This window comes from Anastrepha ludens, chromosome 2 (genome assembly GCF_028408465.1).
Source record: "Anastrepha ludens isolate Willacy chromosome 2, idAnaLude1.1, whole genome shotgun sequence".
NCBI classification, from domain to species: Eukaryota; Metazoa; Arthropoda; class Insecta; order Diptera; family Tephritidae; genus Anastrepha; species Anastrepha ludens.
Genome location: NC_071498.1, coordinates 108,521,750 through 108,593,838, shown reverse-complemented (window position 1 = coordinate 108,593,838; position 72,089 = coordinate 108,521,750).

Here is a 72,089-nt window from a genome sequence, read left to right as displayed (position 1 = left end):
CCACTTATTCGAGGCGTCTCTGAAGATTTACTGCGACAGGCTAAATTTTCTATATTTTGCAATGAAAATGTGGGCAAATATTGCTCGAATGTTGCAATATTATACAGTGTAAGATCCAAAAAACTAACACTACCTGTATCGCCAAAAATATCTCAGAGCTTTTTTCGTTTCAGCGAATTCCCTCAAACGTTAATGGAATTACAACTCGTCTCCACTTAAATATGGCTCTACCTTCGAGCTTTAGACTTGGAGTTTAAGTCTTTCTCTCTGTCATACCAGCTTGCATTTCTTTATTCCAAATAGCCATAATTTGGGACTACATATAAAAAATAAAGGGAAAAGGGAATCCATTAAGGGGGGAAGCTGGTCTAGAATTTTGAAAAAATCGAAAAATTTTTTTTTGTCTTAAAAGGTGCTTTAGGGTCTTAGAAATAATATACCAAATGAGGGATGCCAGCAAAAATGTCTAAATGCCCAAATTTTTCATTCGACGGCAGTGCCTCGCAGGTATGCCCCGAACGCTACTTACAACTTTAAACGCGTTTTTCTCGAAATCACTTTTTTTAAACTGGCCGAAGACATAACTCGAACAAATCTTTACCGATTCTTACGAAATTTTGACAATACATTCGAAATACCTTTCTCCGGAGACGTACGTAGGATTTTTTATTTATATTACATAGTTTTTTTTTTTTATCAACAATTTTATGTCGTTCTTTATAGTGAAAATTGTAACTTTTTGTTCAAACGTGCACCATTTCGCGAAAAAACAAAATATCGAAAAAATCCTACGTACGTCTCTTTCTGTTGTTATATAGAAACTAAAAAAATTTTGTTTTTTGATCCAGGACAAAAATTAAGGAGTTTACGTCTTCGGCAATGGACCCACTAGAAAAAAAGGCGCCTTAGGAGAACTGCTGGACAGCGGCCATTTTGAAATTAATTCAGACGAAAAATTTTGTATTTGTACCATGAAAGCTATATTATTAAACCTATTTCACAGATTTTCGATTGATTCCTTTGTTGAGTCAAAATAAATTCATAAAATATGCCCATTTTTTTGCGCTCTAGACCAGCCTCCCCCCTTAATTCCTCGATAAATGGCTCTAGTGATCGATATCTCGTAAAGCATCGATCAAACAATTTAAAGGTTATGCTCGTTGCGAAGGTGACATTTCACACAAAAAAAAAAATTATTTTGCTGTTTTTTGTTTATCCATTCAGTTGCGGGTTGCAGGGTGTTAACAATGGAAGGCAACAAAGAGAAAATTCGGTAAATCTTACAGTTTATTCTTTGATAAAGGCGAAAATGCAAGTCAGATCGCTGAAATTGTGTTTATGGATCCCATACAGCAACAGCGAGTAACAAAAAAATCTCATTTCGCAAACCCAAGAAAAAACGTATTCTTTCCATCCTTACTCAAGCACAATAGTCAGCGCATTATTTGCATTTTGGCTGCTAAAACAAGCAAAACCAAAGAAAAACACACAGTTACACATTGCATCAGTGGCGCCAGCAAGAGGAAGCGGGCAATCGCGGTAATAGCGCAGACGCACGAAATTTAGCCAAGTCATCAAACATATGTGCGGTGATCCTTTTGCCAGAAAAATGTGAAGCACAGATAGCGCGCTAAATAGTTAGAAGATGTTGTTCCTAAGCAATGACAGGTGGGCATTCCCACTATTTAGGACTGGTAGTGGTAGGCTAATCACCTACCTCGGGGCCCTATGCTCCCGAGTGGAGTGAGCAAGGAAAAGAAAAATCAATGCAAATAGTTCTTGAAAGCTTTCCCGAAAGTTCTTTGTGATTCTAGAGGCCGTAAGTTTTTCAATTTGCTGCACTTATTTAACAAGTGACATTTTTCTCTTTGATAAACATCCTGAACGCCGCTATGAAGCAGTGAAGCCAGTCTAATTATAACACTGCACAACAAAACAAACATTTTCCAAAATAACAAGGTTCTGGCAATGGAGTTTGGTATATATGTACGTGTATCGGCGATTTGAAAATTTACGTTTGGAATATTTCTAAAGGCGTCCAAATTCCTATTTTTGGCACGTTCTTATGCAAATTGGCATTGAATACTCTGTGATCCTTACATTGTCGATGTGTGACGTGCTCAACATTTATCTGTAGCAAACAACGGTGAACATTTTTGTTTCGACATTTTAACCCTCGAACTCCTCCTTTTTGTCGCTTTGGCTGAGGCCAAAAAATACACGTAACAGAGAGCTATTTATCATGAAATTCTTGTATGTATCTTAATACACAAAAGCTCAAAATTCAACTTGAACGCCAGAAATAAGTCAAAACGCAAAATATGCGTGTGTCTACCAGAATGCGCTGTCCGATCACGTGGTTTCCTGCGGATATACCATGAGAGTACAAGAAGTGCGAGCTTTGAGCTTCACCTTCTAAAAAATCAGACGTAAGCTTTCAAATCGCTGATACACTCATATTGTTTTGTCCACCATCCATTGCCATTTGTTTGTACTGTTCAGTATAATTCTTAATAACTTTCTGGATTGCATTGGCATTTTTTTCATTCCATAGGTTTTCCCTGATATCCCTTTCTCAGGAGCTTATTGCTTTTCTTGTTCGAACTATACTATGTACCAAACTTTCAAATATGAGCCGCCCCTGTTTTTCGCAAAATTTTGTTCAAGACGTTGTAAGGAAGAACCGATATGATGGACATTAGATTAATTTTTTCTGCAGTGGCTATCGCAAATCTTTTAAATATTTATCGTTGAATCAAGTGCTGCCGCATTAACTCTATAATTGTGCATTTTGAGAATTAAATTACAAAAACAAAAAAAATTATGCTTCCTACCATTTACCAATTACCAGGCAAAAAAAAACCTGCAATTTGCCCTGTACGTTAACTTTTTCTGTGTAGTGTACGTGTATGTAGAAACATTTGATATGACTTTATTTGATTTGGTGCTTTCGCCTTTGATTACTTAATATTCTAGGCTAGTCGACTATAGAAGTTCAGTCGCTTTCACCTGACCTTACATTCGTTCACGCACAATTCATGTTTATTTCTCACAATAAAAGCAAAAACAAGAACAAACAATTTTTAAGCTCTACCTAATAGTAAAGCAGGTGCGGAAAATCCAATGAAAATTAAAAGCGAATGTTGCCTCTTAGCATTATTAAATTTTCCTTTGCCGCCGACTTTTAAGTTAAAATTAATGATATGACGCAACCTAAGAAGCCAATCCTATTCAGCAAATACAGAGTATACGCAGCAGGACTGTAAAAAAGCAGACACACTTACGTTCGTACAAACAGAATTTCGGTTTCAAAACGCGTTCGTACTTTTTCACTTTTGGATTCATAACATCAACTAAGCAACAATATGCGCCAGAGAGAAAAGGGATGGGTTTCTAAGAATTTGCGATGTGATTCCTTACACAGAAATTTAAGTTTTGTACTCTGTGTGGTGGTAGCAGTACAGGGTGAAGTAAAAAGTCCTCGCCTCTGTCGTAAAACAACTTTTTTCAGCGATTCCGTGTCAAGGGATATAGAATTTTGGACATTGTCATGCATTTTTCTAAAGATTGGTTTATTTTGAATTTTGGTTTTTTTTAATTTTATAATTATGATATTTATTTTTTGTTGACATTATATTATATCCAGATTTATGAATTCTTCACTTGAAGAATTTCAAATTTAAAGTCACTATATGTGAGACTTTTATAAAGTGAATACCCTTGGTACCTTTTTAAAGTTTTGTTTTTTATTTTTTAAGATAAAACATATACAGTGAAATTCCTTATAACCGGACACTCACCGTCGCAGTGTTTTTGTCCGGCTATAGGAGATGTCCGCTTATAAGGGATGAAGTCACAAAATATATACCACACATATAAATTGTATTGTACATAGTTTATTTAAGAAATTTTTGGAAGTAAAGAATATTTGCATACTTTAGTATGATGGAAAAAATTCGGTAATGCTTGATTGCTTAAACATTGATTGCTTTAATTTAAAATGTTCATTTCCAAAGTGACTCTCGATATTTTTAATGTGCTGAAAAGCTACATAGTCATTTTTTGCGAATTGTTTCAAGGCCGCAACAAGTCTTAAAGCCTCATTATATGATGTTATAGGCTCACTTATTTCTTCTGAAAATTCATCTTCTGAATCACTTATGTCCATAGTATCATCTTGTTGGTCAAATTGAACTTCTATATTGTTGTCCTCAGTGAAAACATTTTGATCCATTTGGAAAAAACCTTCCAAATCATTTGCCAAGTCTAGTCCTTCCTGAAGCCTATATAGATTGCCAGTGGAATATCATCTTCAGAATCAAAATCTGGAAGATCCTCATAAGTTTCCAAAAATCCTGCTTTACGGAAGCAATTTCGGACGGTTGTGGCTTCCACTTTATCCCAAGATGCTTTGATGAAATACACAGCTTCTAGTACATTAATCGATTTTGAAAGCTCTGAGGCTGAACTTGTATTGTCAATTTTAGATAGCAAGTGTTTTAAAACTAAGCTTCTATACAAAGTTTTAAAATTTTGGATTATACCTTGATCAAGGGGGTGGCTAACTGCCGTTGTATTTGGCAGCAAGAAAATAATTTGTATGTTGGTTAAGTTTAATTCCTTTGGGTGAGAAGCCGCGTTATCTAAAAACATGATAATTTTTCGATTCTGGGCTTTCATTCTTCGATTGAACTGCTGCAGCCATTCACTCATTACTTCTCGAGTCATCCCTGCTAGACTTCCAATCTACTGGCAGTTTTGCGATTGGAACATGTAAAGCAGAACGAGGACGGGCTGCTTTACCTATAACCAAAAGCAGCTCCTTATCTCCAGCCATGTTAGCACAGAACAAAATTGTGAGTTTTTCCTTTGATAGTGTACCGTCCACGCATTTTTCGGATTTAAGAGCGAGGGTTTTGTCAGGTAAGGCACGAAAAAAAAGCCCACTTTCGTTTGCGTTGTAAATGTCTTGAGGCTTGTAACCGGTCAACGGAGATGGCAGTTTTGTCCTAAACTGTTCGACACCATCCTGGTTTACATCTGCAACTTCACCAGATACGCATTTGAAAGCAACATTATTCCTTATTCGCCATTTGTTTAACCATCCATCTGAAGCATTTAAATTAGGTACACCCAGTTTGCCTGCAATTTCCATTGCCTTTGCTTTCAAAATGGGACCAGAAATAGGAATGTTTTGACTTCTAGCCTTAGCGAACCAATTAAAACACATCTTGTCTATTTCAGAGCCGCCTTCTTTAAGAAAGCTTCGCTTTTGATGAACATTAACTCCAGACTCCCATTTAAAACGAATATTTTCTTTATTTTCATTGATTTCAGCAGCTTGTGTTTTGCCAATATTGAACCTTTCAAAGCAAAAGAAACGTGTACCTACCATTAAATTTTTGGGCCCACTATACTTTATCTTTTTGCAGTTCCACGTACTGATAATTTATCTTTTTCGAAAACATTAATAATTTCCATTTTTTCTTTAATAGAAAGTACCTTCTTTTTCGGCGCCATATTATTACGAACTTTGAACGCACATGCAACAGACTTAACGAACTGAATGGAAAACTACTCTTAATATAAAACACAGGGCTTGAATGTGTGCATACATGTTAAAAGGGGAATCGCCTATTTCATTTTTACAATGAACAACAAAGCTTGCTTGTGATATTTTTGAATTTTGTCCGTTTATGAGAAATTTTTTTATGAAAATGATTTGAAATACTTTGTCCGCGTCCGGTTATTAGAGTGTCCGTTTATTAGGATGATATTTGTATGAAAAAATGAATGAAAAACCTGTGTGCCCAAAATTTGTCCGGTTATTGGAGCTGTCCAGTTATAAGGACTGACCGTAATGGGGAATTTCACTGTATTTTAGAATAATTTTTTTCAAAATTTTTCGAATAAAATGTATTCAAAAACAAATTTTTCTAATTGTTTAGGAAACTATTTATTTAAGAATTTAAATTTTGTTTTCTATTGTTTTATTATGATATACATTAAAATAATGTTAAACAAAAAATTTTTTGTGCAAAATTATTAAGAAAATTTGTATTTTAGTCATGTTTTGAAAACCCATCTTCTGATATTTTGCTTATTTTTTCTCATTAATAGCTGAGACTATGCTCAGTAATCCCCGAGAGTTTCATAGTGGGATTGCATTCACTTTTCGAGTTATATTCAAATAGAATGAATCAGTGACAACTTTTATGGAAATGCACACCACGTCTCCATGGTGAAAAAGTTTTAAAGGTAAGCTTTTTAACAGACCGTTTTTCGGCTCTGAGAGAATTTGACAGAATCAGCTGGTAAGCTGACGTCACTTGCGATGTGTTTACAAAAAATCAAAGATTGTTTTGGTAATATACGAAAAAAAATCAACCAATGACACTCCGTTGCTAACTGAACAACGACTGATTGGACGAGTGGGTAAATACATGTGAATGTGCGAATTCCCAAGTCACGTGACAGCCAAATTTCGCCTCACAATTTAATTTTTTATCATAGTTAAATAGCAAGCCTGGTAAATCTCTGATATTTGCCACGTCTCTTGAATAATTTCGAATTTAGAGTCACTCTATATGCGAACATTTTGCTTTATTGTATTGCCGTTACGAGCGAAAAGGGATATAAAGTTGGAGGAGACCTTGGTTTCTACTGCTTCCATCACTCGCAACATTCTCCGACGGCTTTGTAGAAATTTGAGTTTTACGGGAAAACAATTCATTGTACAGAATTGTTTGCAGTGATTTTTTGCTGACACCCATTTGAGCCGATAAAATTTCTAAGCGAAACGTCTGAAGTAAGCTGCTCTTGCTTTCTGTGTCGAAACTGTCGGACTTTCAAGGTAAAGCTTTCAAGCAACATGGGCGGTGGATGGCAAAAGAGTGAGCTTACAGCTCACCTGCACCAAAACTTCCATTGAATGGCAACTACCGACTTTGGTAAGTAATCCCAAATCATTACCAACTGACCACTTCCCTTATACATAAATATCTAAATAGCTTACCTACTAAAATAGAAAATAAAATTGGCATTTTTTGTGGTAAGACGCTGCATAAGCCACCCTGTATATAAAATATAAGCAACAATTCGGCATTAGATGTAAAGATTCTTCCAAACATATGTACGAAATGAAGCCGTTATTCATTCAACACCTGCCCACTTTTCGCTGCCTCCCCTTGCCTTCTGTTCGATTGCTATCTTTTGTTGCTTACTATGGATTAGTGATGTTGCTTGCGGAAATCAGTCAGCTGCCAAACCGATCCACACGTTCAACCACCCTCCTCTTTTCGTGCTTCATTCAGCTTAAGAAATCCGCTGCTTGGCGCTTGTCAATTTGCCTGAATGCAAGCCAATTTACGTCTGATGCTAGTGAAGGCCGGAAGCTGGCATTCTTCGTTATCTAATCGCGAAATCGGTTATTTTAGTTGTTGCTTCTCTTTGATTCATACATCCTTTTCTTTGTTTCATTGCTTTTGTTGTGCAGTTTTAAAATCCTTAGAATTCGTACATGTTCGCGGTGATTTATTACGCCTCATTGACGGGCATTTACGAAATGCTTCAATTTAAATGGCACTAAGAAAGGTGTGTTGATTCAGGCGCATCTCTGGCATATCAGGGTTTGAAAATGTTGCAATTGATTTATACAGGAGTTTAAAGTAGTCACTTAAGCATCGTCGGGAAAAGAGCGAAACACAGCCAAACTGTGCATAGTATTTTTGAAGTATTTTCTATATCTCTAACTAAGGAGATCTTATTGCGCCATATAAGCTATACGAGTATATGAAAGGACATATTTATTAGGTGTTTGGTCCAGCTCCACCACCAACTTGTGGGGTGCGTGTTGATGTAGTTATACAAATGGAGCGATCAAGGAGCGTGCCTACAATAGCAACAATACGAGCCCAGATCGTATCGAATGGTAGTTACGCATAAAGTCATTTGAGTATAGCGGCCGGCGTATTACTAACTATGTTGTAGACTAGTTACCGGATACCTCCAAATACTTCAATAAAATTCGGCATAAAGGATTTATTTATAAGTTCACCATTCAACTAATAAATTTGGTGAATTTGGGGTGTTGTTCAAAATTGGCAAACAATTTAATTTTATCCTACGAATTTTTAACAAAAAAAAAACATTTTTTCCCCAAAAACATAAATAATAATAAAAAAATTTAATAATTTTTTTTTATTTCTTTGTCGAAAAAATAGTTTGTTATAGGTATATTTTATTTTAAACAAATTTGTTTAAAATTTTTTTTCAGTTGTGTGTTCACTTGTATCTCTTGACATGGAATCGCTCTGCTAGATTTAAGATTCACACTTTTCTATAAATATGGTGCCCAAATAAGTAAGGCCCAAAATTTGAAACCTGAGACATGAAATTTCGCAAAATTGCTTTTAAACATATTGGTCTTGATAAAAGGCTTTCGCATCGAATTTATTAAAGGGAGAAATGCTATTGCTCGCGAGTTTATTCATTCAGAAGTACAATTTGATTGAAAAGTTAGAAGGCAAAAATAGAAGAACGTGAATTTTATAATGAAAAAAGCTTTTATTTTATTCAATATTCTGCCTGAATTTCAATATATGATACTTATTTCATACTTAACGTACTATGGATTTCTGAAAGCTATGCAAAACACTATTTTTGTTAAAATGTTAACGAAATTGGCACTCAATTTCCAAATATTCTTTTCATATGTAGTTTTTTCGAGGTTGATGAGGCCCATTTAATAACAGACAAGGAAATTCACGACTAAATACAATATATAGAAACAATGAAACCAAGACCACCAGAATTCGATGTAATCAATGCAGAAATTTTAAAACAGCTTCCTTTAAAAACTACCTCCGTACTAACAACTACAATGAATTCCATCCTAAATTAAAACAGTGCTCAGTGCTATCCACCTCTTCCAAGCATGACAGGCACATTGGGTCCTCAATGATTCCAATGGTGGTCATATGCTGACCCCATGGGTTGTGTCTTGTAATAATACCGACCATCAACCTAACGTCTTTCCTTCTAAGTTTTAGTAGAAAGTTTTACAGTTTTCTGTTCGGACTTGTCACAAAACACTTTGCAGTTCTGCAGCGTTCCAGACCGGACCATCGCTCTTTATGTAGATTGCCTACATAATCGCTGGTCCAATTCATGATTCCTGCGGAACTAATTCCGATTATTGGCTCTGGCCCTTGTGGGGGAACCGCTGATCCACGGTTGGCCAATTCATTGGCAATTTCCTTTCCTTGAACGCCGGAGTGTCCTGGAGCCCATATAAGTCAAAGCCTGATTTGTCTTGTGACAGAATTAAGCCTCTTCTAGCATTCTTGAACAGTCTCTGAGGTTTGCTTCGCGTTCTCCAGGGCCTTCAGTGCAGCCTGACTGTCACTGAAAACTCCAATCTTTTTCCCGCTCCATCTCCTCTCGATTATTCATTCAACTACTTTCAGGATGGCAAAAACTTCCGTTTGGAAAACATTTGCCAATTCCCCCATAGCATAGTGATACTTATTACTATCGTTTAAGTACCATCCGGCTCCAGAACCTATTCCATTCTTGGATCCATCAGTAAAGAAAATATCCATCAATCCTCCCTGCATGCATTCTGGATTGCTCCATTGCGTGAGCATCAAATTTCGTTCGAAATGAAACTGTGGGTATCAGGCCGGCTTTAGGTGCCAAATACAGTGGATACTGCTCAGATAGCAACTTAAAGATTTCTCTGTGTCCCGAAGTTCCGTCTTCGTGCCAGAAACCATATTTATGGAGTCTATACATTGCTTTTATTGCTTCCTGTTGTATCTTAAGATCCAGTGGGAGCAAATCAAGCATAGCATTTACGGCATAACCAGAGGATGTACTCATGGCATCCGTGATGCATAAACATACACTTCTTTGCAGCCTGTATAGTTCCCGGATTGCGGACTTAACCATGCTCCGTCACCACCAGACCACAGAAGCGTAAGTGATGATTGGTCTGATAAGTGCTGTGTATATCCATAGGACCACAGCAGGTTTCAGACCCCTGGTTTTACCAAAGTCTCTGCGGGATTGCTGAAAAATATTCAATGCGCGATTCACCTTCAGTGAAACGTGTGTCTCCCAAGTCAGCTTCTTATCCAAGATTACTCTTAGATATTTAACTTCGTAGGAAAGACCAAGTGTCACACCTTTCAGTGTTGGAAGACTGAGTCCATCCAATTTCCGTTTTCTCGTAAACAAGACTACGGTTGTTTTGTTCGGATTAACGGTAAGACCTTGTGCAAAGCCTCCTTAGGGATTTATCCGATGTTAGCCAATAGACATCGTCCGCATATGCTTGGACATGAAAACCGAGTTCCTGCATCTCCGCTAGTAGAGAGTCTACGACCAAGCACCACAGCAGCGGAGAAAGAACACCCCCTTGGAGACATCCTTGCTTGCCCTGAAGATGATTAGTTCGTCACTGTTCTCACCAGCGGTTAACAGCCTCTCAGAGAGCATGGAATACATCCATTTTACAATGGTTTGATTAACTCCGTGTCGTTCGGCAGAAGAACATATTGAGCCGAAAGTGGCATTATAGTAGCAGTTACTGCAGTTAAACTTGCGAAGCCCTACATATAGCATAGAACATATAATATTATATAATTAAGGAAGCAGTCATCTTCACTGATCAAACCCAATTGAAAACAAGACAGGAATGTAAAAAAACCACTTGATCTAATACAGTTAGAAACATTTTACAATTGTTGATTTAAACATCTGTAAAACTTTTTTTTGGACTTGAATTTTTCTAAATAATATATTGTGTGTAAGAATAAGTTTCCGTCCTTTCCTAGTCAAAGTTACGAATTATGTAAACAATTAAATACTACCCGTACATGACTTATGTGAAGTAAATGCCATTGGAAGCCACGACTTTACTCAATCTTTCAGGTATCATACGGATTGCTCTGATGAAAAATTCGAGTTCTTTTGACTTGATCCATCAATGGATGTCAGTTTGCTCTCGTAAGGAATGAGCCGCTCTCCCATAAGGGCTGACTGCATTGATGGGAACAGATGGTAGTCCGAAGGTGCAATATCTGGGGAGTACGGCGGGTGGGGCAAGATTTCCCAAATCAGTCCCTCTAAATATTTCTGGACTGATTTAGCAACGTGTGGGGTGGCGTTGCCATGCAGTAAAATCAGTTTGTCATGTCTACCGTCCCATTCCGGCCGCTCGATTCAAACGAATTAGGTGCAGTCGGTAAGTATCACCAGTGATGAATGCTTTCAGATGGTTTAAGGATTTCATAATACATAACACGCTTTTGATCCCACCAGCTGCATAACGTAACCTTTGAAGCAAGAATATTTCTTTTCGTTGTCGATGGAACTGGTTCACCTGGCAGACTCCAACATTATCTACGCTTAGGGTATCAAAATAGATCCATTTCTCATCGCCAGTGACGACGCGATCAAGAAGCATCTCACACATCATCAAACTCTCGATATCCCTCTCCTTTAATTGATGTGACACACAGTTACCTGCTTTCTGGACCATTCCCTTCGCGTGCAAACGTTTACCGGCGGTTCATCTGTCAACATCCAACGCTTTAGGCATGTCATCAAGAGTTCAACATGCGGCTCCATCTCATCTAATAATTGTTGTAGTTGAGTATCTTCAAAACTTTTCGGTGCCCCTTTATCACTCACGTTGAAATTGAAACTTTGGAAGCGTCGAAACCACACTTTACAAGTTGTATTTGATGGAGCGTGATTACCGTAAATATTGATCAATAAACGACACGTTTCAGCTGCACTTTTCTTTAAAAGGTCATAATGAAGCATGTCTTCCCGCAAATGCTGTTTTTTCGGGACGAACGTAGGCATTTTTGACGTAAGATAAAAAAGGATTCTTACGCTTCAAACGAATGTCAACTACTGCGATCAAGACGTCATATATACACCTTCAGAGCGAAAAAAATAGCATCAGCAACGACACCTCTTTTACGAGGGCGGAAACTTATTCCCATACCCAATACTTGAAGAACAGTGCTCGGTTAGTTTGAATTGAATATTCTAACCAGTTGCAATAAACAAAAACAAACAAAAAAAATATGTAGTTCTTTCAACTTAACTTTAACTATGTTAAATAAAGCCTTCAATGTCATGGAAAAAATAATGGACTTACTTTTATCACAGCTAATAAATTTTTCGGATAGCCTAAATTAGTAAAAACACACAAATCTTAAGGGCATCAGAATTTGTTCAAACAGTAAATAGTTTTGAAAATTATTTGTGCCCTATAATCACCGTGGCAACATCTAATCTTTTAGTTACATTAGGTGCTCGTTGTCGATTTACAAGGAGGCAAAAGTTGTTTGCTAATTTTCAGCATTTTATAAAATAAGGTCTTTCCACATCACAAAATCAAGCAGCAGCAGAACCTAAACTCACATTTTCCCGCAAATAATGTCACACCTTTATGCAGTGCAATAAAAGACCAAAAACTATTGCAAAAACAAATATAACGGTAGTTTCATTATACAGGTATGTAGGTATTTTTGAGTGTGGGTTAATTAGAAATCTTAAATACATACACGTACGTCTATTTCAAGTCCATTAAAATATGTAAATAATACATACGCCTATGAACATAAGTCGACCGACAGACAGGACAAACAACTAACCAGCATAAATGGTTTTTAATCACACCACCGATCATTACCGTTAGTGGGTAAAATGAAATCAAAAAGTGTACTATAAAAACTCCAAATGCAAGACTTGTGTACACAACACCCCGACACAAAACCACGCAAATACACCTAGACCCACACCTACAACTTTCTGGTCTTGCAGTTTGTGTAATTGTTTGTAAAATGCCAAAACTACATAAAAACTAGTGTGCGCATCTATTCTTGTGTAAATACCCACATACATACATCCATAGTAGGTTAGTGGTGTATAAATGGGAGTGCTCATAAATCGAGTTGCTAAGTAAACTCATTACTTATGTAAACAGGGAATAGTTGGCAATGATAAAACTTTTTGAAACTATTTGAAAAGTAACGAAATAATTGAAAATTCGCTTAAGCATACAATTGTCTCCCTCTCTGCTTCACTCCCTCTCTCCAACAGTTTCTCTCTATATTGGCTTACTAGGTATGCCCCTTCACCCACTCAAACAAGTGTATGTAAACAATTACTATGTCTGCTCATTTCATGCAATTTTCTTCGCATATGGTGCATTCCGCCTTTATGCGCAGCCCATCACTTTCGCTTTCATAGTAACTTTGCGATAGTGAAGGGAGTCGAGGAAGTGAGTTTGAGCATTTGTGAAAGAGTTCTAATGTGAACGTGGGTATGTACTTATCTGTGTTTGGGTTTGTTTGAAGAGGCGGAGTGAAATGATGGTAGTCTGTTTACAATACTAATACATGCAAACAAGCAAGTTACAAGCTCGGCAAAGCAAATAGAGAAGTGATTAGTGGGTATTAGTGACGAATTACATCCACATATCCCAGTCAGAAAAAGGCATCAAAAGTTATGTACCCAGAAGTGTATTAGCCTCAGAAACTACTTCAGGAGGCATTCGCTTTTTCATTGCGGTATGCTGAGGCAGTCAAGATTACGCATAGACAAATATGAGAACTGAAGCGTTATAACTTAGCTTTCTATGGAATGCATGTTTGCCTTCTTTCCTCTTCATTATTAATTACCAGTTTCGAAACAGAATGTTTTACTCATGCGAACCGAGGCAGGAACTGCCGGGTATATGTAACAGGTGGCGCTAAAGTAATCCTCCTATCAGAAAATGCTATAAATTTTGTGATTGGCCCCTAATGTCAGTTCTGTTTTGACATTTGTGTAGTAAACACATGCGAAATACACGTTAATAAACAATGTCGGTGACTTTGGCGCCACGTGAATTTCGTCGTAGATTTCCTCGCCAACGCCTACTGGTGAAACCCTGCGACGTTTAGCCGCTCGCCTTGAAGAGACTGGCACAACACGAGATGCTGCCAGGCGTGGCGGATCCCGGAGTAGCCGTTCTGCAGAGAATATTGCTGCTGTAGCCGAGGATGTCATGGAAGCGCCGTCCACATCGACCAGACGACGTGCCACGCAAATGAGTATCAGTCGACGGTCTTTACAGCGAATTTTGGTACAAGATTTGAAGATGTTTCCGTACAAAATCCAGACGGTGCATCAGCTGTTAGCTGCTGACCGCCAATCGCGTCTAACATACGCTCAAGCCATCCTTAATCACCACCAAGACGAAGATGATTTTTCATCAAACACAGAGCAATGATCAACGAGTTCTTTTTGCCGCAACTTTATGAATTGGGATTGGAAAACATGTGGTTCCAACAGGACGGTGCAACGGCACGCACTGCACGTACCACAACCGATATGCTGAAGGATGCATTTCCCGGGCGCCTAATCTCCCGTTTTGGCGATTTGCACTGGCCAGCAAGATCTCCTGAATTCACCGCACCAGACTTCTTTTTGTGGGGCTTTTTAAAGTCGCGGGCTTATGTCAACAAGCCTCAGACTTTTGCAGCTCTTAAAGACAATATCAGTCAAGAAAGTGAGGACCTATCGCCGGAAGTTTTGGCCAAAGTGATGGAAAATGCCATAAAAAGGGCTCAAATGGCAATCAACTGTGGCGGCGGCCATTTACATGACATCATATTCTCGACTTGATGTAAAAAAAATTAAAAGGTCAAATAAAAATAATCCCCAAGAAGAATCAAAGTTTTTAATTTTTTTTTAAATTACAGCCAAAAAACATCTCAAGGTTACTTTTGCGCCACCTTGTATACTGTACTATATTATTAGCTCTAAGTGAACCATGGACCGCTGAGGGCTCAGTTAGAAACAAACTTATAACTAAAAGGCACATTGTGATACCTGGATTTGATTCTCTACCCCTAAGTAAGTTGCTTTAACCACTTAGATCATTTTATGAAAGTAACTAGTCCTTCCTATGAGACATTTTCCAAATGCCCTAGGCCTTCAAATAAATAATTGCCAAGATATTTGGCACGGCTTCTTTGTAGTGCAGGACATTCACAGAGGAGGTGTTGTACCGACTCAATTTCTTCATCATCTCGAGAACTCCTGCAGAAGTCATTGTGAGCTACACCCATTCTACTGGCTAGGGTGCCTATTAGGACGCTGGTAGTTGATGCAACCCAAGCCCACATTTTCTGATTTTAAGATTCAGTTTTAGCCAGAGAGTTTTGAAGACCCTGGAGTTAGTAGTCAGAGACCACCTTCTATTGGCTTCTGCGATTAAACTCAAGTCAATCGCAGTGTATAGTTCGTTTGAGGAATGCTTATGTCCTTTACTACACGCTGAAGATCGAGCTCAGAGCCCTTCCTTGCACACTCCTCCGCTTTTTCCAAACAAAGAGTGGCGACCTCCTACATTCTTTGCCACATCTTGGTTTGATGTGCGTTGAGGCCAGCGCGTTGATCGCTGCTTGACTATCAACAAAAATGGTAAGGTTTGCTGATGATAAGTCCATCAGTCTTATCGTTTTTGCTGCTTTGTCCATAGCGTAGACCGCAGCTTGGAAGACGCTATACCAGTTTGTGACTCTGGTATTCAGTGCACTCTCGATTCAGTGCCATTATCTAAAGAGTTTTTCAATTGGCGCGGGAGGATTTTGGCGCTGTGGCAGCCATTTTGTTTTGGTAACATCTGTCAAATCTTTTGTTTATTATTCAGTTGTTTATGCCAAATCATCATGGCAAGTTACACGATTGAACAGCACGTTCAAATGATAAAACTTTATTATCAAAATGAGTGTTCATTAACGCAAGCGTTGCGCGCATTGCGCCCATTTTTCGGTAGACGTGGTGGCCGTTCCAATTTCTTATGGCCCATATTGAACCATATGGATATAGACGACATGTGGTTCCAGCAGGACGGCGCTACGTGCCACACAGCAAACGCCATTTTATTCCATTTCAACATCTACTCGCCCTTATTGAAAAACCCTTTATCTTTGAGCAGTTAGAAAAAAGTTAATATGTCACAACATTTTTTAACACATTACATCTAAAAGTTATATAAAAAACATTTTAAAATGCATTGAAAACTTTTTTTGCATTGTTACATGTATACCTATACAGCGACAGTTATCTCGGGCGGTTAGTCACCGTCAGTCAGCTTTTGTGCGTCCAAGAGAGGTGCCCGCTCAAACGAGTGTTACTTCATGCGATACATAAGAGTTAGTATAGAAAAAATGTCCGCTGAAGGGAGAGCTATGGCTAATATACTCTCTATAACCCCAAGGAAATTTTTCAAATTACGTCATTTCGGAAACTGCAGCCAATCTAACAAAATTGGGGATACCATTGAATTTAGAAGGCCATATATATGAAAGCTCACCTGTCAAAACCATCGCCCAAATTTTGAACTTGCATAGAGTAATTACATATTCTGCTTCTTCTTGGTTGGCGCGATACCGTTAAAGTGATTTTGGCCGAGCTTAACAAAGCCAGGCGTTTCGTGCTAACCGCCGACAGTTGGACACCAGCTAATCTTTCCAACCTTTTTCTTCCTTTGCTACTACCAGCTGGTATCACATCGAATACTTTCGGAGTCGGTGTGTTCGCGTCCATACGGACGACATGACCTAGCCAGCAGAACCGCTGGATCTTTATTCGCTGTGCTGTGTCTATGTCATCGTAAAGCGCATGCTGCTCATTCTTCCATTGCTTGCGATACTCGCCATCACCAACGTGCAAAGGTCCGAAAATCTTTCTCAGAACTTTTGTACCATACACTCCAAAGGGCGCCTCATCAGATGTTGCCATCGTCCAAGCTTTTGCGTCATACGTTAGGACGGGCATGATGAAATCTTTATAGAGTGTTGGTTTTGTTCGTCGAGAGATTACTTTAATACTCAGTTTCCTACTTAGTCCACAATAGCTTTTTTCAGAAAGAGAGATTCTCCGTTGGGTTTCAATGCTGACATTATTATCGGTGCTGGTTCCTAAATAAAGGGAGTGCCTTACTATTTCAAAACCTTTCAACTGTTACATGGATGCTGATACGAAAGACCCAATCGCTTCACCACCAAACCCAATCGCTTTATATCTTTATCCAACATAGAAAAGGCAAAACTAACAGCGCGGTTGTTAAGGCGGTTGACAGTGATTCACGCTGGACATGTGTACAGTGTGAAGCGATACGGGGAATGACTCCCAAAATTTCTACAAAAGCTCGGGCAAAGTTGATATAAAACCTGGAATAATCTATTGTAAAAAAAGTTTCAAGTTAAAATGTGGAAAAGATTCTTATTGGAAAATATTTGTTATCACTAAAAGTTGCAGAACTTCCCTTCCTTCACTCGCAAACTGGGCGTGTCTGGGCGTGCGGTATTATGAATTGGAGAAGAAATACATATTTGCAGCAAAGCAGTGTTATTTCTTGGCAATAAGTTTCGATATGCAATAAGTTTGGATTATAGTTAGAAAATTTAGCTTTAAATAATTTGCAGTTTTTTGCAGACACATTTCAAATATATCAGCTGAGGACTTTTAGCCGTTAGTGCTAGAAATTAATACTTGTAATTAATTTACTCTTTTTTAATAAAATTATTATTTTAAAGGTTAGTTATATTTTACATACAAGGTGACGCAAAATTAAGCATACAATTTTTTTTAGCACAAAGAAAAATTTTAAGAAATAAGAAAAATATGTTAATTTCATATATGGTTCTTATATTTTTTTTAATATTTCAATCTATTGAGCCACTTTCTTTAAGTTATTAACCAGATACATAAATTACCTGCATATTCAAAACTTGTCTTTATTTAAAAACAAATATTTGTTTTATTGTCATAATTTTGCAAGTTAATTTGTTACAGATTTGTACTAAAAATAAGGGACGCAGTGAACACCGAAACCCCGAAATTATACTAAAAATATATAGTAATCCCGATATGAACAAACACCGCTAACATAGGCGTCTTTTACATATACATCATCATCATCATCATTTGGCGCTACAGATTTGTGTGAGCTGTGGCTTGCTGCACAAAATGTCTCCATTTGATCCGATTCGTGGCTAATTCCTTCAAGTTGTTGACCTTGAGTTTCCTTATGTCATCAGATCATCCGTCAATCCATCTTGACCTTGACCTGCCTATTTCTTTTAGCGTGCATTATTTTTCGTTGAACTCTCGTTGAATCTATTCTCATGGTATGGCCTAGCCATTTTAGTCTTTAGTTTAGTTTAGTTTAGTTTTCTCTTATAAGTTGGTCCAGTTCATGGTTCCATCTAATGCGCCATTCGTCGTTATCTCTGACTGCTCCGAAGATTTGCCTCAACATTTCTCTCTCAAATACTTGGAGTTTGGTTTTGTCTTTTTCACTTATTGTCCATGACTCCGATCCGTAGCAAAGAACTGGTACTACAGATTTTTACAACGTAATTTTTCAAGGCCTGTTCAAAAGCTTTAATTTAAAAAGTTTGATAACTGAGTAAAATGTTTTATACGCTGCTTGTATTCTCTTGTCGATTGTGATGTTCATTACGTTGTCGTGGCTTAGTTTAAGTCCCAAATACGTGAAAATGTTCACCAATTCGAATTCATGTGCCCCGATTTTGATTGTGCCAGGTACCATTTAATTGTTTTTTTTTTTATATGAACACATCGAGCCATAACCGCCGAAAAAATGTATCCCACAAACTCGAAATTTTACAGGGGAAGGTTTTTTTTAAATTAAATCAGTTTGAATAAAGCCATTATTTTAAAATTTATAATGTAAATATTTTTTTGTGTAATACATTTAATTTTAATAATTTTAAATAGATATTTGCATCATAAGGGATACATTTTTTTTGCTTTCCTTCTGGCAAACTATTATTAAAAAATTGTGTGGGTTACACAAAAATTTATTTTAAGGAAGTGACTTAACGTTTTTTTTTTATTTAGTTTTTTTTACTTAGTCCTTAAAATTTAATTACATTTGATTTAAAAAAAAATAAATGTATACATTTCTTAGTATATTCGATAAAACAAAAATAAAGTAATGTAATTCATATATTTAAAGTTTTCTGTTAACAAAGTAATGTTATTCATATTAAAATCTTGTAAACTTGAATAACGATAGATAAAAATATGTAAAGAAAGCTAAATATTATCTTCCTGGTCGGTTTCAGGTAGCAAATCTTTAACAGATCCATCCCATTTTAAATTTAAATACTTTTGTTGGAGTTTTACGGGTAAAGTTTTTCTATCGCAAAGCGTTTTCAAATCCTTATATTTTTGTGAAATGTTCAACGTTTTCAATAAAAATTGTTGACACACTTTAAAACTGCTATTATTGTTATTGATAAAATAATTAAAGCTGCACTTTTTTCTGTCACTTTCTCCATATCGCCTTTTAATATCGACTTGTTTAACACAAGAAGACATCCAATCTTTCTTTCACGTTAATTTCTAATTTTCTCAATCTCTATATCACAAAAAGTATTTGATAGTGCATTAGCAACATTTCACCATGGAAAGAACACCTCAACAACGTTTACACATCGTACAATTGTGTTACGAAAATCGACGATCAATTTCTGATGTTCGGCAAGGAAGTGGATTCAGACTAGTTTCGTTTCGGACAAGTGGATTGGGCACCAAGATCGTGTAATATCACATTTTTACACTTTTATTTGTAGATAAACCAGCTTCGATTGACTCCAGAGAGTTATTCAAAATTGGTGTTAGGAATGGCCGAATTACGGCGCGATTGCGACCAACAATTGAAAGGGATTATCTTTAAAAAATAAACGTCATGAATGGTTCTACACAATACACAATAAAGATTTCCCAATCAATTTGAATTTTCGTTGTCTTATTTCAATTTGAAATTCGATACCCATAAATTGATCACCCTTTATCTGCACAGTTCTTTTCGCATTAGTTACTTCGTCTATTGCGAAGCACAGTAGAATATTACCATAAAAATGGTTGAGGAATCCGAGTCGCTTTGTATAATTCCGGTCTGTATTGTAAAAGCCTTAGATATTCTATCTTGTACCAATACTCTCGATTCCGAATTGTGCAGAGCGCAATTTTTTGGGGATTCCACATTGCTCAAATATTATATTACGGGTATATTTATTATACCAATGTTTGTTTAAAGTCTATGAACAGTATGTGCAAGTAGATGTTGTGCTCATAGTACTTTTCCATTGACTATTTAAGAGGGAGAAAATTTGATCTGTCGTCGACCTTATAGGTCTGAAACCACATTGGTATTCCGGTAAAACTTGTTTGGCGTACCTAATAAGCCTATTGCCGGCGATTTTATTGTAGTAATCTATATGTTATATTGAGTAGAGAAATTCCGCCGTTGTTTTTACACTTTTTTTGTCGCCTTTTTTTAAATAAATAAATTACTGGCGCCTCCACTTCACCTCTTATTTGTGGCATGCGTCTTAATGGTTCTCCACAAATGGAGGGGTCTAAGTCTTAAGCCGATTCCGAACAATGGTTATCATGAAAGCTTTTTAATGGTAGAAATATACTCGGCGGCTTGCCATTGCTTGCTGGTTTTATCATTTGGTGTTGCTTGCACGGAGATTCGAACCTACGCACCCCCGAATGGTAGTCACGCACCAACCCATTCGGCTGCGGCGGTTGCCTTTTTAAGGATTGGTGTTATAAGTGAGTGCCGGGTTTCAATCACGTGTGTTCCAATCATATTTTTTTCTTTTCCATGTCAATATCATCAGATGATATTTCCATAAATACCACGCTTCCAATTTCAAGAGCTCGCACGTAATTTCGTCTTTTCCAGTAGATCTAAAGTTTTTCATTTGGTTAATCGCCTCTTCTACCTCCGCTAGTGTGAGGGTTCTGATCTTCTACTATCCAGTCGAAGTCGTTGTTGTCGATGCTATCTATGTACATGGAAAACGCTTTCATTTGCAGGTGTGACTGTTTCTCCGTCATTGAGCAGTTCCTTAAAGTGCTCAACCCCATCTTCCCATTACTTCTTCAGAGTACTTACTTCAGTAAGTATTTCATCCTTCTGGTTTCTACATATGTTGATGCGTGGTTGAAACCCTCTTTTTTTCTTTTTATTTTTCTTTAAAATTGGCTAGTTTCCTTGGGTCCAAATTTCTCACAAATTGTTTACTTCTTCTGACAAATATTCATATTGTGGCAATTTTTCTTTTTTCAATAAATAAAATATTTCTTCAGCTCTACGGGTTTTCTCATTCATCCAGCTCTTTCTAGCTTCATTATTTAATTCTATATAGTTCAACATATGCACACATACTTATATATGAATTTATATATGTAAATGTGTATGGGCCCTACTGTAATTTATATTCATTTAGTTGCACACTCAGTTAATGCAATTAAAATACAATAAATAAATTCATACCCATCTCAAGCACATAGAAGTATAAATGTTGAACACAGGAAAAACTAACTATATTAAATGTTTCACTTCCATAAACGTTTGTTGTACTCGTTGCGGCACTTGTCTTCCGTTTTCCGCTGCTAGCCAAATAAATTCAATGCCTAAGTACCCAACAATGAAGTCTATTCAAATTGCAACAAAATGCTAACTAAAATCCCAAAACAAAGCACTGCAATAATACCAACAACATTGGCCAGTACTTAATAAATAGTTGTTTATACATACACACATACACACTCAGAAATACACACCCATATACTTGTATCTGTAGTTGTATGGAGTGGCAAGCCAAGTCCATTTCATTGTATAACTTCCCCAAAACTGCACTTGGCCAAGGCAACCATAAAAGCGCAACAGTTGTTACTACTGTCTCCATCCTGTGCTCACACGAGCGTACCATCGCACTAACACACATACGATTTACGAGCTTGAGTTGGCCAGCAGCAGCTAGCAGCTGGCAAAAGGAACGATGGTAATAAATCTTAACTCGAAAAGTTGTTACCAAACTTTGCAGCAGTAACAACAATAACGAACAAGCCAACCAGGCAAGCAGCCAGCAAATTCACACACACGCATACACATACACTTACATGTAATCCCTATTGTATGCAGTTTGCTAGTTGGGTGACCACACCATTACCAAATGTATGCCTGTTGCCCTGCTTGGTTGTCTTGTCTCTTTGTCTATTTGTGTGTTCATCTGCGAGTAGTGCTTTTGTCTGTCTGGTGACCCGACATTGTTATTATTGCATTAAAGTGCAATTTGTGAGCGGAGCTGCGCCAACAAGGATTTCGTTGGTTGTGGGTAATTTTCGCACATTGTACTGAATAAAACCGCCAATAAGGCGGTAACATAACGCGAGATTGTAACATTTTACATGAAGGCAACATTTGATTTTGAGTAGAAAAGTGCTCTCAACTTCGGGACCGGTAACATGTTTCTGAAAGCAAGGAACTTTGATAGTTTGTACTCTACATAATCAGCTATGATACGAAACTTGTGGGTAAGTTACAAATGAGGGGCCTATAGTTTGATCAAACTTGATAGAACTTCAGGGCCAGTGCTGTCAAAAGTGAAAATTTATCTTCAAAATTAAAATTTATTCCATAAATAGTCACATAAGCCTCAAATAATTGGTCTACAATTTTCATTCATGCACTGGTACGCGCCAGTTGGAATCTACAGCACGATTCTAAAATATTACGTAGCAAGCCTGGATACCTATGGATATAACGACAATGCCATACATATTGATCAGTTTGTGTTTTTTTTTTTTGCTTTCTGTTACTCTGCATCTATTCAAAGAAAACTGTGACTAAAGTTCATTGATAGCTCTTAAATATTTACGGTAAGAGGATTATTAGAGAATCAACGTTTTGTGCGCGGTATGCACGCTTCAAGAACGCTAAGTTTGACACTCAACAATCCGTTTTGAAACGTATGAAAGTTAAGTATATTATGGCAACTCGAGCTCTTCCTGATGGAGCACTTAGTCCACCTTTACAAGAAATGGATAAATCGAATTATGGCTCGCCTCAACTGGCCATGAATTTTTGGCTTCGACGCTGGTAGGCTGGTGAGTTGGATAGGCAGGGGGGTAACCGCGAAGTTGTCTACCCATGCGAGATTTGGGTTTCCTGGGTTATTTGTATACTGATCTAGGAAAGGTGGGCTAAGCATGAAATAAGGAAATGCTAAGTAAGCACACTAAATTGTAAGTGCATGTGTTCCTTCTGATCATTCGCGGAGCTCAAGGGAACTTCTAAGACTAACAAAGTCTTAACTGTCAATTGTCGGGGATTTTCCAACCAGACATTGTCCACGCAATGCTAGTCTCACTTCGATTATTTGTGAAATCTGCAAAGGGTCGAGGAGAAGTCATCTCAAAACCAGTTTCTCAGCTGCTTGGCAGTCACGAGACTATAATTCAGAGGTCTTGGCTCTTTTTGCTTAAGTCGATTGAAAAAAGCCGCTTCTTGAATTTCATTATCAGATCAAAACGTTTACCACAGTCGTACATATTAATCGTTCGGATGTCTAATTATCTTTGTGGATAACCACTTTACCTAATTTAAGCAACGTAGATCCAATATTTCTACTTTCGCCGGTTGTGCCAATGAAGGACAGTAAAACGTCGAGGCCGCCTTGACTAGAGCCCAGAGCATCGATTAAGAAAATGGTGAATCATTACCACCTCTTCTTCTTTTTGTCTTCTTTAGAGAAAATATCATAGAAAATATCTTCGCAGTGAAGAGTTGGCAGATGCACTAGAAGATTTTACTAATACATGGTAGACCAGCAAGGTTTTTATTTTGGTTATCGCTATTTTATTTATCATCTAATACAGTATAATTTGAAATATAAAATAATTATTTTTATAAAAAGAGAATGCACCGATTTTTTAATAAAAATATTCAAGTTAGATATTTTTAAAGTTTCTATCTTTGGATTTTATTTTTGTTAGTATTCCTCTTTAATTTTGAAGTCTTTATCTTCACTATACAACTTTTTTCTAGCCACACTTCTCGAGACAATGAAATAAATGTAAAATCGGGATGGCATCATCATCGGGATCGCATATTTTCTATCACACTAATCCCTGTCTTTTGCCACTTTTTATCTTAATTTTTCGGTGTTCTTAGTGCATTTCATTTCTGTGGCTGCTAACGGTTTTACACTTTAGGGTGGCGTGGCCCACATACTCTATGTTAATTGAAAGCACATTGTCGGCCAATTAGATTGCAAACTATTCCTCTTTGGCTAATGATGAGAGCAGTTATTGTATTTTGATAAGGATAACTAATTATAGCCGAAAGCGCCCTCAAAGTATGCAACATTTAATTGAATTTAATGTTTATTTTTTTTTTTTTTTATTTCGTAACAAGAAACTAATACCAGCAGTGTTCACAACTTTTGGATTCTTGGGTAAAAATTTAAATAAAATTGTTTCACACACATTTTGCTCTGAAAAATGTATAATTCTCAAAGAAGTACTGAATCTAATATTAAAATGTGCTTAGTTGCAGCTCTTAAAAATGTACAGGGTTGGCCATATTAAACTGACCCATTGAGTAACCCTATAACTTTTTACTGTAATTTCAGATCAGCTAATGACATACCGCGTTGGAAGCGTCAGTCGAAGGAGATTTATACCATGAAACAGTACACCCCAATAGAACGCGCTGAAATTGTTCAGCTGTACATTCAAAATTCCTTCTCGATTGTAAAAACGCAACGTGCGTGGAGAAAAAAAAATAAAGTGAAAAGTGCGCCGTCAAAGAACGCAATCAAGCAAATGCACAAAAGATTTTTGTCTTCCGGCACTGTGGCTAATACCCGACGTCCAAATAAAAAGCGGCCAAGACGATCTAACGAAAATATCGCGGCCGTACGAGCCAGTATCGAGTCATCGCCGCGAACGTCAGGTAATCGTTGTTCTGCTCAGTTGGACATCCCTCGGACCACTCTACGACGTATCATTCGTTTGGATTTGGGGATATTCCCGTACAAAATACAACTAAATCAACAACTGTTGCCGGCCGATAAGCCTCGTCGCTTGGAATATGCCAATTTTGTCGTCCGAATGGCCCAAACTGATGAGGATTTTTGGCATCAAATCATTATGAGTGATGAGGCCCATTTCTCCTTGAACGGAACCGTAAATAAGCAAAATTGCCGTTTCTACGCCACTGAAAACACTCAAATTATTGAAGAGGTACCTCTCCATGACCAAAAAGTTACAGTCTGGTGTGGCATTTGCGCTGATATGGTCATTGGGCCGTTCTTCTTTGAAAATGGTCAACACCAACCATTGACCGTCAATCAAGAGCGTTATCGGGCCATGATAACCGATTTTGTGATGCCGATTGTTCGTGAAAATGGTATGGAGCACTTCTGGTTTCAGCAAGATGGCGCACCACCACACACAGCACGAGCCACCGTCAACTTATTGAAGACTTTGTTCCCTGGCCGTTTGATATCAAAAAGCGGCGATTTTGACTGGCCGCCACGATCACCGGATTTGACGCCACCGGACTTTTTTCTTTGGGGCTATTTGAAATCTAAGGTTTACGTCAACAAGCCAAAGACACTAGGCGCACTTAAGGCCAATATCCGACGGGAAATAGCCGCCATATCGGCCGAGACGCTGGCCAAAACTATGGAAAACGCCGAAAAACGGGCACATTACGCTATACGAGCTAAGGGCGACCACTTGCGCGATATCATATTCAAAAAGTGATGTAAACGAATCTCCTTGAACTAAATTAAATGTTTTTCACAATGAAACACAAAGAAATGTTTCTTTTTCCATATTTTTTTAATAATCACATGGGTCAGTTTAATATGGCCATACATGAAGCGGGAGAACTTGTTTTTGAATAATGGAAAAAAAATCATATCTTTCAAAAGGGCTTTATATCAGATATCAAAAAAAAGAGCAAAAAAAAAATTAACACATTTGAGGAAAAATAGAAAAATTAAAAAAAAAAAAAAAAAATTAGAACCTCAAAAAATATTTTCCTATATTCATATATTTGTATGCCCTTAATTTTGTTCACATAGCGATTGTATACAACAATCTGAATGAATCGCTCTTTTGCGGGAGAGTGTTTTAATCAAGAAAAAATTATTTTAGATAAAAATGTAGAAATTTCCACTACCTATTCTTTTATGCTTTACTATAGCTCTTCTGCTCGTTAGGATCGTCGAATCACAATTAGGGAAGTTGCTGAGAATGTCGGCATATCGGCTTGAGCGAATTTAGCAGCGAAGTTCGTTCCAAAATTGTTGAATTTTGACCAAAAACAACGAATTGTTGAATGTTGATGATCCAGATTTGCTTAAAAGGGTCATAACTGGTGACGAATCATGGGTATATGGGTATAACATCGAAACTAAAGTCCAATCGTCTCAATGGAAGAGTCGAGGAGAGCCAAGAGTCGGTAGCAGAAAGTTGCCGAACACGCAAAAAACTTGTCTTATTCAAACGAAACCTGCTATATTGCTAAAACCGTGAACATAAGTATCTTCGGGATGACTATACGAACATAAAAAAAAGTAATATTCGAAAGTGTACGTAGCCGGCGAAATTTGAAAATTCACCTTATTTTTTGAACAGACCTCGTATATACTCAAATTTGGTACTAATGGAGAACCAAAGAAAAGAAATAAAACGCAAGTGAACTTTTGAAAAATAGGAGCACTATGCCCACTTCTAGGTCCACAGTCGGCGCACTCGCATATCGGTACCCACGTCACTGCTGACAGTTATAATTTCGAGGTTGTAAAAAACTTGGTATATTTAGGAACCAGAATTAACACCGATAACAATGTCAGCCTTGAAATCCAACGAAGAATCTCTCTTGCCAACAAGTGCTACTTTGGACTAAGTACACAACTGAGTAGTAAAGTCCTCTCGACGAACAAAACTAACACTCTACAAGGCTCTCATCATGCCCGTCCTAATGTATGGCGCAGAAGCTTGGACGATGACAACATCCGATGAAGCGACGCTTGGAGTGTTCGAGAGAAAGATTCTGCGTAAGATTTTTGGACCTTTGTACGTTGGCAACGGCGAATATCGCAGGCGATGGAACGATGAGCTGTATGAGGTTTACGACGATATAGCCATAGCGCAGCGAATGAAGATCCAGCGGCTACGTTGGCTGGGTCATGTCGTCCGAATGGATACAAACGCTCCGGCTTTGAAAGTATTCGATGCGGTACCAGCTGGTGGTAGTAGAGGAAGAGGAAGGAAGGAAAGATCAGGTTGACAAGGAGTTGGATTCACGTGGCGTGTCCAATTGGCGCCGGTTAGCACGAGAAAGAAGCGACTGGCCAAAATCGCATAAGCGGTTACCGCGCCAATTAAGAAGAAGAAAACAATGTGATTAATATTTAGGCGGGAAGCTTTTATTGTTTCTCACAGCATTCAGTCTGCTTGGAATGGATTCGACCAGCTTCTTGCATGTTAAAGGATCTATTTTTCTTCACTCTTCTTTAATATCATCTTCTAGATCTTTTTCTTCCTAATAACATGCTTTTTGAGTTGGTTTTCAAAATGAGCCCACAGATGTCCAATTACATTGGTGTCTGAAGATTGTGGAGGTGTTTCAAGTACTTTAGGGCAGTTGCATATAAGCCATAGACGAACATCAAGTGTCTTATGCTTGGAATCGTTGTATTGGTAGTACTGGAAATTGCCCTTACTTGCCAACTTTTCAGCTTTTTTCACCAAATTTTCTTTCATATTTGTTAGGTATTGTTTGTGGTTCATATTGCCTTTAATGAAGCACAAATTTCCACTACCAGCAGCGGACGTACAACCCCATGCCATTACCGATCCACCCCATGTTTAACTGTCGGATGTAAGTTATTTTCCAGAAACTCTTCATTAGATCTTCTCCTCACATATGATTGTTCATCTGACTTAAATATGTTAAGCTTGCTTTTATTTGCATATGAAACGTGCTTCCAGAACTCAAATACCTTATCCCCATGACGCTTTGCGAATTTTATTCCCTTGTGTCGGTTAATCTCGTTGATGACAGGTTTTTCTTTTCCATTATAATTATTCCCTCGCATCACTATACGTATACTTTCGGGGTTGCAGTTAATATTAAGGTGTTGGGAGTCTTCTGTTGCGAGCTTAGGAGCGCTCAAATTTGGTTTTTTATTAATTCGTTGCACCATTCATTTGCATCCGAAAAAAGTTTTGGTCGCCCCGATTTTTTCTTATTTTCCACGGATTTTGTTTCTTTGAAACGTTTTATCACGTCGAACGGTCTATTCACTATTTCTGCGATTTCTTGAACGACTTTGCCCTTTTCATGATGACTACTAATTAAATTTATGTCTTCAATTGAGTTTATAGTTGAGTTGAATAATTGAGTTTATTTTAAACTTTTATTCAACAAAACAAGACTGAAATTTTATTTTGAATTACTACGTTTCGTTCTTTCTTTACACTGTTCTACCGAGAAAAAATTAATTGTGAGATTCTCCGTTTTAAAGTGCCAAACAATCGCAATAATACTAGATGTCCGACGTCTTTTTTGACACCAATTTTGAGAATGTTGCATGATCAGTTTTTTATAACAATTTGAATACCCAATTGAAAAATATAAAAATAAAAATATTTAACTTCCATTTCTTACAAAAATTTTAAATTTTAAGATGAATGCTATGTATGTCCGAGTTCTTTATTAAGCCACTGTATGTAATCATTACTTACATTTTTTCCATCCGAATGTTCTTTGTCTTTTAAACAGCTTTAAAGTTCACAAAAATTGTTCAACACTGAAAGAAAAAGACGTTTTATTATATTATATTTTATTAAAATCAAAAATGAAAACAGGAATAAAAAATGGTCTGCTATATGTAATGGTCGTTTAGTAAGTCTTCAGCGAATTGTTTTAATAAAATTGTTTGAGTTTACTAGATGCTACCCGCGACTCCACCCACAAAGACTTTTTCGTTTATCAAAACACAATCGAAATGGAAACAAAATCAGAATCAGATTTTAAGCATGTGAATATACAAAAAATAGCAGAAAAGGAACAGCTCGAAGCCATCAGCTGGTTGTGTTTTTTTTTTCTTTTTTAGTATAAATTATACTCATATTGTTTGCTGGATACTTTGTCTAAATTAAGGAATATATGCATACATGTAACAGTATAGTTATTCTTAAGTGAGCAATCTTATAATACGTTCACATATGCATTAATCACCTAAAAATCCACCAAATTAATCTACCCGTTCACATATGGCAGATTACCTGCAAAGTCGACAATCAGCTGTCAATACTGCTTTGAGAGGTTTTTCTTCATAGAAATTATTTTGGTGGAATATATCGGTGCTTTTGGTTTCTTTATTTATTACTAACAGGAGAAGGAATAACTAATTTAATTGCGCAATTGGCTGTTAATATTAAATAGTTGGAGGAAATCCGTATGCGACGTTTACTGAGGTTGCAAAAAATTATGACAGCAATACGCATGGGAAATTCTATATTACATTTTATAATAAGTAATAAGAGGACAAAACGTTTATGGACACACGCTTTTTTCTGTAAAATGAATCCATAATTAATAATATTTAACAAACTTTTTATTAGAATTATGTTTACAGACCTGTTTTCTTTGCCGGCATCCATTTAATTTAGTTTTTATTTTGATGTTCATCTTTACATTGGTAATAATAATTATCGATAACACAGAAAACACAGGGTTGTATCTCAGGAAGTATCGTTATTATCTAGGATTATTTTATAATCTCAGATTTTGGGAGAGAAATTTTGTATGGGAAATCGCGCTTTTTAATTACGGATTTGGAGTTAAGCGCGAAAAAGTAGATCATCTTCTTATATGTGAACGTATTATTAAACATTACGAGAAAGTTTTATATAGTGTTTACATTTGGCAATGTTGTATTTGCTAGCAGCTGTAATGGGAGAGCTGTGCTACAAATCCTTCGTCTAGGATTGGTAAAATGGGTGCACTCATTTAGGATATGTTTAACTGATGTGCTAGACGATCTACAAAAGCAGCAGCATGCATCTCCAGAGTTTAACAGGTAACCGTGAGTGATATGCGTGTGACCTAGACGAAGTCGTGAGAATAACAAAATTTCTGCATGCTTAGATTCCATAGGAACAAGAGGGTTTATTCTGGAGGGATTACTTGGTGCTTCAGTTCTTGTGTTAATTGAAATCCTTACGTAAAATCCGCCAAACAGTCGATTCATGAAGGCCTAATTGTTGAGAACGTCGAGATATCGATGCTGAAGGTTGTTCAGCAACACTTCACGCTACAGCAGTAATACTCTCAGTAGAACGTTCAGTTTTTTGTCTGCCAGCCCTTTTTCTACTCTTGATAGAACCAGTTCTTTGAAATTCTTTCCCCAACTTTGAATTGTCGACTCATTCGAACGATTATTTCCCCGAAAAAAAAAAAAAATAATTTGAGTCGCGTATAAAATGGCTCATCTGTCTACTTGGCAAATGTCAAAGATAACATAAAAAAAGATACCACCTAGGAATTATTCACTACTAGTATCTGGGCGTCACTGTTGAAATACCTTTTATTTTTCATATTCTAAAAAGGCTACATTTGTGTTCGATACACAAGGAGGAAGCAAAAATTCAGGTATCAAAGTTTCTAAAAAAAGTTGCTACATTCCTTTTCACGCCTTCAATTATCACTTGCAGAGTTGATGCCTTCACCTTCTCGGATGATTGACTCCGATTAACAAGGCCCTTCGTTTATTTAAGACTTCGCTTGATCATTGTTCAGTATCACTCTATGGAGCATAGCTCTGGACAGTTTGGTGGATTGCTTTACGTCCGCCGTAGCTGAATGGGTTGGTGCGTGACTACCATCCGAAGTCATTCAGTTCGAGCCTCCGTGAAACACCAAAATTAAGAAAAAGCTCCTCATAAAAAATATCTCCCGTTCGAAGTCGGCTTAAAACTGTACGTCCCTTCCACCCACATTTATAAAAATAATAATAATTTTTCGTAGTATAGTCAAAACAAGTGAATTCCAATGCCTAAATCGCGAATAAATCGCACAATCGGGAATGTGAAATGACACTCAAAGTAAAAACTAATTGCCAAAAAAGTTCATATTTTTTTGTTTGCCACATAAGTCTTTGTTTAGTATTTCATGAGCAAAATAAAGACTTTCAGTGACATTCTCACGTTGCGATGTAGCGAAAAGCCAATAATTGGGCATTTTTTGAACCACTTTTTAGTTCATTATAATTAATTTTCATTTCCAAATATTGCATTGTATTTATTTATTTTTTATTTTCTTTACCGTCCACTGACTATACACCAGGTTATGTTTTCACAGTTATTGAACCCGTTATTGTGGCTAATACATGCAGGTTGCATTCACACAATTTATTTGTAAATTGTTTCAACTTAAAAGTGATGCAATTCGATTAGCACGAAATCAGAAATATCAACCAGAGCAGATAATATCGAAAAAATAATAAATATTAGCCAGAAAAGTCCGACCACAGGCAATGATAGCGGGCATAATAAACATTGTGATAGTTAGTGAAAAAGTTTTGGTGCTGGCCAATTGTCATTTGCAGTTAATTGATTTTAAAGTTTTTCAGGGGCGGCATACCTTGTAAACACACATACCAACATACAATAAATGCAAATAGTAAACAGTGAGCATTTAAACAAATACTCGCACAATACTCGTATACCATTTGAATTGCATGTATGTACGTGTGTTTGTATGTACGAGTATGTTTTTGTTTGGTAGTTTTGATAACATTGCGACCGCAATAAATCACAACCAGTTTTGCTATTTTGTTATTATGACCATTTTTGGCGATATTTTTTAACATCTGTTTGACAAATATTTGGCAGTCTCGGTAACATATTGCCGATAAACGACTTTTAACGTGACTATCTACATGACATCTGGTAACACTATGGCGCATTTTAAAAGTTGGTATTGTTTTCTAACTCAAATAAAGCAAAAATAAAAAAAATTGGGCAATCCTTTTATTTGAATGCAAATTTTTAGAATTCACATCACTTTCCTCTTTTGCAATAAACATTTGGAATGGGTAAGATGGTTACACTACAGTGGTAGTTGTTGTTGTTATAATAGTATACATTTTTGAGTACTGATGCTAAGGTAACACTCCTTGTCGGTACATAAGGTAGTAGTCTGGTTAAATACTCATTTTTTATATATATTTTTTAGGATGTTTTTTTTTAAGAAAATAAAATGCCATCGTTTTGATTTTATATTGTGGTATGTTATTATTAACATTAAGTAGTATACAAAAACATTTTCTTGACATATTTTTTTGTAGTAATGTGGCACCAAAGTAAGCGTCTTAAAAAAAAAAGGTGGCTTGTCAACAGGGTCTTGGCTCTTCAGGACATCTGAAACGAAAAAGTTAAACTGATTTTTATTCTGTAGGCACGTCATTCTGGCAGGAGCTACAATGGGAAATTTTTTTGAAAAATCACAAAATGGCGGACTTTTGAAAAAGTTATGTTTTTCGGGTGAAAATCAGACTATAGTGTGGAAAGTTAGAGCTGAAAAGAAACGAAAGTAGCTCCTGCCAGATCTACTGATGTGTGGAATAACTGATGAAAATTTCAGATCAACCAGTTAAATAGAATTTTCTGTAGATCGTTGATAAACCAGAAAAACTTTGTTTTGAGAAAAACACGTTTAAAGTTTTCGCAGTGACATCTGCAGTTGCTGTGCGGCTAACAAAACCCAGCTACGACGTGCTCTTCAATATGCGCTATAACTTTACTGATATTTTGAATTTTAGTCTAAAATTTTCACTTTATATATTCAACATATTTTACTTTCAAAATATGTAAAAAAATATATATACGAGTATTTTTGTTTTTAATTTTTCACCAGACTACTATCATAAATACGGGTCGTTCCGGCTGCAGCTGAAAAATGTTTTACTTTACTTTTTTGGATGAATTTTTCCTTCACAAAGTATCAGGTGTTATTCTATTTATTTAAATAGAAATAGTTATAACAAATTTTTTCACTTCAATACATACATAAAGCACATTTGGTGGCAAGTCATAAAATGAGGGTTTAATTTTACGAAGTGTAAATATAAATTTACTCTGTGGGCAAAAAGTAAGGTAAATTTATTTGTCAAACTTCGCGGGATTAAATTTCGCTCTAGTTTTTTTTTTCATGAGTTGGCAGCACTGTTAATAACATCTGGGCCAACTTTCATGAGAATGTCATTATCAGTAATATATTGGCGCTTGTGTTTACCAAACGACCAAGAGTGCATTTTTCGATTTTTACAATGTCTGATTTGACTGAGCAGAGAAGTTCCATCAAATTTGGTTTGCGGAATGAAATTTCGGCTGCGGAAACATTTAGCATGTTGCAGAAGGCATTTGGTGATTCGACCATGTCGCAGAAAAATGTTTATAAGTGGTACAAAGACTTCAAAGAGGGCCGAGAACGTGTTGATGACTTGGAGCGCTCCGGATGACCATCGACGTCAACAGATGACCAACACGTCAATAAAGTGAAGGAGTTAGTGCCCAAAAATCGTCGGTTGACTGTTAAAGACCTTACTGATATAATCGGAATATCAGAAGGATCTGTGAAAACCATTTTGAAAGACCATTTGGGCCTACGAAAAGTCAAATCTCGTTTGGTACCGAAAACTCTCAATTTCTTGGAAAAAAGTCGTCGCGTTGATGTGTGTGAAACAATGCTTTCAGACTATCAGGTCAAGCTCAAATGCATCATTCCGGGAGATGAGACTTGGATTTATGCTTACGACCCTGAAACAACCGACCAATCAAGCGAATATCGTGCTAAAGGCGAGGCCAGACCGAAAAGAGCAAGTTAAAGTCGCTCAAAAATAAAGGACATGATGACAGTTTTTTTCGATTTTCGTGGTGTGGTGCATTATGAATTCCTTCCACCTGGCCAAACTGTTAATAAGGAATATTATTTGAGCGTTATGCGTCATTTACGTGAAGCAATTTGTCTAAAAAGACCAGAATTATGGGCCAACAACTATTGGTTTTTGCATCACGATAATGCACCGTCTCACACTGCACTCGTTCTTCGTGACCATTTCGCCAAAAATTTCACGCACATCGTTCCAGAACCACCGTATTCGCCTGATTTGGCTCCGTGTGACTTCTGGGTATTCCCAAAACTCAAGAGACCACTCCGGGGAACGCGTTTCGAGTCGATTGAGGAGATAAAAGCTGAATCGAAGAAGGTGCTGATGGTTATACCGGAAATGGATTATTTGGCATGTTTCGGGGATTGGAAAAATCGTTGGCATAAGTGTGTTTCATCGAGAGGGGATTATTTTGAAGGGGATGAAATTGATTTACAAGAATAAATAAAGATTTTTCATTTTACAACCAAATTCACCTTACTTTACAGTATTACTTTATTTATGTTGCTTTATTTTACTTTACTTTGCTCAATTTTACTTGAATTAACTTTCCTTTGATTTGCTTTACTTAATTTTATATGAATTGTAAGTTATAGGATGATTCCACATGTACAGGGTGGGCCATATAGCGTTTGCCTTTTGAACCACCTATTTTTTTGAGAATGGTAACACAAATGACATGTCAAATGTGTTCATAATTTACTTGAATGTTTGACATTTACGAAATGGGACGCTATACGCTTGAAACAAATTGGGAAATATTGAAAACCTATTTCCAAAGTGGTGAGTCTTCTTCTTCTTCCGCGGTTACAGTAAATGGCGAGCGTTACCGTGACATGCTCAACGAGTTTTTTTTCCAAAAGTTGAAGAGGATGACATGGACGACATTTGGTTTCAACAGGAAGGTGCAACTTGTCACACTGCCAAAGTTACACTCGAACTTTTGGCTACCGTTTTTGAAAATCGAAATTCCGATTTCAATTGGCCGCCTCGGAGCTGTGATTTAAGCCCGTTGGACTATTTTTTGTGGGGAGCCGTTAAGGACAAATGCTATGCGAACCATCCAGAGGCGACTGATGCTTTAAAACACGAAATCGAAGTTGCCATTCATGAAATTAGGAGCCCAAACAATCGAAAATTGTGCTTAAAAATTGGGTTGATCGAATGGCCTACTGTAAAGCCAGTCATGGCAGTCATTTGAACGATATTATTTTTCATTCATAAATGACAATGTTCAATCTTCAAGATAAAAAAAAGTTTGAAAAAATATTAATTAGTTTTTTTTATAGACGATTCAAAAAGCAAATTTTACATGGCCAACCCTATAGAAGTCCACGCAAATGGGAAAGTCACTGATTGCCATTTACTTGGAAGTGGCCAGGACGATTCTTCTGCATAGGGTCCAAGCAGCTCACAACTTCCGGGCTTAGTCCAAGTATCATTGGGTATCCTGCCCAATAAAAACGAAGCCTCGGATGAGAACTACCTATTGACGACCACTGCGAACGAACTAAAGATTACGATTTGAGGGCATGTACCTGGAACGTCCGGCCCCTTAATGTGGAAGAGGCCTCTGCCTCTGGTTGATGACCTCGTAAAAGCAAAGGCTCACATCACTGCCATTCAAGAGATGCGATGGACGGTGCAAGGCAAAATAAAAAACATAGGACCTTGCGACGTCTACTAAAGCTGCCATATAAACGAGTACAAATTCGCTGTTAGATCTATAGTGTGAGAGAGGCTTCGTCGTCAAATACTTACGTTCACTTCCGATGGGCTCGAAAAAATCCGCATCACAGTGAGGTTCTTTGACCTCTCGCTCATTTGCGCCCACGCCCCGATGGAAGAAAAGAACGAAGCGAAAGATCTCTTTTATGAGCGACTGGAACGTTCCTCAATGCCCAGGTGGATAAGGTGGGAGTTTTTTAGTCCCACAGTCGGGAAATTAAGCTGCACAACGAACCTTCCGTAACGGACAGAGGCTGGTCGACTCCACCGGGTCTCTCGACAAACAAAACTAACACTTTACAAGGATCTCATCATGCGCGTCTTAACGTATGGCGAAAAAGCTTGAACGATGACAATATCCGATGAGGCACTACTTGGAAGACGAATATCCCAAGCAATGGAACAGTGAATAAGGATCCAGTGGCTACATTGGCTGGATCATGTCTTTCGAATGGATATAAACGCTCCAGCTCTGAAAGTATTCGATGCTGTGGTTGCAGAGGAAGAGGTAGGCCTTCTTTGCGTTGGAAAGATCAGATGGAGAAGGACTTGGCTTCACTTGGTGTGTCCAGCTGGCGCCGGTTAGCAGGAGAAAGAAACGACTCGTGCGCTTAAGCTGTTATCGCGCCAATCAAGGGGAAGATGTATAATTGGCGCTTACACCCTTTGTTTGGTACCTCCTCCTATTTATGGTGTGCGCCTTGATGTTGTTCCTACTTGGGTTGGGTTAGGTTCACCCGGCTGACATTAAGCCACGCAAAGACTTTTTGGTCCCTACCGATACCAGAGGGAGACTTTCAAACCTTTATTAATATTTAAAACAGACATCACTTTTAAATTTTAAAGTGTGCACAAATGGCAACATTAAGCATTGATCGAATGAATGATTGAACATTTACAAAGGTTATTGCTAAGAGGTTCCTGGCAATAGGAATAAAATGCTAGGGGTACAGATACGAGTACCCAACACAAAAACTGGAATGGTGGTCGAATAGGAGCAACTTTGGCTGTGATATCAGCTCAAACGTCGGTGGGAGATAAGGCTGCTGCCACTTGCGGGCACGGTGAGGCTATAAGCCGTGTGGCTAGCTGCCAATCTTCCATTGTAACGGAAGGAGGTTACAGTGATCGCAGTTGTACTGCCAAACATACTCAAAAAGCTCTTCTTCGCGGATGTCTATTATTCATAAGGACTCGGACGTAAAAATTTTTGAAGAAGAGGTTCTTCTACGTTCTCTGACACGGTTCAAAGGTGCTGTTTCGGATAGCAAGAGCAGGCCAAGCATCAAGCCCTACAAAGACAAGATGAAAACCAAAGCGAAATACATGACTGCTGTTAAAATTTGTGACCGATCTGACAACAAGTCCAACTTGACTTGGCCGGCTTTCTACGCTGTAAAACTACAATTTGCTGCCTCTGGACCATCACTGAAATTTGGTAAAGACTATATGTGAAAAATGTATTGTACCAATAGAGAAATTTTAAAATGGAGCGTAGTCAAGCTATTTTTATAAGGAATGGTGGCTGAGAATGAGAAGTGGGTCATATATGACCAAAAATATTCTAAGTGAATCGAGCTGAGCCCAATCAAATGTTAGTTATCCCAGAAGTGAGGTCAAAATAATGCCAAGTGTGTGATGGGATTGAAAAGGTGCCTTGCCGCACTGTAGATTTTGATATCCATTGGCAAAATTTACTGAGATTTAAGCAGACAGTTCAGTTAGGGGAGCCAGAGTTCGTCAACAGAGAGGTCGTCGATTAATATGGCATATATAAGTACATAATTATATAGTATAGAGAAGAAGCCTGAGAATAGCAATTTTATTTGAAGTTGTTCTATATATGATATTTTCGAGAAATTAATAGCAGTTCCGGCCAAACTGTTAAAACTTTAACTTCAAAAAAATGTGACCTTCTGGGCTTGTACTGCCTTCGGCAAAGTTGCCCTAAAGGACCTCCTTTTCCATAATTATTAGCTTTTGTTGGACAATGTTATTTATTTTGCTCATATTTTATATGTAGCGAAAGATAATTGTAAAAATGAAAAAAACAGCTTAAATTACTCCACTTTTCTCATATTAGAGACTAGTATAAGTCTGATGAAAGATTTTTGTACTTGGAAGACTAGAAAGAATTGGAAATCGGTTACTACCATCGTCCTGTAAAGAAGGGAATTACTTTGTACAAATGTAGGTATACAAAAATTTGAATTCTTGACACAATTCACTGTATTAAATAATTATTTATAAGGCGCTTACTGAGAAATCAATTAACATGCTGCGATTAGCATACAGTAGAATTAACAGCAATTTGGTGTATGTATTTCATAAACTGCCTCCTCCACTTTCATTCCAATCTTAATAAGCTCTGTGACACAAGCCAATTACGAGTGTTTGCTTACGAACGATTTGTTGTGTAAAGCCGCTTAAGTCAAAACTATGGATGTAGGCAAGCAACCATTGAGGTAGCATCATTTACCTCACCCACCTTAGTGGTTTGATTGTACCAGTATATTAATTCTAATCGGCCAATAGCAATCATCGACACATCCGCCCGCAAACGCAAATGATATGGACACGACCGCGCTAAGCTCCATCATCCTAATCGACTACGACGCCTTTGGAGGTGCTACTGTCAAGGCTGGCACCATCAACATCAACATATTGTCATATTGTCATTGCCACCACATAACCACTGTGCGACCACAACGGCCACTGATTGACAATAATCGAAGTGCTTCGTACTGTTGCCTTTGATTTGGATGAACAGCTTGGCAGCTAAGTATTGTTTGAGTTGTTGCTGTTTCTAAAATTGAGGTGGTAGTTGTGGTATTTGTTTTAGCTGTTATTGTTGCTATTGTTGAAAGCCCAAATCTATTAGCCAACGTTTGACGATGTCTTTGCCGTGGCTCTTATTAATTAAATTCATTCAAATTAAATTAAGACTCCCAAATTATTGCAGCCACAATTTTCAGTATACCGACAGTAATGAAAGAAATGTTATTTGATTACATTTACATACATATATCGACGTATAAAAAGTAAAGTGGGGTATTTTGTATTGACGGATAAGCAAAATTTCATACAGGATGAACAGAACTATGAATTAAAAGCTAAATTGAAAAGAATGACTAATGATACAAGTTTATTTCAATAACAATTACAAAAGAGACTAGCACGGATTTTATTTTTTTAAATTACTTCCTCTCAACATCTCGTTACATCGGATCCACTCCTGGAATCTAGTCTCCGTACTCGGTGCCAATCACTGGAGAACAAATGAGGGGATGTCATAAACTCGCAACCGATATTTTCTTTGAATGCTGAGATGGTGGCTAGGTTTGTTCCGTATACTTTACTTTCGAGGTATCTCGAACGGAAAAAAGTCCATAGAAGTAAAATCATTTTCTTATTACTTAGTTAGGTAAGAAGCCACGAAGTATCGCCTTGGCCTCTCAGACCGCGTGCGTCATGGCGCCATCATGCTACTGAAGGAAGGGTGTTCTATCATTATTGGCAGAAAATAATCATTTAGTATGCGCTGACAAGAGACACCATTTACAGATATTACTTGTCCCCGATGATTTTCCAAAAAATATGGTCCAATTATCCCACTGCTTGTTAATGCACATTGAACCGTCAAGTTTGGACTGAAGTAAATGTTAATGTTTTAATAGTGGTTTCTGTCCTTTAGGTGACCAATAATGACAATTTTGATTCTTTACACCTCCGTTTAAATGAAAATAGGCCTCATCAATACAAAAGATAACGTTTACCGTACGAAATCGCTCCAGCATTGTTTCGCAGACATTTGTACTTGAGCGATTTGAAATTTGAACAAATAAAGTCAAAGAGCCATCCTCCATAGGTTTTGGAAGATCCAGGGTAGACGCACTTTTGCAGCGATGAGTTCCATATTTTCATTTCTTCTCCATGTCCGGCTGGGCTTTTTCCAGGCCGGACCTTGAACGTCCGGAACTATTCAAATCTTCATTTGAGGCAACACATTAACGCCGAATATTGTAACGTGAACAAAATCTACGACGAGGAGTTGCACACGAATCATTGGTCTTAAAATACATTAAATACATTAAAATATTATACAAAAATACATTATTTACCCTGAATAAATGACCCGCATGTGCTCAGCGGCTGGGGAAAACTTCAAATTTAAAACTTAATTATGACATCGGACACTCTGTATTTACATCTCAAGTGAATTCTTCCTGGTACCGCACAGGAGATCAAAGAAATCGTAACCATGGCCCTTAAGATGTTAATTTCAAAGAATTATCAAATGAGCTTCCAATGGGGAAGAAACGTTCGAGTTCTTGCGTTGAGTTAGAGGAATGCTATTGTGAAAGTCGACAATAACCTTTTGCCCCTAACTTTGAATTTGTTTGCATTTTCTTGATAAATTCCCTGAACTCCATTGCCGTAGTTCATAAGCCATGATATCCAACTACAAATAAGTAAAGGGTGTACGCAGAAGGAGGGTATTATCACCACCCCAGTGGAACCTAGTAGTTGACGACTTGTTTCACTTGCTGACTAACAACGGCATCCGCTGCCAAGGCAGCACTGACTAAGCTTCAGCGCTTAACATATGTATGCATCACGGGGGCGATACGAACCTGCAATACTAGAGGTGTCCCGGGAAGGGGATGTTGCTCGAGCTGACACCGCTTTACGTAGTTGTTCAGCAATTAGCCAAGCGTACCCTGTTGAACATTATTAGGGAAGGTTTCGGTAAAGAAAAAGTGATGTCATACAAGAACATGGTATCGCTGAGTTTGCAGCTCCCACATGCCCAGCTACCCAGGGATAATGCATATCACTAAAGTTATCAAATTTGAGAAGTTCAGAATTAAACTACGCGATTAAGTAACTGAAAAATCTATGAATGTAACCTATACTAGTATGCAGATGGCTCGAAGATACCAGAAGATATAGGCGTTGGAATATACATATGACTCCAAGCATCTTCTAAACGGAGATCTGTGGATGTGCAGAGATCAACTTACGACATAAGCCTCCGGAATGAACAATTTCCCTTCTGAGCGACAGTCAGGCGGCACTCAATGCATTGTCATCCCTTGAGATTAAATCATCACTGGCTTTTGAGTGTACCGAGAAACTGAATTTATTAGCAACGTATAACCGCATCTGACTCATATGAGTCCCAGGACACAGGAATATTACTGGGAACGAAGTAGCGGCATCGTAACCAATAGGACATGAGACCTTTTTTATATGGGACCACGCACCACCAGCTGCCACCAAATAATGGGGCTACTATAGGCGAAATCCATACTGGTGGTATATCATCAAAACAGATTTAGGAAACTCATAATCTTCCCTAAGGATAAACTGGGAATACACACGAGCTAGTTTTACGCAGTCGTCTGCACAGGATTGATATATGGTTCTCTGACTCTTGAAGTTTATGCGACCAATCCTTGGAGTCTCCAATATATATCTTCCCTCTCTTCTTAATAAAGGAACTGAGTTTGGATGAGGTGCTGTGATGAGTAGAGGGTACTAAAGACCTATTCAAATGCAAGCCTATAATAGTTGGAATGTGATGATTACACTAGTTTACACCAAAAATGGTCCTCGACCAAAAAGCGTTTTTAAACTAATTTGAGTTCGCTGAAACCAAAAATGAATTTTGTTTTTTTTTTAAAGAACGGTTACCGAGATATTCCCAAAAAACCTGTTTTTTGGGCAATAGTGCAGTTAGTACAATCTCGAAAACATTGCGCGCCATTTCTTTGAAGTGCATAAATTTCGAAAGGCACACATATAACCTACATGGCAATATATAATTCGTGTCAATGGAAGTCGCAGTTTTCGCAAAACCGTTGTTAAAAGTTAAAAAAAGGATCTTTTGACGTTTTTTACTAAATTATCAAAGTTTATTAAATTTTTTCTGGAATACAAAGTTTTTTATATCGACATAAGATAGGTTTTCTAAAAGACAATTTTGTCACCTACATTTTAAGCCTAAGTTTGTCTGAATCGACGAAAAGAAATTGTGCGCACTGTTTTCGAGATTGCAGGTAATAACTGCACTATTGCCCAAAAAACAGGTCTTTGGCAATATCTCGGAAACCGTTCTTTGAAAAAAAAAATAAAAGTTATTTTTTGTTTCAGCGACCTCAAATTAGTCTAAAAAACACTTTTTGGTCGAGGATCATTTTTGAAAGTGAAAATTCGTAAACTAGTGTTATCGTTTACCAACGTGCAGTAAATTTATGTAGAAAACGATTGAGTAACTTTACTTTATATGGTTTGTTATTCTTAACCAAACATTTTAAATGTAATAAGGCATACGTCTCCAAATTTTTGGAAGTTCAAAAGAACAGTTTAAAAATATTATAAGAGAGCATCCTGTATACAAGGTGGCGCAAAATTAATCATCCGATTTTGTTTTTGAATAACTTTTTTACTAAATAAAAATAACAATTGTGATGTGAGTGAGGGAAATCTTTATTTAGACCCACGTTGCCTGTCTGTTTTTGTACTGTTGCTGTCAAATATGGCTGACCCTTTCGGAAAATTTAAAAATTCTCCGATAGGATGATTAATTTTGTACTAGTTTTCCTTTTCTGTGGCCTGTTTGTAGGAGAAAATTTGATTTCAGCACTAAAAAACATAACTCGTTTTATTTACCACGGGAAAAATCACAAATGGGAAGACTCAAGTAAATCCCACTACTCATAATTGCTCTAAATGGTTTTAATTTGAGCCCCTACGACTTCTTCTTATAACTACAATAACTACAATAAATACCGTATAACGCAATATTTCAAGCTTTATACACAATTTTTAAAAATTGCATCAAAATTTTTAACCAGAAATTTTAGAGTTTTCTAGGTATGCAGTTTATTAGTACATTGAATTTTAGTATGACCAAGAGACTGCAGAATACCGTTGCTTTTTGACGATTTTTTCGCTCAGGTGGCACGCCTCTTCTCCCATACAAAGTGCAAGCTCGATTTTTTATATGGAAATAAAAGCTGAGCATAGACTATTTTTTGTCTTAAATGCAAAACAGTTATTTGGCAATATCTCTAAAGCTAGATGGTAAAAAAAAATATTTATGTAGGTTTTCGAGCTTAGAGACCAATTTTACATGGGAGTTAGATGGTCTGGTTCTTGGGTGAATCACTTTATTATGCATGTATATATATATATGTAAGTATATATGCATAAGCCGAGCTCCTCCTATTGTTTTGATGTTTTCCACAAATGGAGGGACCTACGGTTTTACGCCGCCTTCACACAGGAAATGGGGTTCTAAGAGGAGCTTTTTCAAAGCAGAAAAGTATTCGGAGGTTTGTCATTGCCTATCGAGTGGGGACCGTTTTCTCTCATTTCCAGGTGATTTGAAATCCGGCCACTACCGAATTATAAATTATTTATAAACCAGTGTTATAGGGAAATATTTTGGCTCAGGACAGTTCAAATTTTGAGTATTTAGATGAATTACTATTTATCACCTAATTGGTTTATATATTTTACCAACAATTTACTCTATACTTAACCACTGTTAATGGTTAGCATTCACATTGAATTGCGCACAATTATCTTGCAAGAAATATCAACCAACCATTCAGCTAAGAAGGATGGGAGTTAAACTGGCATTGCTAATTTCATCTTAAAGCTGAACGATTATCGAAGACCGCACAACGCATTGGAAGCAGCATTTTGAGCACTGCGCCAACTTAGCGATATTAAATAATAATCCAAATTAAGCCTGATGACTTGTGGTCTTCGCTGATGATGGCCAAATTGCAGACTTACTTACAAATTCTACATTAAGCTGAGCTGCGGGAATTAAGCGAAATGTGTTCAACGTGAATTTTTAATGCGCCGCAACAAATGCAAAGAAAATTATTTGATACTTCCATGGATATAGAATTATAAATGTTCAAATGTATGTACTTATGTATGTAGGTATATATGATATTATAGTCAACGCTCGGTTATATTCATATACAGTTATATAAACATTCGAAAGTGTAAGCTATGGGTATGCGACTCCTTGAATGGAATCAGGGCCCATGATCGGTTTAGGTATTGGAGGATTTGCATTCGAAAGCTCAACCACAACAGACACAGAGCCCGTTGATTACTGTCAAAGCCAGCATAACAGCCATGTACTTCTTGGTGAAGCCGAAGTGGGTGGTAGCGGTGGCTACTATTGGTTATTAAATTGATTACGGAGCTCAATCTACGCGGGCAATAAATGTCAACCATAGTTGTCATTTTCAATTGAATTCGATTCGGAACACTTTTTCTGTTTTTGCCTGCCATGCGCTAGTTTGAGAAGTTATATTTTTGGGGCAAATTTATTTAGAGTTAGCAACATTCTCCCAACAAACTACTCATATTCAAGAAGAATTTGGAGAATTAAAGGAAGTACTTCTAATCCACCTATGCAACATTTAGTAGAAGACTTATTTTAACGAAGAAGTTTACAGATCTCTCAGATTTGAATTTAAGGTGCCTCCCTTTCCTTATAAACAAATCGCTGAAAATTACTATTCTTCAGCTGAGAGAAATCGGTTTTGTCTGTGGGAAGTCATACGACAGGGTGACAAATCTATTTTTTTTTTTAAACACCACACGATACAACTAAAAATACAACTCATAAAACGGGGAAAACGCAAGTCTTTCAATCAAGCCTTCACTTCCGAATAATGTTATGTGGCGCAATTTAAAAAATCTTCACATGCACGTGAGTGAAAGTCCAGACTGCTAACTTAAACCTTATTGCCTCAATGATATGGGAGGTGTGTTCGAAAAGTATCGCGAATTTTAAATTTTCGCAGGTTACGTATATTCGAATTTCGATTTTTTATGGCGGTATGTTGGTGCTCCAGAGGGGCTCGTGTGTATATGGTTATCACGTGGAAACCAAAGCTCAATCAACTCAATGGAAGCTGCCGCACTAACCAATTCCAAAAAAAAAACGCGCCAAGTTCGGTCGAATGTAAAAGTTTTGCTTACCGTTTTCTTCGATTTCAGGGGCGTTGCGCATCATGAGTTCTTGCCACAGGGTAAAACGGTCAATAAGGAATATTACCTGCAAGTTATGCGCAATTTACGCGAAGCAATCCGCCAGAAACGCTCAGATTTGTGGAAGAACAAAAATTGTCTCCTGCATCACGATAACGCCCCTGCTCACACATCGTTGCTTGTGCACGACTTTTTGGTCAAAAACCACTCACTTATGATGCCACAGCCACCGTATTCTCTAGATCTGGTCCCTTGAGACTTTTTCTTGTTCCCGAAACTGAAGAGCCCCAAGAAAGGACGACGCTACGCTACGATTGACGAGATAAAAACGGCATCGAAGGAGGAGCTGAACAAGATAAAAAAAATGATTTTTGAAGTGCTTCGAAGATTAGAAAAAACTTTGGCACAAGTGCATAATATCTCATGGCGATTACTTTGAAGGGGACAAAATAGATATTAATGAACAAATAAATAATTTTTGAAAAAAACACAAAATTTGCGACCCTTTTTGAGCACATTTCGTATTTGTCATTCACATTTTTTCTCTTGTTTGCTCACCTCCAACTTTCAACGCTCTCTTCTGTCCCTTTTTTATCAAATTTTTAAGTTTAGTGCAGTCAAATGGAACTAGTGAGTATGACATTCCTATCAAATTCATACAAAATAGTTCTACCACTCATATTGCTTACGATTAGTCTTATAATTAACCATATGTGTATTTCTTGCTTTTTTAACGCTTGTAAGACTGCTACTGTGCTGCCGTTTATTAAAATTGAGTCTGCACGTAGTCCTTCTTACCTGCTCTCTCTAAGGTTTTTGAGTCTTCCCTCATAAATGAATTAAATTTGCTATCACCATTCCAGTCTGTTTTTAGAGCAAATCATAAAACTCTTGAATTACTATACATAAAATCGATAAAAATAATTTAATATGGTTTATATATTTATTTATTTATTTATTTACATTACAATGCCTACTTGACTCTCCTAAACTACTACATAAACTACTATGCACAAAACTAAAGAACTACTTTGGGATTAAGGTAAAGCTTATAAGGATTTATCTAGCAGGGAAAACTCAGGGAGTAAAAATTGGTTTTAGCGTCCGAAAGTTACCTTTGTCAGGTGTACTGCAGGGCTCAATTCTCGGACCATTGCTAATTAGCTTATTCGACAATGACAATTCCACTGATTGCTAACATGCAAAATTAGTAATTATGCCAATGATACTCGGCTTTATTTATCAGAAACTTTTACCTAAACTGGTGATTTGTGCTCTAATTTCTACAACGACTTATTATCTATAACCGCTTGGGCTTAAAAATGTTACATGCCTTAACAGTGACAAGTCTTATGTGTTACATATGTCTAAAAAACATGATAATTCTACTATACATCTATTCCATTTCTTTACGCTGGCGATGAGCCCCATAAATTTGTTACGATAGTCACAAGTCTTGGCTTTTTTATAGTTTATTGCTTCTTGTGAATTATAGTGTGTTGTTTTTAATATTTCGTCCTTCTAAACTTGATCCATTTTGGATACTGAGTCTGCTATAAGATATTTAAAATCTCTTTAAAAAAAATTTAACACCGTCGCGTTATAAAATGCAATATGTGAATTCTTTCTGATGGAACTCAAAGTGACTGCTTATTTCAGGTCAACGGGCGTGGGACGGTTTTATTAAAGGTTTCATATCGTTAATACTCTGCAAGGCTTCTTTTTTATGCTGTAGTATGAAGCAAAGCTGCAAAAATATTTGTTTATTTAATTTTGAGGAAACAGTTTTTTATATGCACTTACACAGGCTCTGGAATTAAAGTGGTCTCTTCGAGGACGTTCCTCAACTATTTCCAGATTGTATTCAATTTCCAATTGCAAAATATTTACAAACTTTTGTTGTCTGAAAATTAGGTGTATTAGATTAAATTTTTGTGTCTCATTGAAATCACGTGAATTTCATAAAAACTCAAAGTAATTCGTGCGATTTGCAATTTCAACTTCGGACACATGCCCTGCATTCGAAATTTTAAGTAGCTCAACGGTGAGTTGCCTAAACATCCACTGCATAGTTCTTATGGAGAACTCGACTAAACAAGTTTTGCTATGTCTCTACTAATTTCAGTTAAGTAGAAGGTTTGCATTACTGCTCTATGAATATTTATTAGCTTGTCCTTGTCAAAATTTGAAATATTGTATTAAATGACATTTATTACAAAATTTTATTAAAATAAAAGCTTCTTGATATCCACGAAATTTTTTTTTTATGCCATAGGAAGACAAATTTATATATGGCTTGCGAAAAAAATATTGATCAACATTTCAACAAGTTATGACTATATATTTGTTTTCTTTTTTAATTATTGTAATTTTTTTTAATTACCATATAGTTAATTTTCTAATAAATAATATATAAAACCAAACTCCAAACAATATAAAAAATTATATTAGAATAATTGGGCAAATTTTCATCAAAATTTTCAAATTTTTAATCAAACAAAAAATAGCAAAAATGGCAAATATAAAATGGGCAGTTTTAAGGTCCATTGTATTTTAGTGTAATAAAGTGCCAGTATAAAGTTTCTAGAAAGTATTGATAATTGATTTGGCGGCCGCCGTAGCCGAATGGGTTGGTGTGTGACTATCATTCGCAATACAAAGAGAACGTTAGCTCGAATCTCAGTGCACGAACATGAAATAATAGAAAACATTTTTTTCTAATAGCGATCGCCCCTCCGCAGGCAATGCCAAACCTGTATTTCTGCCATAAAATAGCTTCACATAAAAATATCTACCATTCGGAGCCGGCTTGAAACTGTAGGTTCCTCCATTTGTGGAACAACGTCAAGACGCACACCACAAAAAGGAGGAGGAGCTCGGCCAAACACCCAAAAAGGATGTAGGGTATACCGTATATATTTATATCGTTGATTTTTTATAATATTTTCCCTTGACAGTGTTACGCATTTTTGACATATAACAAATCCACGAAATTCGAGTTCGCCAAAAAAACTTCTTGGAAGCTTATAAAATAAATCGCTGATATCTTCTCAAAAAAATTTTTGTTAAAATTGGTGTCGACGTGGTTCCATAAGAATGGCGGAAACATCCCCATTGAACTTTTCTTATTTAAAAATAGGCAACTTTGCAATTATAGTAACAATGCAAGGAGTATTGCTATTTTCTTTCGAACCGAATTTATCCAGTTCTCAAACGTATCAAAAATTGTTTGAGACATGCGCCGGTCAACTGACGGATGCTCAAATATTATTGCATCATCTTAAGCGTGCAATATTGGGAGTTCGTTAAACACACACGAATATGTTTGCACTGTTGCTCTCACTTAAGAAGCAGGCAATGGTAATAATGATTCAATTACTTGAAAGTATAAGTTTCGTCATTTCTTTTTGTTTTCTTTCATACGGACAATTTTTATTGAATTTAAGTATTTGGATTTTAGAAATTTGAAACTTTACACTATCCCATTTTACACGCTTCCCATTTTTGCTCATCCCATTCTCCGATATTCCGGCAAAATTGAGTCATGTGAAAGGCAACAAAGTAAAGAAAAATTTAAATAAGAAATTTTCTATTTATTTTATGGAGATATATTTTTTATTATTTTCAACCAGACCTTCATTATACTAAGAAGGCTCTACGGAGCCACCACCACCAAGGGAGTGATGACCACAATGAACAATGAAGAGCTACCTCGTACTTGCAAGTGCTTGGGGTCCTGTCTGTGTTATAATCAGAAGTCTATAGAATCCATAAAATCAGAAATTCCAATTGAAGGAAACAGTTGTTTTCTAATTGCGGTCTGTCCTCGGCAGACCATGGCAATCCTCCAAGAGAATGAATTTTTGCCATAAATGGCTTCTGGCGTTCAGAGGCGGTATTCAACTTTGTGAAAAACATCTAGATGCAGACCACAAATAGAAGGAATAGTTCGGCCAAAAACCCAAAAGAGATGCGAGCGCCATTTATTTCTACAGGGCGCATACGGTAGTTGAGTACATGCATATATTTGGCTATAGCTTCCCGAAACCATTATTTTTCCTATCGCTCTTTTTCAAGTAAGACACCGAGGACTACAACTTAATTTAAGAAATTAAATGCAGTTATTGTAGCTCTACGTGCAAGTCACACCGATTTAGAAATTTCTAATTTTCTTTAGTGCACCCATTCATTCTTTCATAGGATTCGCTGTGAATTAGAAGCAACATGCGGCAAATACAGATTCTGCTGCAAAGCGCAAAAAATGTAAGGAACGTTCTGACACTCTCCGAGCTGCAGAACTTCAACAAGTATGGGGTTTTTCAGTAAGAGCGCTTCAACTTTTGAACTTTTTTGAATAAAACACAAACGGTTTGACTTTTTTAACTAATTTTTGTTTTATTATCGAGTTTGAACATATACATTTAAGTATGAAATTCGATTTCTTTTGCATGACCACCGCGTGCACGTTTTACGAAGTCCAATCGTTGAACCCAATTTTCGACCACTCTTTTGCATAAATCGGCCGAAATTCCAGCAATTTCGCGTTTAATATTGGCTCTGAGCTCACAAATCGTCGCCGGCTTGTTACTGTAGACCAATGACTTCATATAACCCCAAAACGGGACGGCTTGTTAAATGGACCGTAAAATGGCCGTAATGCTCTTAAAGTAGCAGCAACAGAGCGATTATTTTCATAAAAAATTTGCACGATTTGCAATCGTTGCTCAAGAGTGTAGCGTTCCATGATGAAATGTATACTAATGAAGTTTACAAATGACAAGCGAAAAATAAAAAATATTGCGTCGTTCGCTCTCCCTATCGGAAAAAAGTTGAAGCGCACCTATTGAACAACCCTATATATACATATGAACAACTCGACCAAATCTACGACCTCCACTGGATTAAAAGTGCATATTCACTGTAGCACCCTGTCATTTTATACCCATGAATGTTTCCTGTATTTTGCCAGAATGCGGGCAAATTATAATAAAATCGAAAAATGCTTATTGTGCTCAACTACATATACACAAATGTATGGATGCATGTAAAAGGCAAATTAGTGTGCGCATTAAAGTGTAGCGCCAAAAAGTAGGCATGTAATGATGACTTTGTATTTTGTGTGCAAATTAATTTTAATTAGTTTGTATGTTCATTTTTCACTGCAGCATAGTTATTGCGCTTGTTGCTCTTCCTATAGATTAATCAATACACTCTCGCGATTTTAAGGTTGTTGTTAGTGGTTTTGTTGATGCTGAGCGTTTAATTGGTTGCTGTTTTCGAGAAATTATTGCAATTTTGTAATTGCAACGAGGTTATGTCCAACAACATAAAATTAGTTTAATTGTTGTTGCCCTTGTTTTTATATAATTCCTTTCACCAAATTGTTGTCATGTTGCAATTAACTACTCTTGCTGCTGCTGCTGAGCCTGATTGGCAACGGTCGAGTTGCAATAAATGTTGTAAAATTCAATTATTGCTCAATAACAAATACTCGAGCAAATATACGCAGATACATACGAAATGCTTGTAGTCCCGGAGTGCAACATTTGCAAATACGTATGTACTTTGATAGCTGACATACTTGCATGTTTTAAAGGGTATCGCGAATTTTGTGTTTTTTCAAAAATTATTTATTTATTCATTAATATCTATTTTGTCTCCTTCAAAGTAATCCCTATGAGGTATTAAGCACTTGTGCCAACGTTTTTTCCAATCTTCGAAGCATCTCAAAAATCATTTTTTTTTCATCTTGTTCAGCTCCTCCTTCGATGCCGTCTTTATCTCGTCAATCGTAGCGTAGCGTCGTCCTTTCATAGGCCTCTTCAGTTTGAGGAACAAGAAAAAGTCACAGGGGTCCAGATCTGAGGAATACGGTGGCTGCGGTATCATTAGTGTGTTTTTTTTGGCCAAAAAGTCAAAGCACAAGCAACGATGTGTGAGCAGGGGCGTTATCGTGATGCAAGAGCCAATTTTTGTTCTTCTACAAATCCGGACGTTTCTGGTGGATTGCTTCCCGCAAATTGCACATAACTTGCAGCTAATATTCCTTATTGACCATTCTACCCTGTGGCAAGAACTACTGATGCACAATGCCTCTGCAATCAAAGAAAACGGTAAGCTAAATTTTTACATTCGACCGAACTTGGCGCGATTTTTTCGGTCTTTGTTCGTGCGGCAGCTTCCATTGAGAAGATTGAGCTTTGGTTTTCACCTCATAAACCCACGGTCCGTCCCCAGTTATGACCCTCTAGTTGTCGCCAACAGAGTCCAAGATCTCATTAGCAATGTTCATGCGATACTGCTTTTGGTACAAATTTTGCGGCGACCCGTCTCATGCCCAAATCATTGAAAAAAATAGAATGGCACGAGCCAATCGATATGTCTAGGTCCTCAGCAACTTCTCTACGGTGATTCGACGGTTGGCCAATACCATTTTCTTCACTTCATCAATTTTTTCGTCTGTTGTTGAAGTGCTCGGGCGTCCGGCACGCTTTTCGACGTTTACATCTTCTCGGCCTTCTGAGAACTTTTTGTACCACCAATAAACGTTGCTTTGGTCCAAAGTAGCTTCTCCGTATAACACAGTCAACATTCGGAATGCACCCGCGCACTTAATTCCGTTTTTCACACAAAAATTTGATACAGGTTCTTTGATCCATCTGTTTGAATAGGTAAAAATCGAAGACGAGCCGAAACATTTAGAAGCAAAGCAGCTGTCAACAATTAACTGAACATTCAAAATGGACGAACTCGCCGGCATGAGTGAAAGACATGAGTACCAACATATCGTCACAACAAACGATATTCGAAATTCGAATATCAGGTTACGTATATTAAAAATCGCGATAATTTTTGAACACAACTCGTACATCGCTTTGCAAACTGATAAACACACCACTAATATTTTGTAAAAATGTAATTCGTACTAAACAAAAACCACATAAAATGCATAGTTTCAAACTTTGTATACGATTTTTGAAAATATATTAAAACTTTAAACTTTGTACCCAGAATTCTTAGAACTTTTTTGGGTATGTAACTTTACATATAGTCCATTAAATTTTAGTACAACCAAGTACAAATTTCAAGCCTTTGGAAACAACCGTTGATTTTTGGCAATTTTTCTTGTTGGGCTTGTTTTCCCCCAAAAAATCTAAGAAGGTGCTTCGTTTGAAAGAAATGTGAAAAGTTGAAATAAGTGCTGACCAAATAAAAAATAATAATTGGCGCGTACACTTCTGTTAGGTATTCGGCCGAGCTCCTCCTCCTATTTGTGGCGTTTGTCTTGTTGTTGTTCCACAAATGCAGGGACCTACAGTTTTAAACCGACGCCGAAAGGCAAATGGCTTTTTAAGAGGTGATTTTTCATGATAGAAATACACTCGGAGGTTTGTCATTGCCTGCCGAGGGGCGACCGCTATTAGGAAAAACTTGGTCTATCATCGTAGATTCGAATCTACGAAAAATCATCGCTTCTGGTAAAATGCAGTTTGATCTTAAAAAGCCAAATTTTTGCAACTGTGGATCCAAGCGTAGTTGTCGAAAAATCAACGCACCCGCAGAAATCTTCTTTGTGCTATCAACACATTTTATCTTTCACTTTTTCTGCTTGAGCACTAGGAAGAGTCAGTACCTTTGAAAAAAGAAAATAAAGGTGAGTGCAAAAAGAAACCACTATTTCAAAGATAATGTAGTAAGTAACTTGAAACAAAAAAAAACAATTTTTTTGTACAACCCTAATTAGAAATGTATTAAAAATTAGAAAAGTGCTTTGGAATTTTTGGAAAAAAAATACAAAAAAATTTTAATTCAATTTTAGTGGCCCCTATTCTGAGTACAAAACTGCATTAATGAAACAAGAATTTGGAGATAAACAATAACATTGAAGAGCGAGCAGCAATAGTCAAAGCATAGGTGATGCCATTTTGATACACCACTTGAAGAACTGCTGCTTTTTATTAGTCGAACCATCTTGATTTGCCTACGAATCTATCTATGTCTTCTATTCCCTTTCCTGCAATTTCGTTTACGTGTTTTTGGCTGTAAGCGATTGCGTAGCTAAAGTAGGTCTGAGTATTAAAATTGCAAAGTCAAAAGTGATGTGCCTCAACACCTTATCATCATAGATATGGACGAATTCGGCTATCTCGGACGCATTATTAACAGAACTGGTGGGTCAGCAGCTGATCACCCTGTATTTGACATGTTAGAGAATGTTTGGAGATCTTCGTAAATATCCAGGCGTACGAAATTAAGAATCTTCGAATCAATGTGGCACAATATTAATCATCAATATTGTTGGTGAATACGTTTTTATTAAAAAAAAAAAAAAAAAATGATTTTCACTGATGAAAATCTTTATTTTGACCTTCTCCCGTTCCTTGCTTGTCTGTTTGTAGACTGCAGTTGTTTACGACAACGGAGCTACGACATCATTTGCTAAAATTATAAGTCTTCCGACAGGATGATTAGTTTTGCGCCACCTTGTATCCAGGATTTTTTTTTAAATTCTAATCAAGTTATAGTCGAGAAAAACTCTAAAATTTAGCCTTTTTACATTTTTCTTACTTTGAAAATTATTTATAGTGAATTTTCTGTAATAATTACTGTGAATTTAGAGTGATTTGATACCCTACGAATATTCGCCGCCCTCTACAGAGTGTGAATCAGATAAAGAATTAACATAATTAATGGCATTACACCTGACCCAAGAGGTAGGCAAGATCAACTTTTATAAAGCTTGGAAATAGTATTAAAATTTGAGCATAAAAATTTTGCGGATTCTGGTTACAACGAACGGCGCAATCGATAAAAGCATTTGAGAGCTGTAAGAACTTTCCGGCGACATAGATTTAGTGTAGTGAATAAAAATTCAGTAACTCTGTTAGGTACGCCATGTTGACCGTATGGATACAAACGCTCCATCACGGTGAGTATTCGATGCGGTACCTGTTGGTGGATATTCTCCACTGCTCATTTACGGGTCATTGACAACAAAATCACAATGCAGTTAGTACCTAGTACCATTAAAACAGTATTTAGAATTTAATAAGCTAGAAGCTATGAGATTTATTTGTTTCAGTTTAAATCGGTTTCAGTTGTTACTCTGGAACCTCTAGGCTGACTATCAAACTGAGAAATTAGTGGAATTCCCCTGCAGCTAAATAGAAGGCATTGGTCACATCTCAGAGCGAACGTCAATTTACTGTTCCAGGGCGCATTGTCTCCTCTACACGCGATAAATTATAAGCCAAATAATTAACAAGCTTTTGAAAATGTAATTTCACTGTTTTAATTAAAATCACTAATTCTTATTTTGTCCTTTGATTTAACTACACCAAAACTGTTGTCACAGATCAATAAATATCTGAAGATGTTACTTTTCATCTTAACCAAATTTTCAAAATTCTATTTTGTTAAGAAGTGTCGCAGTTAACGGAATAAATGGAAATCCGATAGCGCAATGCCGGGAAAGAAGTCTCAGGCTCAGTAGTTTTTGTGATCAGCGGAGAGATACCTGTCGATCTCTTGGCCCAGGAACGAGTAGATGCGTGGGATTCTAAGAAAAAGACACACCACCGCTAATATCGCGAAATGGAGATGCAAAACCATGCAGCTGTGGCAAAGCCGATGGGACATTGAATCGAGTGGCAGATGGACGGTGAAGCTTAATCCTACAATAGGTAAATGGTTCAAAGAAAATTCGAAAAAGTGTGCTATTTCATAACTCAGTTCATTTTGAGCCACAGATACTTCCGAAAATACCTATACCGCATGGGTAAGCTAAGTGACCCCATGTGCAAAGCACCGCGAGATATGGCTAGTGGAAAAGACGTGAGGATGACTGGAATGCGGTTAAAAGATAAGTTGAAGGCGTAATACGGAGAAAAAAGATAGACCTCGACGAAGTACGAGAAAGCGAAGCCTCACTGACAGAGATATAAGAAGACAAGCCTGTAGCATAAAGCTGGCTACAAGCATGGTTCACCCAGACGAGGGCACCATTTCATGGGCGTCATTCTGAAGTAATGCAAAAAATAGTCCCGTAAAGGGAAACTCCCCAGAAGAGGAGGAGGGATTGCTTTAGTGGTCACACTATACGATGCAGTAAACGACGGTCTACATTTTGAATCCTAACTGACCCACCTTCCACCACAATCCATAAAATTTTTCCAGCGTTTCTCTTGCGCAGTGTGGTCTTGCATTATTGTATCACAAAATAAAGCCTTTTCGATTGATAATCACGGGATGCTTTTCAATTATTTATTGATCTATTCGATCTAATTGTTCACAATAAAGGTCTGCATTAACTGATTTTCTAGCTTTAACCATTCGAAATGCACGATTCGACGAATACCCTACCAAACACACAAAAGCGTTTTTTCGGATGTAAATCTTGTTTAGCAGTCTTTCGTGGCAGTTTACTAGGAGAGGGCCTCTACCTTTCGCGTTTTGGTTTATCATGCAGAACCCATTTTTCATCTGCAGTGACGAAGCAATCAAAAAAACGGCTATGTATTGTATAGTTAAAGCAATAAGCTGCATGTCGTGGACCGGTTAGCTCAGTTTTCTTCAGACAGATTATGCGGTACTCAAACACCTGACCTGTTTGTTTCACCAATTTGATGTAAATGTTCTTAGATGACCGACAAAGGTTGGTTGCCCTTAATAAATCATTGTCTTTCTGATCGATGTGAGTTGGAAAGATCAAAATTTTCGGATGTGAACTTAGAAAACTACCTTTGATTTTTATGAACATCTAAGGCAGTTGGGTAAATAGTTTTGTAGCAACTATGGCAATGCGGATATTTTACTCAAAATGGCGAAATCTAAAGTTTAAGTTTCATAACTTAACAAGTCCTTTAACTTTGAAATGCCTCAGACACAACTTTCAACTACGCAATGAACTCTAAACGGCACTTTTCGATCTCCATAATATTATCGTCAAGTTTTTTTGTTGTAGTCTGTGAAAAATCATGTATTTCTAGCTTTACTAAGAATAAATAAAGATATACATATATTTGTTGGTAGCTTAGTTCCGCGAGCCCACTAAACCACAAACTGGGGCTCCGTGATACAAGAGAGTGGTTGCAGAATATCGTGGCAATGAGAGGTCTGACAAAACCCGTTTATAATCGCAAATTCTGGGATGTACCTGAATACCTCTGCTTAATTTTGTTTTAAAGAAACTCGTGTTTGGATCACCCTTTTATATTATACATACATGTACAAACATTTTATACGAAAATAAATATGTGCGTGCGTTATTCTATATTGTGAAATTCTATTTTTTTTCATTCACTCATTTTGCGACGTGGTGGCAAGGGCCCACAATAATGGAGCTAATGAATTTACAATCCGCAAAGTAATAGCAATAATAACAAAGCGGTAGCAGCCACACGCTACAATCTATACAAGTAGATTCAACCACTAACTTCTACCTCCTCCATGCCCCCTCCCCAACTTCGCTACAGCATCAATTGCTAACAGTTCGAGCAAATGAAAAAATGAAGCTTGGGCATATTTTGTTATTTTCGCGCGCTGTTTTTCCAGCTTTTAACTGCCATGTCAGGCGAATTTCGGAAAATTCCGTGAAAGGCCAACAACATGCCAATCAGACTAACCTAAAACCACTCTGACCACAATAAGTGAAAACAAGGCAATTGGTTGGCTGACTTGCTGACTCGCTGACTCCTTATATTTGCAAGCGCATGTTCATTTGTATATACACACATACATACATTCATTCATACATGCATAATTAGTCTAATAGTTGTTGCTGGTTCCGTTGTGGCTGCTGTACTCCAGCTGCTGTTAGAAAATTATTAATTATTTAATTACGGCCAATATGCGCCTGTTCATTCATTAACAAAATTGATTTATTCGCAAATGTTCGGGCAACGGCGCTTCTTCAATTCTCCATCCCGGCTACTTATTTACATGCGCAAACATTCATTTATGCAAGCCATGTATTTGTGTATGCACGCGTGTATATGTGTGTGTGTACATGAATGAACATAAAATACTGTATTGTTTGGGATGCTGCTTGCTCGCGCTTCCTCTATGTAACTCGCCTTGCTGCCTTCGCCCTCGAGCATGAATTTGCCCACTGGTTGTTGGAAATATTTTGAACCAAAATATTACTAGTATGATATTCAATTCTGGCCAAAATATTTTAATACTTTTGTTTTTGTTTTTGTACATGTACATATTGTATAATTTTGAGCAGTGAGTTTTGTATTGTTTTCCTTTCTCCTGGTCACTGCTGGCCGTTTAGAGCCATTTTTAATTGAATTGTTCATTTGGTTGTGCGTAATTATGCGTGTCAGCAGTGAAAATGCCTCATTATCACACATTTGGGGATTAATTAACGATTCTCTGCTTTTTTCTACATGCGAGCGCACATACACACGCAGGCGGATTCATTACTCCGATAAATGTATCCTGTGGTTGGGAACACAACAATAGCCGCACGATAGACAAATAAAGTGTACTCGTATTAGGTGAGGTAAAAAGAGCTGGCCACTTTCTTTAGTGACGCATGTCTCATGAAGTAATACATGCAATTGGAAGGGGAAAATACACCTAAAAAAGCTCATGAATACAAACAAAATTTCATCTATAAGGTATAGCATAGACTATAATAGAATACCGAATTCGCTGATTTTCTCCGTTGATGATCATTAATAAAAAAGAAAATATAATAAAACTTCACGGTTTCAACGGTATAAATTAATAAGTTACAGCACAAAACCGGGTCTGGCACTCGAAGCGCAACCAAATGAGGAGGCCATAAATCTAGTTTATAAAATTACTTTTACTCAATTCAAAGTAAAAAATGTGTGTGAAAAAAATATAAAATTAAGAATCAATTTACTTTTGTTCGATATGACCACCTTTTGCCTTGACTATGGCCTTGAGACGGTGCAGAAACGAATCGCAAGCTGCCCAAATGTGAAGGGCTGGTATTTTGGCCCACTCGCGGACAATGGCTTTTTTCAGCACCTCGAGACTGATAAATCTTTTAGTTCGAACCAAAGAGAATAATCCATCGGATTCGCGTCTGGTGAATTTGAGAACCATTGTGTGAACGTTATGAAGTTCGGAACGTTGTTTTTAAGCCATTCTTCGTTCACTCGAGCTTTGTGAGACGGTGTGCCGAGTCTTGTTGAAATGCCCATGTTCTACCATTGAAATGTTTGTCTGTCCAAGTCTTCAACGCAACCTCCAGAATACTTTCAAGATAATATTTCGCATTTACTTTGACGCGAGGCTCAACGAAAACTATTGGAGAGCGCTCATCTGCGGTTACAGCGGCCCAAACCATTACCTGTGGCGGGTGCTGCCTCCAGGTGGCCAATCGATTACTCAAATTCTCGTATGATCGGTCGGTCAAATAAATCCTATCGTTTTGGGAATTTACGAATTGCTCAATTTGAAAAATTTTCGGAAATTGACCTCTTAGGGCTAAGCGAAATAACTCCTTCGCTCTCTCAAGTCTGACTTGCTGCTGCTTTGGTGGGAGATCACGCGCCTTTGGATCTTGTATGGCTTGATTTTGAGTTAATTTTTCGGTATGCGTCGGATGCTACGCTCAGATATTTTCAGTTCTTTCGCGATTTGATTGGGACTTTGTCGAGGATTCGCTCAAAACGCTTCTTCACATTTTGAACAATTTCACGTGACGTTGCAGTCTTTTGATGAACACCTCCATGACGTTTCGCGATGTTACCAGTATCATTGTAACGAGTAATGGTGCGATAAACAAAAACTTTATTTACTTCAAGGTGCTCGAGCTCACGAACAATCGCTGGTTATGATTTCCCAGTCAAATATAATGCAATCACACTATTACGTTTGAGATCCATTACTGATTTCGTTTTTTCGCGTTTAGTCTTCGCAAAATGCTTCCATGCGCTTGTAAACAATACAATACGCTTTGCCTGCATCCCTGTCTTTACGAAGGACAGCAAAGAGCTTGGAGTCAGAAAACTCCTAATCAAAAAAATACCAGTCTAACGGTTAGACGTGATAGAAGTGAAACCTTCCGTAAAACAAACTGAGAGAGAATGAGTCGAAAGCAGCATTAGGGGCGGGATAATTATAGGTTCATTATAATATTGCTATAAAGTTCATAATTTATTTTCTTCATTTTATTATTATTCATCCTCAATGTTTTCAATTTCAACAAATGATACGAGTGGCTTATGATAGCTAAAATATGATACAAATGCTTTGGTTTCGATGTTGTCAACATATCTTTGAAATACCGCGTCAATTGTTGTTTTTGATCGTGTTGTCGATTCAGTGCGATTGTTACGCATTTTTAAATTGAATGTTGTATTGAGAAAGTCAATTGAAGGAACCGCTGTGTCCAATGCAAAATTTACGTTAAAATCGCCACTTAAAATCATTGGAACTTTATAGTAATCTTTTCTAAGTATCCGCGATACTTCTGGTGTATACTTTATTAAATTTTCGTGAATGAATTCCGTGATGCTATTTATTGATTTTTTTTTCTGTCGATATTCACGACACTTTTCTGCATTATTTTTCGGCATAATTGCGGTAAATATTTAAAAATGAAAATATTTACGAATATAAAAATACACACGCGGTTGCTATTATGAGCGTCCCCAGCAAAACCTGCGTGACCGAAACTCTAACACAATTACATTTTTTTGAATGTTACAAACACATATGCACGCAGGTTTTGCTGGGGCGTGACCGAAACTCTAACACAATTACACATATGCACTCGTATTTGTTTGAAAATCGACTTTTTTTTTGGTTCTCCGTCACCTTTGGAAAATGTGTAAACAGTAAGCAAACTTTATTCAAATATTTTCCCTCATTTTTGCATCAGTAAGATTAAACAAACGCCGTAGCCGAATTGGTTGGTGCGTGACTACTATTCAGAATTCACAGAGAGAACGTCAGTTCGAATCTCGGTGAAAACACCAAAATTAAGGAAAACTATTTTTCTAATAGTGCTCACCCCTCAGCAGGCAATGGCAAAACACCGAGTGTATTTCTGCCATGAAAAAAAGCTCCTCATAAACATATCATAAAATAAAATAAAATAAAATAACTGTATAAACAAAATTTTTTTCTTGTGATTCGAACCAAGGATTTTGGATCGGAAGCTCACATTGCTAGTCGCTCGGCTACCGCGCCATGCTGTCGGTGTTGGCCTAAAAGTTATTTAGTTCGTCGCTACGTTTATATCAACATATAATATAACGCTTCGTAGCCAAGAGTGTCGCTTTTTTCGTTTCACTTTTTCTCAAATCACTCCCAACGATTCTAAAGAAGTTTTCACTTCAAAAAGTCTTTACTTAGCCAAGATGCATTTATTACGAAGACATCGTAGACCAATTGTGAAGTGAAGCGTTTTATAGCAGATAATTTCGTTCTTAGGCCAGAAGCATTTTGAAAATATATACTTTAGTACTTTTTGCGCGCTTGGATGACTGTATTAGCTACTGAGCTTTTTGTTGGTTTTCCACTCCCGGATTCGAAAACACGATACTTGATAACAAGGGGCTCGTTTAATAAGGATTGGACCAAATATGCTATCATCGGTGGATATAATATGTCAGCTACTATGTCGAATATGTCCAGCCCATCTGTCGCTGCAGTATTAAAACAGACAAGCAATGAAGCGCATTGAGGTCAAATGAATATTTCCATCACTCAAAATTTTTTTTCTTATTCAGTAAAAGAAAATCAATTCGATGATTAACTTTGCGCCATCTTGTACAATACTTGTTATCCAGCTAGAAGTGACCTAAAGATTGTGTTGAAATTTTAATGCACAGCTGGACTTGGTTGGTTCCAAAATTAATTATTCTTACACGATACAGTGTTACTTAATAAGACATCCTTTTAGGAGTTATGTTTTGTTTAGAAAAAAATTCGTTTGAGATTCGTGAAAACAGAGAGTTGGGTGTAGTCTGATCTTATTCGTTTCTGATAGTTCTGTTTCGTTTATATATAAATATGTATGTATGCGTATGAACAAAATTCCGTCCCACTGGTAATGCCAGCGAAGTAGGCAATACTTGCGACGTTGGTATGGAAGCTGCTAAGCGCCTGCTTGACTGGTCGGTGGCGAAAAGTACGAAGCGCCAAGCAATTCGTTGCAATTACCTGCTCCTGTGTCTGGAGCACTCGTTCCGGCTAGACGAAGAGTGTGCAACAGTGCACTTAGCATCTCTACGGCCCTACAAAGTGCGCTAACTTGCACCTAGAGCTGCGTCATGACTCGCACGTCGTCCTTTGATGGTTCCGCAATCTATTTCTGCTTCGCATCAGTTGCCTGTGCTACACTTGCACCCATTGGCAAATATTAAGCCAATATCGGCATCAGCATCCTTTTAATTCTTTAATTCTTTATAAGTGATTTAGGTTCATTCCACTTCCGAGATCTTCAGCCACGGACAGACCCTGGGCAACCAGCTTTATTCAATTCCGTTCAACGACTGCTTGCACACTCACACAAAAATACTTCATATATAGTACATACAAAAGAACGAACAGTGTGAAATAGCGAAGAATTAATGAAAAACAAATAATATGAAATTATTATAATATATGTACAGAGATACCAAATAATATCTAATTAGCGATGATATATCTACTTATGCATATGTATAATAAGCGCTCACATCCTTTGTTGGCTGTTTGGTGCAACTGAAATTTGTATGCGTTTTTGTTATTTCCCATAAATGGAAGAACCTATGGCTTACACCGCCTCCGAACGGTAGATGTTTTTATTTTTATAAAGAGCTTTTTCATGGCAGAAATACATTCGGAGGCTTGGAATTGCGCCCCAAGTGGCGATTACTGCTAGAAAAGATTTTTTTTTAACAATTTGGTGTTCCATGGCCACAGTGGGTTTCTAACCTGGGCGCTTCCGAGTGGTAATGACGCAACAACTCGTTTAGAAACCGCTGCATTAATGTATTAAAAAACATAACTACTTGCCAAATTTCAGCCAGACACGTCTAAAACAGAGATACTAGTTTGCGTTGAAAGAGACGGATATGACCAATTCGATTTAAAAGGATTTTTTTTTGCATTCCTTGATACTACTTGACTATACATTTAGATGACAATCTCAACTAAAAATAAACTATTTAAGAAAAACATCATGTCACTCCTAGTTGGAACATAGGGCGATCAAATTGGTAACACATTTTTATTTCTGTTCTTTCATCTGCATGAAAAATATATAAAGTAAATTTTTCTTAATATTAGGATCCTCTGTACTCCTGTAAATTAATATTTTTCAAATTGTTTGTGTTTTCAATGGTGCAATAGTAATAAAATACTTACATGGGTCTTTCAAAAGCACATGAGAATCACCTGATGCACAATAACTTTCGAAAAATTCTACCTTTTACTGCTTAACATATGAAAACTGACTCGGAGGTCAAAAACATGTATGAAAGAAATATTTCGCGTTTGATTCCAAATTAAACACCTAAGGTGGGATTCTATGATGGATGTAATTTCTGGAGTACTTCCACTTAGCCCGTGTGAAGTTGTCTGATCTCCAATCGGATTCGTCCCAGATGGTGGATAGGGAAGCCCTGATATCACACGAGTGGCCTTCCCTGATGGAGTGGGCTCAACACTCGTGTGATGACTCAAAGTTGGCATGGAATCAGGGTGCCATCCGCGAACCAAACTGGCTAGGGAAGAGTCTCGAATAAAAACCATCCTTGGTAATGGACAACACAGAGGATATTACTCCAGGTGGAATCCACACAAGTGGCAATGCACCCGCTTCGGCGGCAGGAGCATGGATTCTGGAGGCCCCAACCATTACCCAAGTCTCTCAGCTCTACGAGCGTGGGCGATATCGCAATCTCCTCTCCTCCAGAGTCTGAAAAACGTTTGCCTGCTTGAGAGGGCCTGATTTGTGAGGTTTCTTCGGTGGCTGCACGACCTCCCAAAGAAGCCGGGAAATCGAAGAGCGTGGCAAGGAGGGATAGAAGAAAGCGGCGGGCAAGGCTCATGCGGGAGAAATCCTCATGTGGCTCTGCCGGCCCTCCTGCGTCTATGTCTTCCAAAAGACCTTGGTCAGTGGAAGTGACACCCACGGAAGCTACCAAATCCTCGGTGGGCACGGGCGCTCCCAAGCTGTCTCGCTCTCGAGGTAAGCGGAGAAGGATGGTGGCTGAAAGTGGTGCACCTCCCTGCCCGGCAGCTGCCGCCAATGGCCAATCCACGACCCCCCAAGGTACGAGCGCGGTCTTGGCGCCAGTCAATGTAGCGGGAAAAGGTTCTGCTGAGCCACGCCCCTATCGGCGCCTCGACAAAAAGTCCAGCACAGCTGTCTGCCCGGCGAAATTTTCGTCAGTGGAGGATGGGGAGCTGAACCTTCGCCCAAGCACGTCTTGGGTGCGGCCAAGCCATCCTATAGCAAGAAGGCTGTTGGCCCACGACCTGTGGCTGGGTTACCAATCCCAATGGGGCCTGACCATCAGCTGACGGATGCAGAAATCAAATACTGCAAAAGTCGACTGATGCGTCAGGTAATTGCCTCCGGTCCTGAAGGCAATGCGAAGGGCTATGAGACAAAGGACGGCACCATAAAGGTGACGTGCGCATATCTGGCCAATTTCGAGTGGATCAGAACCGTGGTCAATAACGTGCCCCCCATGGGGACCACTCGATTCGCAGACTACAGCGAGGAAAGTGTACCCCTTAGGAAGGCCATCTGCTGGATTCCGGATCCAGATCTGTCACGGCGGATGTCCTATCCTGTCTACGTGCCCAGAATGCGGGCATCAGCATGAGGCTTGGGCGAGTCCTCTCGTACACCAAAAGCAAAAACTGGGAAGGAAAGGAAGGGACTGCTCTTGTGGAGCGAGTGGATGAGACCAGTGTTGATGTCATGGGCTCACGGTACGGGCTGAGGTGTGTTACAGAGGTAGACGCGGATGGTCGAAGTTTGTGATTGCATCTGCTTATTTTCCTTGCGATGCTCTGGAAGGGCCACCACCCAGGAAAGCCACTAGTCTCGTGAGGTTCTGTGAGCAGCGCAATCTGGGCCTCATCCTATGTTGCGATGCTAATGCCCAGCATACAATCTGGGGCAGCAGCAAGTGCAATGGACGGGGCTTTCGACTATTCGAATTTATCGCGTCCTCTTGCCTAGACAGACATAACAAGGGCTCACAGCCAACGTTTGTAACAGCTAGAAGGCAGGAGGTGATTGATCTTACCCTATCAAACTCAAAACTTGGGTGGTCAATCAAAAACTGAAGAGTCTTTGCCGAAGATTCATGCTCGGACCCCAGGTACATTGAGTTTCAGTGTGGCAAGGAGGTACAAATGCGATTGCTCTCTAGAAACCCCAGCAAAACAGACTGGGAGAAGTTTAGAGGGGCCTTGCGGGACCTTGACGGTGCGTCAACAAGACTTCGAAAAGAACAGGCCATTGAGGCGGCTGTTGAGAAGTCAGCCTGTCCAATTCGAGAGCTTCAGACGTTGAGGCGTGAGTCGAGAAAGCTTCTAAACCGGGCCCTCAACACCAACCTTGCTGAGGACTGGGAACGATACCATGATGTTCAGAAGAACTACAATAGTCTTATTCGGGAATCGAAAAGAGCCTCATATAGGGAATTCTTCAGCGGTATTAAATCTCTGAGTGACACCGCGAAATTGGTTAGGATCCTGAAAAGGGGCCCAACTGCAAAGCTGGGGTCACTTAGGAAATCTGATGGCTCCTTCACGGAGCGGCAAGGTGAGACACTCAGCTTGCTGATGGATTCTCACTTTCCTGGTTATCGGATAAGCGTCAGCCGGCAACAGCCCTTATTGATAGAGGCAGTTGTCAGAGCTGCTACACCTTCTCGGCATGACTGGTTCGTTGCCAGATCTGTGGTGAATGAGGCCGCCATTCGATTTGCCATTCTTTTCATCTTTTGGCGGCTACAAGTCGCCCGGACCAGATGGCATATATCCTGCCATGCTGAAGGAAGGTGCAGAGTCCGTGACATCAGCCCTGAAGAAAATCTTTTCCGCATGCCTGGCACTGGCCTACATACCACTTGCACTAAAATTCCGTCTCAAAGCATACTGGAAAAAGTCATGCGTTTAGTTTGACAGTATTCACTCGTGATCTGTCAAAACACCCCTCGTGAAGAAACGTGCACCAATTTATAGCAAAGTCCAGGTTTGAAGTAGTTATTAAATACCGTTGATTTTGGGCAATTCTTTTTGTCGGCTGTGCTAGTATTTTTCATCCATACACAGAGCATGCACGCATTATTTTATGAAAAAAAGCCCAGCAGAGCGGACAAAAAACAAAAAAATAGAATAACAAAAACCGTAGTCACTTGAAACTTGCATTTTAGTAAATTTCATTCCAGGTACTTAACAATGGATCTCAATGGCCGTGAAATTCTTGGGAATACACCGCCTAACGTAGGCAGGAACATTTTTAATATAACAATTCTTTGAGTTAACCGCAAAACAAGCAAAATTGCTTGCAAAGCCCACCCGTTCATAATACTTGCTTCGTCGCTTCTACTGCCGCTAGGCCGTATTCTCAAATGCATTATTCGGTTAAACAATTAAAATATTTCACTATATGTAATTAACCATTCGATGCTTAAATGTTGAACATTAATATGGAAATATTCAAAAAAGAAAAGTATTATGAATGTAAAGTAGTATTTGCAAAGAAAAAAATTGGAATTGCTTGAATGTGCACGAGTATTTGCCAACCAGAGTATAACAATCGAGCCAGGAATATGAAACCATATGAAATTATATGAAATGATACTGTAAAAATTTCGCAATAATAAACAACAGGTAAAGCATAAAGTGAGCACAATAACCCGAACAACAATCACTGAATTACCGAGCAAATTAATTCTCAATAAAACAATCAATGGCATTCCATTGCATATCCGTTTGCCGGAAATTGCTGTTCATATGTATATGGTATGTCTGTATAGTATGTATGTATGTACTATATTTACATACATACGAATGTGTTAATGCGAACTGTATGTTTCAAACCCAAACAAAACCCTGAAGAGAAAATCTAAATTTGAGAAATCAATTTCTGGTTCAGAAATACTACGATTCCGCCAATTTGTGAACTAAATACAATACATCGAGTACTGAGTTCCAACTCCAAAATAGTCGTATGGCAGTTACAAGCCCAAAAGTGAAGCCAAGCAACCGTCTTTCTCGTATAGCAACTCCTTCAAAGGCAATTGACAGGTAATTGACAGACATCTCGATCACTGAAATTTATAGAGTTTCTTAAGGGGTGTAGAGCTCGAAAATTTAGGGTATTTTCAAGATTTTGTCTTTTTACAATAAAACAGAAATGGAAAACGATATTTACATTTTTAGGCTTTTTACTTAAATTCTTTTACAAACAAAAATTAAAAAAAAAATTTTTTTTATTTAATAATTTAAAAAATGGCGCTGAAGTTGGGCCTCCCGAAAAGTTGGACCTGGGCGGTGTTGTCAATTTTGGCTCTTCTATTTATCTGAAATACAAAAGCCAAACAAATTATTAATCAGTATGACTGTAACTACAACCCGCTACTAGAATAAAACAAAATTTATAAAATGGCGCGGTTTTGAATTCGCCGCTCTAAAAATCGACGTTTTTGTTTTCAATTTTTAAATCAAAACAATCAAAAATAATTGAAATAATAATATGATTCTAGTACAAGTTATAGCCGTGGATGTTGTGAACAACATATTAAAATTTCAGACGATTCGGTTGAATAGTTTTTTTTTGTTTTTTGGTAACACCAAGACGAAAAAAATAGTTTTGAGAGTGGCCGCGTGACGAATCTGACTCTACCTGCCAAATCGGCTGTAGAATCGAAAATACTAGGAACATTCTCTCAAAAAATTTACAGTATATTCTAAAGAGCCTATACCTTCGAAAAAACTCGATTTTTTGAAAATTCTAAACTACCGGGATCCCTTAACTCAATTCTGAGTGTGAAATACCAAAACCACAAATAGCGGATCAATTATGGCGCTCGTAAAACATAGGAGCCAAACTCAACAAGTTCTGGTTCTGGTTCTTGGTATCGCTGATCACAAATATAGTAAATGTTTCGGAGGAAAATTGCCATTCAGGCGTAATTGGGATTGCAATTTCCCAGTCTAAAATTCAAATTCTGTAACTTTAGATGACCATTTTCCTATGTTTTTTGCATAAAACAGAACCAATGACATGAACGTGGAGAAAATCTTGCCGCATTCTTTTTAATAAAAGAAAATGCATTTGAAATAATGAAAATTATTAAATTGAAAAATAAATAAAAGTACGATTAAATGAGTGGAGATCAGTAATGATATTTGAGATTTCAAAACTGTTTGCGTTATGTTTTTAACGATTCCTTCATTAATAAAAGTAAATACAGAAAACTTAAGCTTCCAATACGTTAATTCTCTTCATTTTCTTGATTGGCGTGCCAACTCTTAAGCGATTTCGGTCGAGTTTAACAAAATTCGTCAGTCGTTTCTTTCTCGTGCTAACCAGCGCCAGTTGGACACACCAAGTGAAGCCAAGAGTTTCCCCACCAGTTTTTGCCTTTCTCTGCTACCACCAGCTGGTAGCGCATCCAATACTTTCAGACCCGTGACGTTTCGAACAATATGACCCAGCCAACGAAGCCGCTGGATCTTTATTCGCTCCGCTATGTATATGTCGTCATAAAGCTCCAATCGAAAACCCCATATAAGCATCTTGCAAGTTGCTAAAGGTATAGGTATGTTCGCCTTGTCTGGTTGGATCGGTAATGTGGTACCCAATCCCGCTAGTTCATCTGCTTTGCAGTTGCCTTCTATGTCTCTATGACCCGGCACAGAGAGCAGGTTCATTGTAAAGTACTGTGATAGTTCTGTTAAAACGTCGATACATCCTTTTACTGTCTTCGAGTTAATATTAGGCGATTTTAAAGCTTTCAGGGCCGATTGGCTATCTAAATATATGTTTATATTGTTGTTGTGAGGACACTTTTATTTAGGGCTAGTAGGCCATCCCTGATAGCCAATATTTCAGCTTGAAATACACTGCAGTGATCCGGTAACCAGTTGCTTTACTCTCAAGAAATTTCTCTACAGATTATTCTGCGCACACCAACTGAAGGCAAGCACTTCCAATGGAAAATGCTCACAAAAGAGCCAATTTGTACCGATATACCGAAGCGTGTATGACTCCAAGAGTTTCTAAGCCATCTGTGCACCAATTCAAGGGATTTAACTTTTTTCACAAGTTAACCGTTTCGCGAAATTTTGAAATTTGAAAGAAACTATTTGCCAAACTATGGTCAATGGTATACCATAAACAAAATTAAATGTAACTATTAAAAATTTTTATTTGAGAGGATCTGTATGAGCTCAAATAGAAATACACCACTGTCTATTATGATTTTCATTTATAAGTAAATAAATAGAAAATCAGATTGCTTGTATGTCCCAAGCATCTAACCTATGACCAACTGAATAGTTTACAAATGCTCTAACGTTGTCAGGACGAATCAGAGTTAAGATATTTTTGAGGTATATATGTGCATATTTGTCAGGCTCAATACCGGCTCGTCGCATAAACTCAGAACGAATGCGCACTAAATATGGTTTTACTTCTCTACAGGGTATATTCGTTTATTAATTTTTCATAAATTTCGTATATTATTTTCGTGTGTTATTTTTAAAATTTCAATACAGTGCAAAGTGCAGGATCCCGCTGAATGCCCTACTACTCCGCTGCCACTGCGCCGTAATAATGAAAAATAGCTGAAAATACAATGAGAGTACACAGAAGCCAGAACAATTGACTATCGCGCGTAAATAACTGTAGGCAAATGCCACGCCTCCAATGCATTTTGTCGTTGTAATTGTGGAAAACTAAAAGTAAAGCACACGCACACAAACAAGCAAAAGCAATAACAAAAGCTGCTAAAACAATAGCGACGATATTTGTACAATTGCAATGGTAAGCTGCCGGCCAATTTCGCGAGAGAATGAAAAATTTTACAGATTTTTGGTAGAACAAAAAGAGGTTTACACCTCGAATGGGTGGGCGCATGCAACATTTTAATTGAAAGCTGTTGAAAAAACATTTTCAAAATGAATGATTGTAATGTGTGAGCTGTGAGCCCTCATGTCATGCCCTTGTCATGTCAGTAGTCACAGGTTGTGACATAACTACAATAAATCGGTTAAAATGAAAAATTTGCTTTTCGGTCTGATTGAAAGTGAATTCCAATAGGTGGCTGAAGGAGTGGAGACTGGCCGAAACTGATTGTAATTCGACTCAATAACATCAACGTTGACAAGCTTTGCCGGCGTGCAAGCAGCGGTGGTGATACTGTGGCTGGCGATCCTTTCATGACCTCCCGACAAAAGTTTGATTTCTCGCTTTATTACTCTAATGAGATTGTTAATTGAATAAATTTAACTTAACCACTTGGAATCGCTTGCCGTAATGAAGTGATGGAATTAGTGTTGTAAAAAGGTCGTTTGCAATATATTGTCATTCTCGTTTATAAGTGTGTGCTTCGGTAAATGGATGGGTGTGTGTGTCTACCAAATATTCAAACTGACTAAATGGTAATGCAATTTATAATTTTAGTAGTGAATGCTTTGAATTATTATTGCTTTTGTAAATATTTTAAATTTATTTGTATTATGTGATTTTATATTTTTAATTTCCTAGTCCAAAACTTAAAACGAAAAGCGTAAATCCAGAAGCTTTTGCTTGAAGTTTTTAAGTATATTTGTGAGCAACAACAGAGTCCAGTGGTGATTGCTGAACACGACCAAGCGTTAATAATTATAAAAGTGGATAGCTTCAGGATCAACTTTGCCGAAGACAGCACCAGCTCTGAGGCCAGAAGCTCTGAGTTTTTTCGGATGGTTAAACTTTTACAATTTAGGACAAAAGTGCGATTAGATGTCAAAAATATTATGAATACAACGCCTTGAAATAAAATTTCTGCCCTCAGACTTCTACAATAGAATTTATTTATTTAAATTTATTTATTCAATCCTTCCAAAATATGATAAAAAAGTTACATAGATTAAACTAAATATTTATATATAACGTCTATTTAAAACTTTTAGATAGAATTCAAGAGATTTAAAAAAGCAAATCTTACAAGCGAAAAATCAAGAACAACGTCATTATTAAAGGAATTTAATTCACGTATAGCTGTAGTAATGGTAGCATTATTGGCATACTTAGTTTTGAAGTTTTCTTCATAAAGAAGGTAGATCTTTCTAAGAAATCGCTGGGAAACATTTTTTTTTTTTTTTTGTTTTTTTGCCGGCGCAAACTAGTAAGTATCGCACTCAGACACAATTAAGTCCATTGTACTGCACTCGGGCTTCCTTTTTAATTTTCTTTACATCTACTCGACCTCCGAAGAAATCTGAGTAGATCTCGTGGTGCACAGGAGCCAAGGTGGTCGCTTCTTAATACAGCAGTGCGAAAGACCTTAAGCCTGATTCGAGCGAATGCTGGGATGACGCACAGAAAGTGATTCGCCGTCTTATCCTCCTCTCCACATGCTGGGCAGAGTTCACTGTCTGCTTTGCCCATTGAAATTGGCCCATCATCAGTCCAACAGCTGCATACAGTCCCCTCTGCTTAGTGACAGGAGGAACTGCGACAGTCGGTCGAACATAACAGCTAACATCAGTTTTGTTCGTTAACCGTGGCTCTAATGGCTGCAGAAGAGACTAGCAGAGAGGGCCAAGGAAGTTCGCCTCAGAGCCCATTCTGGGTAAAGAGTCAGAGATCTCGTTACCCGCGATACCCACGTGTTTCGGGATCCATGTTAGCATCAGGCTATTATGTCTACCGGCATAGTTCAGCCTGGTTTTATAGGACTTGACTACCCCTGATGTGGTTTGGGGGCTGTCTAGGGCCATGAACGCAGCTTTGCTGTCGCAACAGACATATATAGATCTGCCTCTCCATCTGTTTCATCGCTTCTTGAACAGCATACACCTCCCCCTGAAGCACAGATGGATGCATTCCAAGAGCGAAGTGTAGTTTTGTCTAGCTTGGTTTGACGTAGATCCCAGTGCCGTGCTCGGTCCTGGAGCCATCCATGAAAATGCGAGAACAGTTGACTATAGTTGAGCCTCTGGCAGCGCCATAGTGTATCTCTTGTCGAGCACGACTCTGGATGGCATGAAGTCAAGGGGCATGGCGAAGATAGTTGGATCGAAGTTCATGCATACTCTGTTGTTCAATGCCGGACAGGGCCCGTACCAATTCCCATTGTGTTTCCGCCTGCAGATGGCCTTCAAGGTCTCTCCTTGAATGAAAACATCACGTTGTGGTAGACTAACCAGAGCATCTAATATTAAATCGAATCATTCCCAATAAGTATGGCCCATCAATGATTAAAGTAATAGTGTTATAAGTAAAGGGCAGACACAAAACAGACCTACGACCTAGTTATAGGGGATTGAGACTTATAAGCATGAGAGGAGCAGAATATGAAGGCATGGGATCAATAAATTTCAGAGACCGAAACGCATATTTGAGAAACATTTTTTGCACACCTTCGCATCTATTGATAGCTCGCTAAATACATTCTCTGCAAATAAAAACAGCATATTTTAAATGAGAACTAAGAAATGATGTGAGGAATAGCTTGTTGGTATGGAGATCAGGGAACTTAATGGCATTTCGTTTGACGAAATCCAACATGGAGAAAGATTTTGAAGTGATATAATTTATATGGTTAGTAAACGAAAATTTGTTGCCAAAGACAACGCTAAGGTCCTTAAACTCACTAACACACTACAGGGTACAAGTCGAGATACTATACTTGGTAAAACATTTGAAAGCCCTACGAAAAGTTCAGCCAAAGACGTAAATTCTGGCACCACAAGTAAAGCCTTTTCATATCGGCTTGATGATTAATAGCATCCTCTTGAGTCTTGATCGCTGAGAAGATTTTAAGGTCATCAGCATAAAGCAAAAATTTAACGAATGTCCAAAATGGTCCCACGACACTTCCTTGCGGAACACCAGAGGTGGCAGCAAAGAGAGTAAATGAAATACAACCAATTATTACAACAAAACGTCTATTGCACAAATAAAAGTTTATCCATTGCAGAAAAGAAGAATAAAAACCAAAACAAGCCAATATTTTAATTAAGACTCTTTGAGAAACTTTGCTGAAGGTCTTCGAAAGTAAGTATAAATACTGTTGACCTGGAAACCAGCTGAGAAAGAATCAATACAGCATTCACTGCAAACCACCAGTTTTGCTTTGACGGGATGCTCAAACATTTTGGAGATAGTCGATAGTTTTAAAATAGGCCTATAATTTCTAACGTTGTTTTTATTGCCATTCTTAAAGAAGGGCGTAATGGAAGAGGGCTTCCATGCGTCAATGAAACTCCGCGACGAAAAATATCTGTTGAATATATTTT